General features: G+C 39.6%; 4 protein-coding genes across 4 annotated transcripts; 2 read left to right on the forward strand and 2 right to left on the reverse strand.

Moving 5' to 3' along the window:
- Positions 1-13953: 13953 nt before the first annotated feature.
- Positions 13954-14640, forward strand: LOC142174206 (uncharacterized). Its single transcript, XM_075240002.1, has one exon. It carries the CDS (start codon positions 13954-13956, stop codon positions 14638-14640), a length of 687 nt encoding a protein of 228 aa, XP_075096103.1.
- A 1742-nt stretch (positions 14641-16382) lies between these two features.
- LOC107775630 (uncharacterized) lies at positions 16383-17036 on the forward strand. The gene has a single exon (XM_016595379.2). The coding sequence runs from the start codon at positions 16383-16385 to the stop codon at positions 17034-17036; it is 654 nt and encodes a 217-aa protein (XP_016450865.2).
- Positions 17037-24233: 7197 nt separating this feature from the next.
- On the reverse strand, positions 24234-24560 carry LOC142174207 (uncharacterized). Its single transcript, XM_075240003.1, has one exon. It carries the CDS (start codon positions 24558-24560, stop codon positions 24234-24236), a length of 327 nt encoding a protein of 108 aa, XP_075096104.1.
- Position 24561: 1 nt separating this feature from the next.
- LOC142174208 (uncharacterized) lies at positions 24562-24957 on the reverse strand. Its single transcript, XM_075240004.1, has one exon. It carries the CDS (start codon positions 24955-24957, stop codon positions 24562-24564), a length of 396 nt encoding a protein of 131 aa, XP_075096105.1.
- Positions 24958-72089: the final 47132 nt, after the last annotated feature.

Raw genomic sequence — 72089 nt, forward strand, 5'->3', positions numbered from 1 at the left:
TCGAAGGCTTCCCCTTCGTCACATTCGGATTCATTATCACAAACGACCTCTTGCATCATTGAGTCAGATTCAGATTGATTTATTAGACTAGGTCGAAGATCCGCTGTGCATGCCATGTCATTAGGACCAGTAAAAAGAGAACTGTTCAGAAAGAAAAAGAACAAAACAAGAAATTAAAATGGGACAAAAGAAAAAAACTTTATTAAATTTGCAGGATAAAAAGGGTTCACACTTTTACAAAACGAAAGTAAAATTGGGATTACACCCTTGAATAATCCGATCAAACAAACAAACAAACAAAACATTTAATCAAAGCCTACTACCAAGACTCCCCTCGGACAGGAAGAGGAGTAACTGTCCAATTGTTGGTCTTGGCCTCAGGCCCCACAAACTGTATCTCTGCTCTGCTGGAACCTTCTCCAGCTTCCACCATACTGACATCCGCGAATAGCTTCTCAAAACTCTGATTCAGGTCTTCATTTATACCGATCAAAGGTCCTAGAATCTTTAGGACCGGTGACCCCTTGGCACTTGCTTTGACAAAAGACCTTGAGAGGCGTGGCACTGGTTTAGGCAGAAACCAGACCCTCTTCTTCATTTTTCGCGCTTGCTTCCTATCTGCTGCGGTTGGTTTGAACCCCAATCCGAAAGTTTCCAGATTTTTAGGAAGGGAGACAGGTTGGACAATCCCTTGAAGCTCGACTCCCAGGCCTTTTCCCGGCACAAATCCATTACCCAGCATTTCTGAGACCATCATGACTGTTGCGGCAGCTACCCTAGGGTGCGGGATGATTTCTCCTTCAGAAATTTTGTTGGCCGACCCTGTATCGAGAATCTGGTAGACCCAAGGACCTTTGTCATCAGCGGTCTCTATGAAAGGTACAATGGTTCCGCCCATGGTGCATGTTGTATCCTCGCCGTGCAACACGACCTCTTGTCTTTCCCACTCGAACTTCACTGTCTGATGTAGGGTGGAAGGCACCGCTTTAGCTGCATGAATCCAGGGTCGTCCTAACAGCAAGTTGTAAGATACCGCGGCGTCCAATACCTGGAACTCCATGGTAAACAGGACCGGACCAATGGTCAGTTCAAGTACAACATCCCCCACAGTGGCTGTTCCGTTTCCGTCAAACCCCCGGACACAGATGCTATTCTCCCGGATTCTTCCACGGTCAATCTTTAACTGGTCCAGGGTGGATAATGGACAAATATTGGCGCTTGAGCCGTTATCCACCAATACTCGGGTTACCACCGAGTCTTCACATTTGACAGCTAGGTATAAAGCTTTATTGTGCTCCGTACCTTCCACCGGCAGGTCATCATCTGAGAATGTTACCCTGTTCACCTCGAAAATCTTGCTGGCAATGGTTTCCAGGTGGTTTACAGAAATCTCACTGGGTACATGAGCCTCGTTCAATATCTTTAACAGGGCCCGACGATGCTCCTCAGAATGGATCAGCAACGACAACAGTGAGATCTGGGCTGGTGTTTTTCTCAGCTGTTCGACTACAGAATAGTCATGTACTTTCATCTTCCTCAGGAATTCTTCAGCCTCTTCTTCGGACACTGGCTTCTTGGTTGCCACTGGGTTGGTTTTTCTTAGCTCCACCGGAGCAAAACATCGACCTGATCGAGTCAGCCCTTGCGCTTCACAACTGACTTCTTCCACCGGTTTTCCTTGGTACGTCACCACTGCTTTTTCATATTTCCAAGGCACCGCCTTGCTGTCAATCATCGGCAGTTGGACCACAGGCTTTATGGTCACCCGTTCTCTACATACCCCTTTCAACATGACTGCCGGTGTGGGCAGGATCCCTGGTATTACCAACTTGCTTGGCTCGGGTTTGCTTGCTATCACGGATGGGCTTTTCCCCCATATCACTACCGGCTTGACGCCTTCTCCCTGCGACTGTACACTCGTTCCTCCACTGGCTAAGACTTCTTTCGGGGCGGCTTGGATCATCATCACTGTTTGTGAGGGTTTTCTTAATTCTCCTCCCTCACACACCAACTCAATCATGTGAGTTTCGTGGTGCGCTGGCAGTGGGTTTTGGTTGATGTTAGGAGCCTCCGGTGTCTGGACCTCGATCTTATTGGTGTCAATAAGATCCTGTATGGCATGTCTTAACTTCCAGCACTTCTCGGTATCGTGTCCGAGCATCCCTGAACAGTATTCACAACTGATTGAACGATCCAAATTCTGAGGCGGGGGATTTGGTTCCCGAGTATAGACAGGACTAACCAAACCCAATTGCCGCATCTTGTGGAACACAGCGGTATAAGTTTCTCCCAGTTCGGTGAAGGTTCTTTGCTTCCGCAACCTGTCATTCCTGGCATCTGGATTTCCCCGGAAACCTGCCCCTGAAGGATTTCTATATGCCCTTGGTGGAGGGTAGGTGTTTGGTGGTGGTGCATATATGTTCTAGGGAGCCGGTGCGCGCCATTGTGGGCGAACCGGAGGCTGAGTGTATACCTGGGCTTGGTGTACGGAACAATGTGGTTCTCGAGGTGGATAGAAATTTTGTGGTGGGTTGTATGGGTAGTTTGACCTGTGAGGCCTGGGTTGGTTGTAGTGCGGCCTGCCAGCCCTGGACCAACTGCCTGCCTCGATCGTGGCAACCTCTTATTTCTTTCTTCTTAGCGCACCTCCCGTGCCGCTTTGAATAGCCTGGGTTGTGGCCTTAAGTGCCGAATAGTTTAAGATCTTGTCCGACCTCAAACCTTCTTCTATCATGACCCCTATTTTGACCACCTCGTTGAAAGATTTTCCAACCGTTGTCACCAAGTGACCAAAGTAGGTTGGATCCAATGTCTGCAAAAAATAGTCCACCATCTCTCCCTCTCTCATGGGAGGATCGACTCTAGCTGCTTGTTCTCTCCAGCGGAACCCGAACTCGCGAAAACTTTCCCCGGGTTTCTTCCCAGTTCTCAATAACGTGAGACGGTCAGGGACTATCCCCAGATTGTACTGGAAATGACCTGCAAAAGCCTGCGCCAGGTCATCCCACGTGTACCACCTGCTGAAATCCTGCCTGGTATACCATTCCAGTGCAGATCCGCTCAGACTTTGGCCGAAATAAGCTATCAAAAGCTCATCCTTGCCTCCTGCCCCTCTCATTTTGCTACAGAATCCCCGCAAATGTGCCATGGGATCACCGTGCCCTTCATATAAATCAAATTTGGGCATCTTGAACCCAGCCGGGAGTTGGACATCTGGGAAAGGGCACAGATCTTTGTATGCCACGCTGACTTGATTGCCCAGCCCATGCAAGTTCCTGAAGGATTGCTCCAGGCTTTTGAACTTTCTTAACACTTCATCCTGTTCAGGGGCCTTAACCGGCTTCTCAACCTCTGCCGGTATTTCCAAATGGGGATTGTAAGCCTGTGGTTCAGGTGCATGGAATGTAGGCTCAGGGGGATAGTATTGTGTATCATGAGCCTGAAACAATGGCTCACTGGTCGTTCTCTGCAAAGGGGCTGATGTAGGCCCCACAAAAATGGGAATATTGGGTGTTGGGAGAGGTTGATGGGGTGGTGGAGCTTGGGAATCATGAGGGCTTCTTTCTTGATGATAAAGGGATTTGGGCGGCTTGTGGAAGGGCCAGAGTGAGGGTACTCCGGCATGTGTCCCAGTATCTCAGGGCTCTTTTGTGTTTTGGCCAGGGCTAGCTGCATTGCATGCATCTCTAGTCCCATCCTTTCAATCTTTTCCATTGCCTCTTTTAGCAACTGGCTCATCGGCCTTTCTTCCTCATTACTATTCTCAGAAGTAGTCATGCTTGTTGCTACCGGTCCTTTGGATCTGGTTTGGTATGAATGTGTTGCCAGAATTCTTTAACAACTAACTGTCTGGTATCAGACAACAACAAACTTTGTTAGTGTTAGAGCTTAACAGATTTGATCATAACACATAGAGGATGCAATGCACCTAGGCAGTTAACCGTTTCTACATGCTTTGCTTTAAACAACATGCGTCATCCCGGTTCTGCTCATTTGTCTCTTTAAAGTATTTTGCGAAACCCTGCATTTTATTCTATTTACATTTTCTTTTCTTTATTTATTAAAAGAGGTCGAATCTTATGGGGATTGCCTACGTATCACGTCCCCGCGTGAATCAGACCAGGCGTAGTTCTGCCTCAAAGCAAAGACACACAGTAATTCTTCTGGAGTTACTTAATTTTATTATCAAAATTTGCTATTACACAGTACTTAAAATAAAAATAGCAGAAGTACAGACTCCACGGTTTTAAACTTGGTTTAATGAAAAGAAAACAACATATGGAAAAACAACCAAAGCCAAATAAACAGGACTTGACCAAAACTAATTCTCCAATTTAAGGGCCCGCGAGGCATCATTCGGCCTTTTCGCGGCTCTAGGTGTAAGGTCTCTTTGCAGGCTCTTCAACTCGTTCATAATCCGGCGGACGCAGCCCATGATGGAAACAAGGAGGGTCTTCCGAGGTGTTCGCTCACATGCCAAGCATTTCATGTAGATGTAATGCCCTATTTCATCAATCCTTGCTCGGATGTCATCTCTTTCACTGAGCAACTGCCTGATTTGTTGGTTCTTTAACCCTAGTGCCTGAGCATCGTCGGCAAGTCGATCCTGAAACAACTCCATTTGTCTTTCCATGCAGGCCATTGCATCGTAGCACTGTCTTCTGTCGGCCTGGGCATCTCGTGCTTGTTTGACGATCCGATCATGTAGAGTGGAGCTCGTCTCCCTTAGTATTTTGACGCTCGTTTCGTAATCCCTTATGACCTGTTGCAAACGCTGCTTCCGGGCCATTGCGTACTTTGCCCATCTGACCTTCATCCTTGTTATGCAAGCTCTTGATTGTTCTAACTCTTCTTGGCTTTGGATGACCTGATTTCTCAAACTTGCTATCAATCTTTCATCAGAGCGACGCTTCTGTCGGTCAACGTTACTCTTACTGGCTTGGCGAAGGCGGGCCTTCAAGGTTTGGTTTTCTTGGGCTAACTTGTTTCTTTCAGCCTGCTCCGAGGCGACTTGCACATTGTTCTCAAATACAAGCCTTTCAACTTGTTGCTTTAGCTTCCCGATTTCGACCCGGTAACCTTTCTCCCTTTTTAACCATCCCCATTGCTCTTGTGAATCATTGGTGAAGTGTTGGACGTGGGCCCTTTTAGCAGGTTTTTGCCGAGTCTGAAACCTTCTTCCGAACCAAGCATCGTACTTTGGGTCTACCTCACCTTTAGCTAGCTCTCGTACCATGGTTTTGGGCTCCAAGAATCTACATTCATGCCACAGTTTTCTAATCTTCCCCTCGGGGAATATGACTCCCGGGCTTAATTCCAAGGCATGCTTGCTCAGATTTTCATCATTAGGGACTACTTGAAACCTGCCCAGTTGTCGTAATACCCGATGATGGGCATATGGCTGGATGCTGCGAAGCCCCATTAAGAGAACATGACATTCTTCAGCCGACATGTAGATAACCTCAGTATTAGTCAACCAACCAAATGCCCATTCAATTTGGTCAGATGTTGTTGACCTTAACCGTGTAACCCATTCTTCGACACCTTCAGGAAATCTGGCGCCTGTCATGCGCTTCTTGAATCCGCTGATACAATTCCTCTCGGTCAACCCGTGGTTCATGTATCCTACTCGGTGATGGAGGTGTTCCTGCATCCATAGCTGAAGTAACAGGTTGCAACCTTGGAAGAACGTACCTCCTTCTCGGCATATAGTTAGAGCCCGGGTAGATTTCGGACAAAATCAAAGGAACCACAGTACTATTGGTTCTTTTGATTGCCACGTCGGCCATCCTTACCAGACCTATCTCTATCTTTTTGTCCTTCCTTGGGCAGACCATGACTCCCAAGAATGCGGTGATAAAAGCCAAAGTACGTCTTGCTTCCCATTTGTTTCTGTTCCCGCCGTGAGTTAGCCCAAGGTTCGGTTCCTCGAAACCCTGCGGGGTCCCGTACCGCTGATACAAGAAATGGAGATCACAACACCCTCTCGATAAATCGTCATGTTGTACCTTCCGACTAATGCTTAGTAGATCCAGAAACGCATGCGGGGACACTGGCCTTGGCGAAAGCAAATATTGCCCTCTTAACTTCTCATTCAGTCCCGCATATCCGGCAACTTCCTCAAGTGTCGGTGAAAGTTCAAAGTCAACAAAACGGAATACATTGCAGGTGGGGTCCCAAAATGGTATTAGAGCTTCAAGAATATCTGTCCTCGGCTCAACACCCAACAAATTTACAAAACCTCCCAATATTCTTCCTATTACCCCTTTGCTATCGGCTTCCAAGTCATTCCACCACATGTGGAGTTGTAGAGGGACCTCGCTGAGGGCTGAGAATGGTTCATTTTGCTCTGTGTTCATCCTGCACATTTATTAGGGTGACCTTTTAGGTGAAAACAAAACCCTTTATTTTGACTCTAACCAAAAATCTTTGGACAAAAACAATTTTTTTTTTATTTATATACATGTGTATACATATATACATGTATGCTTTATGTTATATCATTTTTGGTAAAAATGGAAAAAGAGTTGGACCCGATGAGGGTTGCCTACGTATCTCACATCCGGTGAGAATCAAACCGACGTAGTTCGGGTGATAAACTAACTGGTTTGTTTAGTTCTATTTTTTTTTATATTTTTTTTTGTAAAAATTTCCTAACATTCAAAACCGGTCATCATGCATGTTTGAAGCAAATAAATGCACAAGCAGTGAGTAGGATGCATCAGGATGGCCTTTTCTATTTCAGGTTGCTATTCCTAGACAGACCCAACCCCTGTGTTGAGTCCCCTAAGTCAAATGCACATGATGCAAATAAACGTTCCTACTAGGGATCCGACATGTGGCTTTGTTATACTAGGTTCAGAACCTGGGTGTTTGTTCTAGACCTGGCTTACCCGAGCGGACAGCTCGAGCCGAGGGGGGCAGCGTACCGGGAATACAGAAGCGGATAGCAACTTATCCGAACCTCGTTCTAAATTGGGATTTGACACTATACAGAAAAGAAGTCATACGAAGTATGCCCTTCTTCATGATTTAGAAGACTCACAAAGTATAGGTTTCGGCACAATTTATATACAGTTCACATAATATCAAAGCAGTAAAAGCAACATTTAGCACATTAGGCTCAAAACATGTAAAAATCAGATAAAGCCAAATATAACAATTTATCTAAGCTCGAATTTCTAACCCTGAACCAGTGGTTCTGGGTTACAAATCCCCAGTGGAGTCGCCAGAGCTGTCACACCTCCTTTTTCCGCACCCGAGGGGGCGCAGGGGAGTTTTTTCCAATTTAAAGGACAATCGAAACGGGATTGGTTTAATTATTTCAGAGTCGCCACTTGGGAGATTTAGGGTGTCCCAAGTCACCAATTTTAATCCCGAATCGAGGAAAAGAATGACTCCATATTACAGTCTGCGTACCAGAAATCCGGATAAGGAATTCTGTTAACCCGGGAGAAGGTGTTAGGCATTCCCGAGTTCCGTGGTTCTAGCACGGTCGCTCAACTGTTATATTCGGCTTGTTTATCTGATTTTTAATACAATTATGAACTATGTGCAAATTTTATCTTTTAACCACTTTATTAATTATTATTAGGAATGTGAACGTCGCTTAAAACATGTCTTTGGACTGCGTCACATGAAATACACCCACAATCCGGAACATATCTTATTTGACGTTTTGGGATTTAGATTTGGGTCACATGAAATGCACGCCCAAGTTTAAGAAAATAGATTATTAAACACGCGCTTAAAGAGACTATCGTGTTATTATTTTGGGAAGGCCACGAAATTCACTAAGCGGCCCTCCTGAATTCTAAGTAATTTAAAACGAATATTTACTGAGGGCCCCGCAATTTGTATTTTTTATTCGGCGAGGCTCATCTCATTCTTATTTTTAAAAGGATATCCTATAGCAACTACGTTTCTTGTCGTGTTCGTCTCTATCAATTGAAAGCAGTAGATAGTCCTAATTAATTACATGTTTGCGAATTGTTCGTAGCAACATTCAGAAAAAGCTTGAAAATCATAAATGAGGCTGCATGTGCAATCAGCCGAACAAATAATCATGGGCCCAAATCCAGCCCATGCGTGAAAGGCCAGACCTGGGCCACTGCTTGTCCGATGCGGACCTGCCCGGTCTGTTTTGACCTGGGCTCGACCTTTATGAGGCTGAGGCCCTGAATTTGTGCTCTTTATCTTAAAACATGATCTTAAGGTTTATACATGGCAATTTATTAGAAAGGAAAGAACCTATTTACAGTATACGGATTTCATGCTTGGACTATATCACAGGCTCATACTATACCATTGAACTAAGTAGGAGATACCACCTACTGCCTTGGGCATACTCTCATCATCAACCTATATGCACATTCTAGCATTCAACTACCATACATTGACATTTATAGGCATGAAGACTGTCTCTAGTACCCAGAACAAAATGTAAAAACTATTACACATTACATGAATATTTAATATAACAATCTATGTGCAAGAGTCATCCTTCAAGATTCTTCATTTTTGCATTCATACTCATTTTTCAATTACATTTCTTGACAGTGCATTGGTTGTGTACCTGGTATAGAGGACAAAGAAGAAAGGGATGATCAGCTGGGCAGTACGCAGTAAACACAGCAACAGCAGATTCACAGCAACAACACAGCAACAACAACCAGCCAACAATGATGAAGCTCAACAAGGAGTCGAGCAAAAATATAAACAATCCCAGAAAAACAGAGTAGGAAATAACAGCCCAGAATGTTGAATGTAACAGCAACAGAAATCCAATGACCACAAGAAAGCTTGGCAAACGACAGGAAAGCAAAACCACAAAGACAACCTGATCAAACTGGACTCTTACACAGTTTCTTCTAGACAATACTCATCCACAATGTTCTGAAATTTATTTCTGTTTTTCCTTTTTCAGTTTTCTTACTCACAGAATCCCTCAAGACTCCAAAAAAATGAACCCCTTTTCTAATGGAAGGTCTCCTCTTTTATAGCCTAACCTTAACACTTTACAGTCTGTTTTACAACTCAAAATTGCCCCCCCTGTTGTTTTTCCACTCACTTGTTTTAAATAACCAAGCTCCCATGAAATCCCTGACAGCCCCTCTCTCTTTTTGGTTGTTAAAGTGTACTGATCACTTGTTTATTTAACCAAAGTATGGGCAGTAGGAATATAATCTGACAGCACATGCTGTCCAATTATTTTAATTCCTTAAAGCTAACCATACACATGCTGCCCACGGTCTAAACCAAATGGCATCGTATTTTAAAATCAAAGTCTGAATCTGCCATTATAACCTTTCCCCTAGATGTTCTTTAATTCGATTTGAACAAAATCAATAGGCAATACAATTCAGTTCCTAATGGGACTCAAATACGATCACAGCAGAAATAAGCAATACGAATCAAGTTGTTACCATTAACGATTGAAACTAATTGACGACATATATCGACTCGACTATATTAATCGTAACACATAACAATCAATCGTTCATATAAACAACACGTATAGAGTCCCGAATGACTTCAGACAAATTTGTTCAAACACTGGGAACTTATGTGAATTAAACTCGTTTGACGACTAATCTAATTGATGAGCACGTATATCACAGGGTATATTCAGAACACAAACAGAAGACAAATGGCCAAATAAAAAGGCCTTTAACAGAGATGGAAGAAATCCGAATGAAAAATAACAAAATAACAAACAAACACAAAGAAATATGCTGACAACTTAATTAGAAATAAAACAAAAGAAAGGAAAACTTACCAAAAAGAGTTTGAAATCAAAATGACCCAAATCAGATTCAACTTCGAACCTTTGAGGCCGAACAAACTTTAATCAGGGTGTTCTCACATGAGAACACCTTGATTAAGGTCTATTAGACCTCAAACCCTTGTCAAGGCCAGCCAGATTCCCCAGGTGCATGTGTTCTAAGGTCTGGATTTCCAGATCTGATTTTTAGGGAGTTGTGGGTAGACTCGGACCAAACCAAGCTTGGTTTGGTCACGAGGAAGGTCAGGGGAGTGTCTGGTATGAAGATGGGGTGGTTTGGCATAGATCGAGTTTTGTCTCGAATCTTCAAATCCAGATTCGAGACGATAGGAGGTGATTCGAGGTTCGTGGTTAGTGGATTCGTGTTCAGGGTGGTTGGATGCTTTAAGGGTGTGAAGGGGGTGGTCACCGGCGTTCATGCCGCCGGGTTTTGGTGGAAGGGAAACTAGGGCGGCGTTAGGGTTTGGGGGTTTCAGGGTTCGGGGAAGGAGACGAGTGAGGGGTGGGGTTCGGATAGGGGGCGTGGGGTGTAAGGGAAGGTTTATATATGGTGAGGTTGATCGGATCTGAGCCGTTAGATCAGATGATCTCAACGGCTTAGATCTGATGCTGAGAAATGGGACGGGGTCGTTTGATAGTTAAACGGGGTCGTTTGGTTTAAGTGAGGGGTTGGGTCGGATTGGTTATTGGGTCGGGTTTGAACATGGGTTACTGAAAGAGGTCCTGAGCCGTTGGATTGGCCTGGACGGACGGCTCAGATCGAACGCCCTATACGGCGTCGTTTTGGGGGCGTGCCTGGGCAGGCCTGGTTTGGACTGGGTCTTGCCTTGGCTTTGGGCCTCATTTTGGGGCCCAATCCGATTTTCCCTTTTCTTCTTTTTCCTTTTGTTTTTTTTCAAATCAACAAATTAAACTAACAATTCCTAAAAATTGTAAAAATTAAAATAAACTTACACACATATTGGTTAACACCTATAACAATTAACACACAATTTTAACATATATTTTTGATTTTTTTTTCTTTTTGGAGTAACTGAAGCAAAAATCACGTGCTTACAGTCCCGACTTGGTTAATATCTTTTCACTCGTGTGATTTATATTTCTTTTTATTAATTTGTTTAATTTCTTTTACGCCGTTGTAGAATATAATATTGATGAATCTATACTCTAGCCATCTTTCATATTTTCTTAATTCATCACCCTTTAAAGTATAAAAATGTCTAGAAAAATTTGCTAAGTCATATAAAAGTATGTATGTTACTCCATTCTATTTCTACTAGTGACTTTTATATGATATTTAAAATAATACCGAAAATTAACCGAACCGTACCGATACCGAAGAGAAACTGATATGATTGGGACAGTTTCGAAAAGTCTAATTTTAATTATACTAGTATTAGTACCCGTGCGATGCACAGATAAATCATTTCAAATTGCGATGTATGTTGTTTGAATCATGTACAAATAACCTTAAAATATATATATATATATATCTCAGATAAAAATTATATAACATGAGAATTTAATTATGAAGCAGGATATGAAATTATTGATCAAATCTCGTAGTAGACAACCAATCTTTTTAACATATATTTGTAGCAACCTAACCCCTTAATTTTAGTACTTGCATTACGTTCCGTTGTCGATATTAAAGAATACTAAACATGTCATATTGTGATCCGTCTTGTTCGAGCACATTAGATCATATTATTTTAACAAAATTCTTACAATCGCTTTATTTTTATCAGGAAGTCAAATATGTCTTATTCATCACATCATTTCTACGTAAATTCTTTTTCTTTTTGTTCTTCTCTTATAGTTATTATATTATTTAATATTTCATATTATCATACTATCATATAATTTTTATTAGCTTATGATTAAATTAATGTCTTGCTTATTATCCTTTAATTAGTATGTGATAAAAGTAAATATTTTATTCTCGAAATTTGAATATTTTTATGCTTTCATAATATTTTAATCATTTAAATTTGTCAGTAATATTTTTAAATATAATTTAATTGATTGATTTTATAATATTTTTAAATATAATTTACTTAATTGATTTTATCTATATTAATATTAATTTAAAGTATAAGTATCCTCACACTACCTCTATTTTCTTTTTAATATACATTTTCTTCCCTACTATAAATGTTAATTAGTTTTATATTAATATTTTACATATAACCAAAATAGTGTCATATTTTGTTTTAAATTGTAACTTTTAATTAGTCTAAAATATTAATACATAAGTTATTTGATTATCATATTCCAAATGTATTAAGTTCTTTTATAATCAATTTTGTATTAGATGCAGTTAAATTTTTTTTTCTTTTTAGCTATAAGATAAAATTTAATTTTAATTTTCATTATTAAGATTACCAATATTAGAAATTTATTTAATCATAGAAAAAAAAATTCTTAATGAACACATTATTTCTAAATATTGTAATAATATTTTTACTATCATTTTAATTCTTTACGTAATATATTTTAAAAAAAATCATCTCAAACTCAAATAATTCTTATCATTTTATTTTCTAAACAAGATCATATTTTCAAAAAATTATGCTATGCATTCAAATTCAAACTAACTGCACTCGATTCAGATATTAATCATAAGTCTAAAATATTAATACATAAGTTATTTGATTATCATGTTCCGAATGTATTTGAGTTCGGGCGCATGATTAGCAAGGTTAGCTAACATACGCCATCGACCATGGCTAGACAACGGAAGAAGCTCCCATCGCCATTGTGAGAGAATGATAATGATGCAAGTTTAGTAACACTAGCTCAAGTACAAATAGGATGGTGGTTAACTGGTATGGGTAGTGCCCCTACAGTGTTTCAAAACCCAGCTCAAGGTGAGAAGATAGTAACGCCAGATACTGGGTTTCAACAGGAATTGAGGCCTATGACGTTTGGAAGCTTCCTACCACAAAAATTTCAACCAATCGTGGAGGAAAGTGAGAATGAAAAGGGGGAATCTGCAGTGAAACCTGCTATGAAGGAAAACACTGAAGTAGTTCATCGCAGACTGAATTTCTCAGCAACAGGGAATGTGCAACCTACCAGAGAAATTGGGAACAAAGAGGAGGAAGCAATACCAGCTAGGTATCACAATAGGAGTTCTCAAAAGGGTAAGGCATTGAATTACATACCCCCTATTATTCGCGATGGCACTGTTGTAGTGTAATTGATGATGAAGAAACAAAAGAACATGAGAATTACTGGAGTACATCCCTAATTGGCTATGTTTTGGGGGATAATCCATATGAGAAAGCGATGGAAAATTACATTGCAAATGTCTCGGATTTTGCTGACCAACCTCAAATCCTTTATCATGATGAAGGATATTTTGTGTTTAGATTCCAAAATATGGTAGATAGGGACCTAGTTTTTCATAATGGTCCATATACATACCACAATAAACCTCTTATTCTGCAGTGTTGGAGTGTGGATTTCAAATTTGACCCAAGCTGTATGAGTAAAATTCCACTATGGGTCAAATTTCCAGGTCTACCATTGAGATTCTAGGCCACAGATGTATTGAGCAAATTAGGCAGTGCAGTGGACAAACCTCTGTACACTGATAAATTTACTACTGAGTTAGAGAAGATATCATTTGCACGAGTACTTGTTGAAGCTGATATATCCCGACCCCTGCCAGACAGTGTGAATCTCCAAACTTCTAGAGGGATAATCAATCAACAAATTGAGTACGATTGGAAACCAAAGTTTTGCTGTGATTGTGTAAGGTTTGGTCATAACTCTGAAGACTGTTGGTTGAAGAACAAGCAGGAAGGGGGAGAAGAAATTAGGAAGCAACCACAGAAACAGAAGAACAAGAACAAGGAGAACTTAAAATGGGTACCAAAGGTGAATAGAGGAGAAGATGATGAGAATGCTGGGATGCAAGTAGAGAAAAATACTCATACCAATCCTGTACCAAATGGAATGGGAACTGAAGCACCCAAACAAAATGTAGCTGCTGAGGGCACTCAAGGAGAGATGGGGAATGATGAAGGGACAAAGTATGTTAACAAAGGAAAAGTTATAGAGACATCTATAGTTTTTACTTTTGCCAATAGATTTAAGGTCCTACAGATGAATGATCCACAAACACTCCAAGGGGACGCTGACCCATCCAGCTTCACCCAGAAATGAACCTTTGTACTTGGAATATAAGGGGGATAAATAAGCCCCACAAACAGAAGGAGCTTAGGCTTTTTCTGAGGAAGTATAAGGTGGATGTAATGGGATGTTTGGAGACAAGAGTAAAGGAGAGAAAATCTGCTAGAATTATCAGTCAAGTAGCAAGGGAATGGAATGTATGCTGCAATTACAATGCACATCCAAATGGTAGGATTTGGCTATTATGGAAAGGGAATGTAAATGTCCAGATTATACAGATTGAGGATCAGTTTATTCACTATGAAGTGCAGGAGCCAAATTCTAACTTTAGAACTACAGTAACCATGATATATGTGAGTAATAATAGCAACCAGAGAAGTCAATTGTGGAGGACACTTATTCAGTTAGGGAGTACAATTCAAGATTGCTGGTTATTATGTAGTGACAATGTTTTGTACACGGATGACAGAATTGGAACCCCAGTTACACAAGGTGAGACACAAGGATTGCAAGATTTACTAAACACATTGCAACTTACCCAATTGAAAAGTTTGGGGTGGTATTATACTTGGTGTAATAAGCAAGAACCTGATAAAAGAGTTTACAGCAAGATTGACTGGGCATTTGGGAATTTCGATTGGCTGCAACAATATGGTCATATTGAAGCTGAGTTCTTAAATCCAGAGGTGTCTGATAACACTTGGATCAAGATCTGATAGAGCAGGAAAGAAGGGCCTTGGCAGAGGTTGAAAAATAGAGCAATATAGAGGAACAAGTACTTAAACAGAAGTCCAGAGCTGATTGGATCACATGTGGTGATTCAAACTCAAAGTACTTTCATGCTCAATGGAAGATAAGGACTAGTAGGAATGCAATCACAGCTATCTATAGAGAGGATGGAACAAAAGTGACAGATCCTATACAACTGGAGAATGAGTTCATCTCCTTTTTTACTAAACTCATGGGGGAAAGAGGCAGTATTCACAGGTGTCCAAACACAGAAGTTATTCAACAAGGTCCATGCCTCACTTTAAGTCAGAAAGAGAATCTCATTCAGGAGATTACATTAGTGGAGATCCAAATTGCAATAAAGGATATGTCTCATGAAAAGGCCCCTGGGGTGGATGGATTTCCAGTTGAGTTTTATACTAAACATTGGCAGGAAATGGGTGATGATGTTTGTGATGTTGTCAAGCAATTTTTTGCAACTGGGAAGATGCACAAAGGGATTAGTAGTACTGCAGTGACACTAATTCCTAAAGTGCGGAATCCTAGTTATGTCAAGGACTATAGACCAATAGCATGCTGCACAACCTTATACAAGATCATTACAAAGGTCATCACAGCAAGAATAAAGAGAATAATTGGAGGTCTGGTAGAGGAATCACAACCAGCTTTTATTGAGGGCAGAGGTATCACAGATAATATTCTCTTTATACATGAATTGTTTAAAGGCTACAATAGGAAAGGTATCTCTCCAAGATATGTCCTGAAAGTTGATCTGAGGAAAGCTTATGACACCTTAGAATGGACATTCCTGGAGAGAGTGCTATTGGACTTGGGATTCGCTTATAAATTTACAAGGTGGATTATGGAATGTATCTCTTCAGTAACATATTCTCTAAACATAAATGGGGGTCTGACTAAACCATTTAAAGGAAGAAGGGGGATAAGACAAGGTGACCCCATGTCACCTTATCTTTTTGTCTTGGCAATTGAATACCTTCAAAGGGAATTTTCTCAGATGATGAAGAATAAAATGTTCAAGTTCCATCCCAGATGCCAAAAACTTGGAGTGGTGCATGTTTGTTTTGCTGACGACCTTCTCATGTTTTGCAGGGCTGACTTACAATCCATCACATTGTTAAGACAAACTTTTCAAAAGTTTTCTGAAGCTTCCGGTCTTCAAGCAAATGCAGAGAAAAGTGCAGCTTACCTAGCAGGTGTCTCAGTGAACCAGAAATAGGATATACTACAAGAACTGGGGTTCCCTGAAGGTACACTTCCATTCAAATATTTGGGGGTACCTTTGGCAGCCAGGAAGCTTACAGTTATTCAATGCTGGCCACTAGTGGAGAGGATTACTCAGAGGATCAACTGTTGGACAGTACGACTCTTATCTTATGCATGACGAGTTCAACTGGTAAAGTCAGTTTTGTTGGGAATACAGTCCTACTGGGCACAAACCTTCCTACTACCAAAAAAGGTGATGAATATGGTAGAAGCTATTTGCAGATCATTTTTATGGACTGGTTCATCAACAGTTTCAAAAAAGGCCTTGGTCTCTTGGGAAAAAGTCTGTTTACCACAAGTAGCAGGGGGTTTAAATGTAATGAACTTGGTATTTTGGAACAGAGCTGTAGTGACAAAACACCTCTGGGCAGTGGCTAAAAAGAAGGACTGCTTATGGATCAAATGAATCCATACCTTCTACATAAAGCATCACACACTCGAACATATGCCAATACCCAAGAATGCAGCTTGGGTAGTCAGGAAAATTTTGGAGTCAAGGAAGCTCATTGGGGATGTTCAAAGTATTCAAGGAAACCTGTTGAATAGGTTGGATCAATTACAGAATGACAACTCTTTTAGTATTAGGAAACTTTACAGGCTACAATTCCCCCAGCTGCCAAAGGTTCCATGGAAAGGCATAGTATTGCAGCCAAGATTGCATCCCAGATTCAAATTCATTCTGTGGTTAGCACTACAGAGAAGATTAGCAACAGTTGACAGGCTACTAAAGTTTGGTGTTCAAATAGATCAACAATGTGCATTCTGTAAGCTAGCTGGTGAAATATTCGACCATTTATTCTTTGAATGCTATGTAACAAAGGAAGTGTGGTCGAGACTCTTGATATGGTTAAGACATTGCAGACCTATTCAAGGTTGGCAACGAGAGGTGGAATGGATAAGTCATTATGCCACAAGAAAAAGTGGACAATGGGAAATTGTTACCTGTGTCTTTGGCATGATGGTTTATACTATATGGAGGGATAGGAACAAAGTTCGATTCCAGGGAGGTGCAGTAAATGTGAACAGCATATGCAGGGAAATAACAATTCATATACAACACTGGCAGGGAGCACTCTCAACACTCAACAGATACCCATAAAGGATAGATAAGTTCTTGATGTATAGTTAGCCTTGATGTATTTCAATTAGCTGTTAGTCTAGTTAGTTACTTAGACTTCAGTGGTGAATTCACTGAATCTATAGATAGAAGACATGTAATGAGGAGTAGATGGTCTGCGTCTACATGATCTGTAAATTTCTTTGGAATGAAATAGAAATTGGAATGGAAAAAAAATGTATTGAGTTCTCTTATAATTAATTTTGTATTAGATGCAGTTAAATTTTGTTCTTTTTTAGCTATAAGATAAAATTTAATTTTTAATTTTCATTATTAAGGTTACCAATATTAGAAATTTATTTTGTATTTTTAAAATTTTATTTATTCATAGAAAAAAAATTCTTAATTTTTTGATCACATTATTTCTAATTATTGTAATAATATTTTTACTGTCATTTTAATCGTTTACGTAATATTTTCAAAAAATAATCTCATCTTAAACTCAAATAATTCTTATCATTTTATTTTCTAAACTGGACCGCATTTTCAAATAATTATGCTATGCATTCAAACTTAAACTAACTGCACTCGATTCAGATATTAATCAGAGAAAAATATTTTCTTAATTGCTTGAACATATTATATCTAAATGTTGTAGTAATATTTTCACTGACATTTTACTCTTTTACATAATTTTTTTTCTTTTTATTTTAAGATACAAATTTAATTTTTATAAAATTACCTATATTAGAAATTTATTTTATAATTTAAAATGTTATTTTATTATTGTTTTATTTTTTGATAAATAAGACTTCAATTTCATGGTATTATTCATAATTTGAGCATTCGCAACATAGTTTTAAGAACTTTCTAATCTCAAATTCAAATAGTCTTTTCTTTTCATTTCTAATAGTAAATTTCTAATATTTTTAATCTAATATATAGTCTTATTACGTTTTATGTGGCTTTTCATTAACTTGTAACTTTATTTAATATCATTATCAACTACTTTTCTTTAATAATATAAGATAAATATATAATTGTTTAATTATAAATAAATATTTATTTTGTTTTAAAAATATTGCTCGAAAATTTTAAATTATTTAAAATTTAATAATATTTTTAAGTATTGTATATTTAATTTATTTTATTTTCTAAACTTATGATTTATAAATGTCCTTATATTATCTCTAATTTATTTTTATTGTTCGATATTTTTAGTTTTTGATTTTACTATTAGACTTGAGTTGTGTGGACTTATATTATGACTTTTCTTATCATAATATAAAAAACTTTCTCATCTCAAATTTAAATAAGTTTTATACTTTTCCTATAATAATTTTTTTTAGTTTTTTTCTTTTTATTCTTTATTATTGATTTTATATTATTCAATACTTAATATTATTACATTTTCATGTGTATTTTTATTAGCCAGTTTGAATTTAATATCTATTTTTACCACACTCGTTCTAATATAATATAGATAAAAATTAAAATACTTTCTCATCTCAAAATCAAATAATTTTTATCATTCTATTTTCTTAATTGGACCATATTTTGAAAAAATTATGGTATGCTTTCAAACTTAAACTAACTACACTCAATTCAAATATTAATCATAGAAAAATATTTTCTTAATTGTTTGAATACATTATATCTAAATATTGTTGTAATATTTACATATAAAATATTCGTTTGCACGATTTATTAATATTAATATGAATTTATTTTTCTTGTTATTAAAATATGTTTTGTTGATTATTTAATTTTTCTCTTACCTTATAATTAATTTGTATACTTTATGTAAGATCTTATTTTGTTGCTTGAATTTATTTAGTTTTTAAACTCAATAAATCTTTAATATCTTAAGTAATTTTTAGTTTTATTTTATATTTTAACTTACTCCAAAGTATAAATAGTCATAAGTTATCTCAATTTACGTCTTTATATATATATTTTTTCTATTATAGTTTTTAATTAATTTTTCACCTCCATATTTCTAGCTAACATAGAAGAAAATCTATGAGTAGATCAATATATAGATATAGATATTGATACAAATATACATATAAATTAAAATATAGATATATAGATTAGATTTTTCTAGATCTATTTAGATTATGTATAAGATTCATTAAACTACCTCCATTAATTATGTTTCTATATATAATTTCTAATTATTAATGTTGTCCTAAAATTGCCAAGTGGCTTCATTTTAGCTTGCCAGTTGGCTTAACCACAATGCATATTACTCTCCTTTTAATATAACTAGTATTAGTACCCGCGCGATGCGCGAACACAAATTATGTCAAATTGTAATCTATATTTTTTGAATTATGTGCAAATAACCTTAAAATATAAACCTTTCATATAAAAATTATATAACATTAGATATTAATTTTGAAGCAAGATATGAAATTATTATTCAAATCTCGTAGTAGACAACTTTTATTTTATTTGTAGCAACCTAATCCCTTGATTTTACTACTTGTATTTCGTTTCGGTGTCAATATTAAAAAATACTAAATATGTCATGTTGTGATCTGTGTTGTTTGAGCACATTATATCATATTATTTTAAGAAAATTCTTATTATCACTTTGTTTTTGACTGAAAGTCAAATATGTCTTATTCATCACATCATTTTATGCAAATTCTTTTTTATTTTTGTTCTTTTCTTATAGTTATTGTATTATTTATTATTTAATATTATTATACTATCATATAATTTTTTATTAGCTTAATAATTTAATTAATATCTTGCTTATTATCTTTTTAATAGTCTTTAATAAATATAAATATTTTATTCTTAAAATTTGGTATATTTTTATGCTTGTATCCTCTTATTCAGAATTTTTTAATTATTTAAATTTATCAGTAATATTTTTAAATATAATTTAATTATTTAATTTATTTATTTTTCAATTAATTTAAAGTATAAATCACACTACCTTTATTTTTTATACATCTCTTTCCTACTATATTTTAAATAGTTTTTATATTAATATTTTACCTATAACCAAAATAATATCATATTTTATTTTAAATTGTAACTTTGAATTAGTCTAAAATATTAATACATAAGTTATTTGATTATTACGTTCCAAATATATTGAGTTCTCTTATAATTATTTTTGAATTAGATGCAGTTAAATTTTCTTTTCTTTTTAGCTTTAAGATACAAATTTAATTTTTAATTATCATTAGTAAAATTACCTATATTAGAAATTAGTTTATATTTTTAGAATTTTAATTTAATCATAGAAAAATATTTCTTAATTGTTTGAACACATTATATCTAAATATTGTAGTAATATTTTTACTGTTTTATTTCTTTACATGAAATTTTCAAATAATAAAATTATGAAATAAAAAAATCTCATCTTAAATTTAAATAATTCTTATCATTCTAAGTTGTAAATTGGACCGCATTTTCAAAATATTATGCTATGCTTTCAAACTTAAACTAATTGCACTCAATTCAGATATTAATCATAGGAAAATATTTTCTTAATTGTTTGAACACATTATATCTAAATATTGTAGTAATATTTTCACTATCATTTTATTTCTTTACGTAAATTTTTTTCTTTTTTAGTTTTAAGATTCAAATTTAATTTCTAATTTTCATTAGTACCTATATTATGTATTTTTAAATATGTATTTGTTTTTTTTTTTCATAAATAAGACTTCAATTTCGTGGTATTCTCCATAGTTTGAGCATTCTCAACATAGTTTTAAGAACTTTCTAATCTCAAATTCATATAGTCTTTCCCTTTCTTTGTAATAGTAAATTTTTAAAAATTTAATATAATTTTGCTCTTTTTTAATCTAATATATACTTTTATTACGTTTTATGTGGCTTTTCATTAATTTGTAACTTTATTTAATATCATTATCACTACTATTCTTTATATAATATAGATAAATATATATAAATTTTTGTAATCATAAAATAAATATTTATTTTGTTTTAAAAATATTTCTTGAAAATTAAATTTTTTTTAGGTTTTGATAATATTTTTAAGTATTGTATATTTACATTTATTTTATTTTTTAAACTTATAATTTACAAATTTCCTCACATTATCTCTAATTTATTTTTATTATTCAATATTTTAGTTTTTGATTTTATCTATTAGACTTGAGTTATGTGGACTTATCCATATTATGATTTTTCTTATCATAATATAAAAAACTTTCTCATCTCAAATTTAAATAAGTTTTACCCTTTTCTCTATAATAAAAAATCTGAATTTTTTTCTCCATTTATTACTATTCTTTATATAATATAGATAAATATATATAAATTTTTGTAATCATAAAATAAATATTTATTTTGTTTTAAAAATATTTCTCGAAAATTTTAAATTTTTTAAGTTTTAATAATATTTTTAAGTATTGTATATTTACATTTATTTTATTTTCTTAACTTATGATTTACAAATTTCCTCACATTATCTCTAATTTATTTTTATTATTCAATATTTTAGTTTTTGAATTTATCTATTAGATTTGAGTTATGTGGAATTATCCATATTATGACTTTTCTCATCATAATATAAAAAACTTTCTCATCTCAAATTTAAATAAATTTTACCCTTTTTTCTATGATAAAAATCTGAATTTTTATTTTTTCTCTATTTATTAATATATATAATTTTTGTAATCATAAAATAAATATTTATTTTGTTTTCAAAATATTTCTCGAAAATTTTAAATTTTTTAAATATTGTATATTTACATTTATTTTATTTTCTAAACTTATGATTTATAAATTTTCTCACATTATCTCTAATTTATTTTTATTATTTAATATTTTAGTTTTTGATTTTATCTATTAGACTTGAGTTATGTGGACTTATTCATATTATGACTTTTCTTATCATAATATAAAAAAAATTCTCATCTCAAATTTAAATAAGTTTTACCCTTTTCTCTATGATAAAAAATCTGAATTAATTTTTTCTCTATTTATTCTTTATTTTTAATATTATATTATTCAATAACTAATATTATTACATTATCATGTGAATTTTTATTAGCTTGTTTGAATTTAATATCTATTTCTACTACACTCATTCTAATATAATATTGATAAAAATTTAAAAACTTTCTCATCTCAAATTCAAATAATTTTTATCATTCTATTTTCTAATTTGGACCGCATTTTAATAAAGTATGTTATGCTTTCAAATTTAAACTAACTGCACTCAATTCAAATATTAATCATAGAAAAATATTTTCTTAATTATTTGAACACATTATATCTAAATATTGCAGTAATATTTACGTATAAAATATTCGTTTGCATGATTTATCAATATTAATATGACTTTGTTATTCTTGTTATTAAACTATTTTTTCATGATTATTTTTTTTACCTTATAAATAATTTGTATACTTTATGTAAGATCTTAATTTGCTGATTGAATTTATTTAATTTTTAAACTCAATAAATTTTTAATATCATAAGTAAATTTTAGTTTTATTTTATAGCTCCAAAGTACAAATAGTCATAGCTTATCTCAATTTATGTCTTTCTATATTTTTTTTATTTTTTATTTTAGTTTTAATTAATTTTTTACCTCCATATTTCTAGTTAATATAGGAGAAAATTTATGAGTGAATATATATATATATATATATATATATATATATATATATATATATATATATATATATATATATATATACAAATATACATATAAATATAAATATAGATATAAAGATTGGATTTGTCTAAGATCTATTTGGATTATGTATAAGATTTATTAAACTACTTTCATTAATTATGTTTTCATTTATAATTTTTAATTATTAATGTTGTCCTAAAATTGCCAAGTGACTTCATTTTAGCTTGTCACTTAGGTTAACCACAATGCATACTACTCTCCTTTTAATATAATATAAATATAGATAAAATAATCGAAAAATTAGTATGGTACAAAATTTATAAAATAATCGGCCGAACCGAACCATTCACGCCCTACGTGCTAGCTATATGTGCACTTGCCCCTAGCTGTAAAGATCTCCTCTTTGGTTCAGTAAATCATTAGGTGTCTCCTGAGCTTTTCTTTTGTCCTTTCAACAAAATTAAACACATACTATTAATTATAGCAGTTCCATTAGTACTAAAAATAGAAATTAAAATAATTTGCTACTTGTCTTTATTTCTTTTCTTTTTTCAAAAAGTAGTGTCTCAATAGGCAAACTTTATTAATGAAAATTGGATTTTCTGGAAACAATATACCGTTAACGTCAGTGTAGACCGATTAGTATAGTCTGCTTGGCCAAGCTTCTAAAAGTGCTTATTTTGAAAAGTGTTTTATCAAAATATATTTTTCTAAAAAGTACTTCTGGGGAGAAGATATTTTTTCTACTTCTCACCACTTCTACTTCTACTCAAAAACAATATTTTAAAGAACGTGAGCGTAAGGCGAGACGTTTTACATATGTCTTAGCGAGACGTAAGCCCCGAGGCACATCTCGTAAGCCTCATGGGTATTTAATTTTTAATATTTTATAAAATAATATAATTATAGTAAATGTTTATAAACAGGTAAAATTACATATATATATATATATATATATATATATATATATATATATATATATATATATATATATATATATATATATATATAATTACAGTAAGTATTTATAAATACGTAAAATTACATAAAAATTGAAGATATATACACACACACACATACAAAACAACAACAACAACAACAACAACAACAACGAACACAACAATAATAACAACAACATATACCTAGTATAATCCCACATGTGGGGTATGGGGAGAGTAACGTGTACACAGACCTTACCCCTACCTGGAGAGGTAGAGAGACTGCTTCCGATAGACCCTTTGCTCAAGAAAGTGTGGAGAGAAAGAGAAGGGTGAAGAAGAAGAAGTAGGGGGAGGAAAGAAACAAGAAGGAGACAAAGGACGATAAGACAAAGGGGGGAGGGGGGAAATAGTAGCATCAAATAGTATCAATCACGGAGCATCAATTCTAGTAAAAGTCAAGAAAAAAAGGAAAAGTCGAGAAAAAAGTAGCATCAAATAGTAACAAGCATGAAGCAACAATTTCTAGTAGCAATTTACAAAAAATAATGAACTTGACTGGTAAGTACCAGATCTAATAACAAACAAGAAGAAAGTATCTTTCAACCGGCAACAAGAATATTACTAGAACTACTGGTAACCCTAGGAAAAACTCACAACTACTAGTCAACCCACCACCTTAATTGTCGACCTCCACACCTTCTTATCGCTAGTCATGTCCTCGGTTGGGCGAAGCACTGACATGTCCTGCCTAGTCACTACTCCCCAATACTTCTTTGGCCTACTCCTACCCTTCCTCAAGCCTGTCATGGTCCACCTCTCACACCTCCTGACCGGGGCATCCATGTCTCTCTTCCTCACATGCCCAAACCATCGCAACCTCGATTCCCGCAACTTGTCTTCTATGGCTGCTACTCCCACCTTGTCCCTAATAATTTCATTCTGAATCTTGTCTTTCCTGGTATCTCCACACATCCATCTCAGCATCCTCATTTTAGCTACGCTCATCTTTTGGACATGGCCAACACTCAGCTCCGTACAACATAGCAGGTCTAACCACCACTATGTAAAATTTGCCCTTAAGTCTAGGAGGCACATTCTTATCATATAAAATCCCGGAGGCTAGCCTCCATCTCATCCATCCCACTCCAATGCGGTGAGTAACATCCTCGGCAATCTCCCTGTTGCCTTGGATTATAGACCCAAGATACTTGAAACTATCTCTTTTGGGAATGACTTGAGTATCAATCTTTACTTCCACTTCTTCTTCATGCCTCTCCTCACTGAACTTGCACTCCAAGTATTCAGTCTTTGGCCTACTCAACTTGAAACCTTTGGGCTCCAATGTTTGTCTCCAAAATTCCAACTTAGCGTTAACACCCCACCGCATCTCGTCAATCAGTACTATATCATCCGCAAATAACATACACCATGGCACCCTCCCTTGTATGTGTCGTGTCAGCATATCTAACGCTAGGGCAAACAAAAAATGGGCTAAGGGTTTATCCCTGATGCAACCCCATCTCCACAGGAAAATGTTTCAAATCTCCTCCCGACGTCCTCACCCGAGTCTTAGCACCTTCGTACATGTCCTTAATCACCCTTATGTACGCTATTGGGACTCCGCTAACATCCAAACATCTCCATAGCACCTCCCTCGGGATTTTATCATAATCTTTCTCGAGGTCAATGAACACCATGTTCAAGTCCATTTTCCTCTCCCTATACTTCTCCATCAAACATCTCATAAGGTGAATGGCTTCTGTAGTAGACCGTCCTGGCATAAATTCGAACTGGTTCTAAGAGATAGATACACTTGTCCTTACTCTCTTCTCCGCCACCCTCTCCCACACTTTCATAGTATGACTCAGCAGCTTGATTCCCCTATAGTTGTTGCAGTTCTGGATATCCCCTTTGTGAGCACGTGATTTTTGCTTCACGAAAACTACTCCAAAAGAAATTGAAAAATAAAACAAATGTCATTTGGGTACAAGTTTAAGAATTTCGCGTGACATTTTTCATAATTATTTTGTCTGTGAGTGTTTATTTTGTTTAATTAATTAAAAAATACAAAAATACATGTTGCATGTATATTTAGGATTTAATTGTGCATTTTGGAATTAATTAAACCATAGTTTGGTTTTAAAAGAAAGAAAATCACAAAAATATGTATTTGTTCTATTTTTGTCAATTAGTGTACAATTGTGTGATTTTTGTTTCTAATTGGTGTAAAATTTTGTGTGTTAATTTTAGTTAAGTCTTAATTAATATTTTTGTATTAATAGCAATATCTCTTATATTGCTGTTATTTTATTATGCATTTTTATGGTACTAATATATCGGCTCCTATTCTTTTTTTTAGCCGAGGGTCTCCTGGAAACAGCCTCTCTACCCTTCGGGGTAGGGGTAAGGTCTGCGTACATATTACCCTCCCCAGACCCCACTTGTGGGATTATACTGGGTCGTTGTTGTTGTTGTTGTAGGTTAATTTTGGTTTTACAATTTATTGCAGAATTTTTTGCTAATTAGAAATTAAAAGAAAAGAAAACAAAAACAAGTGGAAATACCTACAAAATCAGAACTGGGCCATCCAAAACAACCCAAAACCAGGCCTAATTCAACACCCCTCACCCAGTCCAATTTGGTCTGTCTCCAAGACCACCCAAACGACGTCGTTTTGATGTGCAAAATCTGAACCATTGATCTCCCAAGATCAAACAGTCCAGCCTGCCCTCAGACTAACCGAAACGATGCCGTATCAGGCCAATTGATCCACGCCGTTCATTTCATTTGATCCAACGGCCACAAATCGCCCCCATGCCCCGACCCATTCCCATCCAAAGACCGATACGGTCTCGAGGTGAGCAAGACGACGTCGTTTCCATTAATGAACAGATCCAAGCCATTGATCTCATCAGATCGAATGGCCCAGGATCATTTCCCCCATACTATATATTCCTAATCCATACCCCGCCCCCAAACCAAACACCTTCTATCTTCGTCTCTCTCAGAGATGAACTCCATAGCCCAAACCCTAGCCGCCCTCTCACACCTTCACCTGTAAACCCAGCGGCAACGCCGCCGCCGGTGACCAAATTAACACCCTAAAGCCATTAGACCACCCTCAACCTAAATCCCTTATCCGTTTTGCTCGAATCAGCCTGTAGTTTCTCGAATCTTCAATCGAAGATTCGAGCAAAATTTGAAACTACCCCAACCGGCCCCAAACTCATACCGGATATCTTCCTGACCTCCCTCGTCACCAAACCACCGTTGGTTTGGTTCGAATCAGACCAGAATCGTTCGAACCCCAAATCGAACCCCCAAGAACCCTAGAAAGCCAAAGGTTGAAATCTGTCCAAATTAAAGGATGATTTGGGGTCTAATCGACCTTAGTCGAAGTGTTCTCAGTTGAGAACACTTGATTAAGGTCCGTTCGACCTCAAAGAGTTCGAGTCTGAGTTCGAATCAAGGTTGTCCAGTTTCCGAGTTCTTGAGGTATTTTTCCTTTCTTGTTTGTTCCATTTTTATGTTTGTTTATATCTGTTTATTTGTTTAGTGTAGTTTTATTGATTTTTCAATTTTTTGTCGATTGATTCTGTCCTTCTTCAAAGACCTTTTATTTGGTCGAACTTTTTCTGGTCATAGTCGAGTATATAATAAACTATATAATCGATTCGAATGAGCTCCGTCAACTAGTTAAGTTTCATTATAAATCCCTATTTCTATCAATATGACTCGAATCACCTCTGTGCCTGTTCGATTCTGATTATTTGTTATTGATTGTATGTGTTGTAATTCGTGTAGTCGATTCGATAAGTGTTGCTGATTAGTTTTACAGTCTTGAATGTTAGAATAACCTAATAATAATTTGATTCATACTGCTTAAATTTTGATTGAGTCATTGTTTGAATTTAGTTGTGAATTGGTTATAGCTGTAGTACTTTAGTGATCAGTTAGAAATCAGTTATTAGGGTTATAACTTAGAAATTAGATTAGGAGGTTTAGGATAGGGCAGTAGTTCATATTCCCAGGGGGGTAATTTGGGCTTGAAACCTAAAAATGACTTAGTGTTCTGTCAGTAACTTAGTGTTCTGTCAGTAACATTAAGGTACCACTAAACTAACTGTTTAAATATTGATGGGTGGGATCAAGTCAGAAATAACATGGGGGGATTGATTAAAATCCAGGTTGCACACACTTAACTAATGTTAATAACAGGCTGGACATTCAGTAATGGTTATGCAGAGAATAACATGGGTAAAAAAAACTGAATAGGAAGCACTCTGAAAAAGTTGTAAAAAGATAGTGCCCGTAAATTGTTAAAATAAGAAGGAATGGGTAGAAGGTCTGGCTGTTTAGTGGAGGGTTCCCAGGGCACTTAGCAGTCTGTTTTTTTGGTATAAATAAGAGTCATTTGGGATAAATTAGGGGGGGCTTTGAATCTGAAAAAAAGGTCAGAGTTATAGAGTAAGGTTAGACTGGATTTTTGACACTAAGAATTCAGAATTAAAAAGCAAAAACAGGTTGGTCTTAAAATCAAAAAAAGTTCAGTTTTAGAGAGTGAAAACAGGTTGTCTTTGTCCTGAGATCAGTAGTTTGAGAGTTTTTTTTGAGAGTGTTCTATTTTGAGTGTTAAAAAAAATCAGAATTGTCCATTGCATCTTTTGCACTTCTGAATACATTCTGGTTCTGTTCTGATTGCTGGTTATTTCTGGGATTTCACTGAGATTTTAAGTGGTTTCTTGAGTTGTTATTTCTGGTCTGCATTGGTTTGTGTTGGTACTGTTTCATTGAGTGTGCTGGAACCCTGTTGGTTTTCAAATCTGTCATTGGGTGTTCTGTTTACTGGTTGTTGCTGGTTATTGTTGTTGTTGTTGTTGTTGTGTTACATACTACTCTGCTGATCTGCTTCTACTTGTATTCCAATATCAGGTACACTACCCTGAATCACATTGATGTAAGCTCGTTGAAGTTTGAAATGAAATGTTCAAATACATTTATTGTTCAACTGAGGACTGCCTGCATTTTAATTGATAGTAGTTTAGATGTTTTCCTGTTATATAGATGGTAGTTATGTGTATAATCAAAATTGTTTCTTAAGGTGGGTTATCTGTTAAACATTGTATAACATTGAACTGTTAAATTGAACCCTTGGAATGGCATGAAGTGTAGTCAGTTCAATAGGTTTGTGAAATGGGATTGTTGAATCAGTTTGGAGGAACTCGATTGTCATCAGTAATAGGTGGATCTAGATTAATGTCAGGTTAAAAGGGTAATGAACTTGTAATAGTATTTCAATTCATGAGCTGATCTAGTAATATTCATCCTACTCGCTAGTAATTTTATCATTAATCATGCTAGTGTATTAGGATGTCTTCGTTTGAATAACAGTTTTTGAATTCGATAGTAAGAAAAACCTGAATTGTTGTTGGTAGATTAGTGTTGAAATCAGTTAAAAGTCAGGAAAAGAAAGGCTCATTTATATTAAATCGGTTCATTAAAACCCATAGTTCGTAATAGATAATGGGTATGATAAATTGGTTTAGGAATTTTGGAGTTCATGTCTGTCAATTAAAATGAAGGTATGCATTGTCGTTGAGGTGCGTCATCGTTAAGTTGTTGGTTCGAACAACAAAAGCTGGGACATTGCACGCTTGTAATTAATTAGGCCTTTTTCTCTATCTTTAGAGACAAAAGTAAATAGAGAACCATAGTCGCTTTAGGATATCCTTAAAATAAACGAGGCGTGCCTCGCCTAATAAGTTGCAAACTGCGGGGCCCTCAATAGGTGCTTATGATAAACACTTAGGTTTCGGGATATGTCGTCTTAGCAAATTTCGCGGCATTCTCAAAATAATAATGCGTTAGCATCTTTAGGCGCGTATTTAATAATGTTACCTCCCTAAACTTGAGTGCACATTTATGTGACTCAAATCCAAATCTCAATGAAGTTGGAACGTATCAAAATTGCGGGTACATTTATGTGGCGCAGTTCGAGATGCATTCTCACGACGTTGCAATCTCTTTAAAAATAATTAATAATAGAAGTGGCTGGTTAGCCCTTTTAAAAATAAGTGAGGCATGCCTCGCCAAATAAATTACAAATATGGGGCCCTCAACGGATAGTTATTTCAAATGCTTAGATTTCGAGACAGGCCGCATAGTGAACTTTACGACTTTTCTCAAAATAACAACGCGTTAGTATCTTTAGGCGCGTATTTAATAATGTTGTCTTCCTAAACTCGGGTGCATATTTATGTGACCCAAATCCAAATCTCAACGAAGTTGGAATGTATCGAAAATTGCGGGTATATTTATGTGGCGCAATTCGAGATGCATTCTCACGACGTTACAATTCTTTAAATAACAAATGATAAAAGCGGTTCAAGGTTAAAATTGGTACATAGGTTCAAAATGTATTAAAATCAGATAAATAAGCCAAATATGACAGTTGAGCGACCGTGCTAGAACCATGAAACTCGAGAATGCCTAACACTTTCTCTTGGGTTAACAGAATTCCTTATCCGGATTTCTGGTACGCTGACTGTTAAACAGAGTCATTCTTTTCCTCGATTCGGGATTAAACCGGTGACTTGGGACACCATAAATCTCCCAAATAGCGACTCTGAATTAAACAACAAATCCCGTTTCGATTGTCCTTTAATTGGAAAAACTCCCTCTGTGCCCCTGCGGGCGCGGGCCAAAAGGAGGTGTGACACCCTTTATTTTTATACAACAGAATCAACAAACTCAACCGCCAATCTTCGAGCATCTTCTCCATCTTGAAATTGACGTTAAATAAGCTAGTAAGCCACTCCAAGCCTGCCCTACCCACTTCTTTCCAAAATTCTACCGGGATCTCATCAGGCCCAGTCGTCTTGACCCTACTCATCCTTTGTATTGACACCTCAACCTCCTCACAGTTAATACACCTACAAAACCTAAAATCTATCTGACTCTCTGAGTTCTCCAACTCACCTAGTACGATGTTTCTATCCCCTTCCTCGTTCAAGAGTCTGTGGAAGTACCCCTGCCATCTACGCATGATACTTGCATCTCTCACTAATATCTTGCCGTCTTCGTCTTTGATGCACCTTACTCTATCCAGGTCTCGAACCTTCCTCTCCCTAATCTTGGCTAACTTGTACAACTTCTTATCCCCGTCTTTGCCCCCAAGATCCTTATACAATCTCTCAAAAGCTGCAGTCCTAGCTGCCGCAACCGCGAGCTTCACCTCTCTCCTTACCTTTTTATAGCACTCCCTATGTAACCTTCGTTCTTCCTCGTCCGTGCTCCCTACTAGCTTCAAATATACCGCTTTCTTAGCTTCTTCTTTTCCTTGGACCTCCCAGTCCACACCAATACCCTTTGTGGCCACCCAAGTAACCCTTCAAAACCCCTAACACCTCCATAGCATCTTTCCTAATGCAGTTCATTGTCCTGGTCCATATACTACTCGGATCCCCACTACTCCTCCAGGCCCCCATAGCCAACAACTTCTCCCTCAACTCCTGAGCATTTCCCTTAGTCAAGGCTCCCACTTGATCTTAGGTTGGACGTACATCGCTCTCTTATTCCTCACTCTCTTGACCTCCAAGTCCATTACCAAGAGCCTATGATGCGTCGAGAGGCACTCACTTGGGATAACCTTGCAATCCGTACAAAGGCCTTTATAGCCTTTCCTGAGGAGAAGATAATCAATCTGAGTCTTGGCAACCCTACTTCGGAAAGTGACTAAGTGTTCCTTCCTCTTCTGAAAACTCGTGTTAGCTAGTACCAAGTCAAAAGTTTTAGCAAAATCCAATAATGAAGTACCGCCCTCGTTCCTAACCTCGAAAGTAAACCTGTCATGCACCTCGTAATAACCCCGAGCCGTCTCCCCAACATGACTATTGAAGTCACCCCCTATGAAAAACTTCTCGGACTGCGGGATACCATGCAAAACCTCGTCAAAATCCTCCCAGAAGTGCTTTTTGACCTCCTTGCTCAACCCTGCTTGAGGTGCGTAAGCACTAATAATGTTAAAAGTGAACCCATTAACCACTAGCTTAATAATCAATAGCCTATCATTAACCCTTCTAACATCTACCACTAACTCTCTGAGATCCCTATCAACTAAAATACCTACCTCGTTATTGCCGCCAACACCTCTCGAATACCATAGATGTCACGACCTTAAACTGACCCGGTCGTGATGGCGCCTATCGTGAAACTAGGCCAGCCGACACAAACCCCAAATCCAACTAATATTTTATAAATATTCATTTTTAAGCTATTAAATTAACAGAATCTCATAACATAAGTCTAAATAACCAGTGTGGAAGAAAATAACACAAGCCCGACATCGGGGTGTCACAAGTCACGAGCAACTACAACTCTGTCTAAGTACAATAAAGTCTAACAAAGTCTGGAAGATAATACTAATAAAATCTAGGGAAGATATGAGGGAGAAGAACAGGGCTGCGAACGCCATGCAGCTACCTTGTCGACTCCAAGACCTACTGAATGAACGATCAACGCTCGCTATGAAGACTCGCAACTCCTGGATCTGCACACAAGGTGCATGGAGTAATATGAGTACGCCAACTTAGTAAGTAATAAAAGTAAATGAAAGCTGAGCAGTAAGAAAACAGATAATTCCACGTCATAGCACCACAACAAATACAATATATTTCTAAAACAGTACCGAAATCAATTATCTCGTAAAACAACTTAGTTTCAGTAAAACCCTTTCTTTTTAAAAACATCTTTCAATAGTTTTAAACAAGGTATGAAACGGTGAGTAAAAATGATAGAAACATAAACAGCCCTCGGGCAAAACATGTACCATATACCGCCCCTCGGGCAAAATACTAACAGAACTAGCCCCTTGGGCTACCTCACAATCACTCGTAATCATCCCCTCGGGCAATAACATGAATCAACAACAGCCCCTCGGGCAACATCACATCACTCACACTGGGTACCCGCGCTCACTAAAGATGTTCAAACTCCGAAGGGGCTCCTACAACCTAAGCGCTATCACAAGCCATCTCGTGGTATAATAAATCACGCCCCCGACCTCTTATATATCATAAATCAGTACAACATGTTGCGGCGCGCAACCCCGATCCCATGATATCCTCACAACATAGGCCCTCGGCCTCACTCAATAAGAAACCTCTCAAGCCAATCGAGCAATAGTAAAACAGGATACTCAGCCCAATATATCATTTGAAGTATCAAAACCAAGTAAATATGGCTGAGTTGGGAAATCAGTAAAACACAGCATGACTGAGTATAAATATTAAGTTAAAATAGTGAGGAATAGTAGTAAAAAGCCCTTAAGGGTCCAAACAGTTGGTACGAGGCCCAAATATGACATTCAGCCCAAAACATAGTAATACTTTCCAAAACACAATAGTATCAAATAGTTTTCGATCAAATATGCGACTTAATAGTCGTACGGGACGGACCAAGTCACAATCCCTAATGGTGCACGACCCCACACTCGTAATCTAGCATGTGCGTCACCTCAAAGTAGCACAACGATGTGAAATTCGGGGTTTCATACCCTCATGACAACATTTGCAAACATTACTTACCTCAAACCGGTCCAAACTTTAGCCCTTGATGCCTTTGCCTCTCGACTCGGCCTCTAAATGATCCAAATCTAACCAAAATCAGATTCATGCCATCAATATAAGCTAAAAGGACAAAGCCCACGCGAAAGTAATCAAATTAACTCAAAAATATCGAAATTGGCCAAACCCAACCCCGGGCCCACATATCAAAATTCGATAAAAATTACATCACTAGAATCCTTATCCTCCCACGAGTCTATACATACCAAAAACATCAAAATCGGACCTCAAATGTCCCCTTAAATCACCACTCAAAACTCTACAAAACACAAGCCCTAACCTTCAATTTAACCCTTAAATCTCACTAGTTTCATGTCTAATCAGTTAGAAATCACCATAGGATCGAGTATTGAGTTCAAAAACCTTACCTCCAAGTGTTTCCCGTCGAATCCCTCTTAAATTCCTCTAAAAAAACTCCAAGTTCGAGCACAAATGGTGGAAAAATGACCAAATTTCGCGAAAGCAAGAATTTATATGTTCTGCCCAGGGGTTCCGCATCTGAGGTCCAAATACCGCATCCATGCCCCCGCATCTGCGACCAAACGTCTATATCTGCGGACTTCACTTAAAACTCACTTACCGCACCTGCGACCAATCCATCGCACCAGCGGCCCCGCAGGTGCGACTAGCCTTCCGCATCTGCGATGCATCCGCAGCCAACCAACCTCCACTCCTGCGATGGCCAAACAGCATCTGCAATCATCGCACTTGCGGTCCCTACTCCGCAGGTGCGGAAACAACAGAAGCAGAAATTCTGCAGCACAACTCAAAGTCTAAACTTTCCGACAACCACCCAAATCCATCCCGAGGCCCTTGGTACCTTAACCAAAACACTCCAACAAGTCACATAACACCATCCAAACTTGTTCCAACCTTTGGAACACTTAAAACAACATCAAAACACCCTCAGATTCAAGCCTAAGGATTCCAAAACTTCCGAATTCCGCAACCGATCCAAAAACCTATCAAACCTCATCCGAATGACCTGAAATTTTGCACACACATCACAAACGACACAACAGACCTACTCCAATTTTTGGAATCCCATTCCGACCGTGATATCAGGATTTCAACTACCAACCAAAAAATGCCAAAATTCTAATTTTGCCAATTCAAGCCTAAATCTACCACGGACCTCCAAAATACATTCCGATCACGTTCCTAAGTCCCAAATGTCACAACCTAAACTGATGGACCGCGACGGGTGTTCGATTCCTACCTGTCAAACACCCCTAAGCAAGGGTCTAAGATATAAACCTAAATAACATCTGCTGACTTATGAGAATAATATACATGAAGGAAACTTTCCCAAAAAGGCATACATACATATACGTGCAACATACATAGGGCGAGCCGACAAGGCTGCTATAGACAACTATATACCTCAAAACTGGAAGCCGGCAAGGCCACATACTATCCAACTAGACATACTATCTACAAACCTCTAATAGAAATATAACTGTACAAAGACGGGACTGAGACACATCATACCCATGTATATATACAAACATATCATACCAAGATCAAAAGCAACTCCGGATCAAGTGGAGCACGTCAACTCTTGCTGATCAAGGATCTTAAGAAGGGGGACCGTCAGCTTGCCTACCTGCACCTGCGGGCATAAAATGCAGGCCCCGTGAAAGAAGGCGTTAGTACGAAAAATGTACTGAGTATGTAAGGCATGATAATCTGTACGTAAAAGGCGTAGATGAAACATTGAATAAAGAAACCCATCTATAAATCTGAATAACTTTGTAAATTCTGAAAACATTTACAATATTATGCACGTGTATATAAATGTCGTATCATGCATGGGTATAGGTGTACATAACATAATCAAGCCACTGAGGGCATCCCATCATATCATCTCGGCCACTATGGGCAACATCATCAACATATACCAACTGATCAGGTGGTGGTGCGTATATAACGCCATAACCTTTCCCATATCCCATATACATATATTACATATATATGCGTATATAATGCCATCTGGTCATAGGTCAATGCATATGTATAAATAGATGAAATACATGAAAAATACGTAAATAATCTCAATATTTCATCTGGATTAACTTTTTCAACTGCGTACTATTCTGAGACCCATGAACAGAAAATAAGAATTCACATGGGGAATCAAGAATATAGACACCCTTAGTATTTCTATGAATAGAGTAATTTATTGAAACTGTGTGCTTGCTCGTTTCTTCTACATAATTTCGACCAGACCAAAATAAAGAAGGGATGGTCTTAACATACTTTGAGTTGGAAAAAATCCATATAATGTTCTTGGAAAAGATTGCACCGTACTCCTTTAGACCCGCAAAATTTTACGTTGCTACGATTCCTAAAATTCTCTTTGGAACCTTGCAAGATTTCTCTTGGTTTAATGGAGTATTTAAAATCAAATCTTCATTTGAAATTGAAAATGACAATGTTCTGTTTTGAGAATGGCAGCGTTATGGACTTTGTTTTGAAAGTTGTCTCTTAATCTTCTAATTATAGTAATATGACTACTATTTTGGATGATATACTAATATAAGTATGAGGTGTATTTTTACTTTGGTCCTTCGTTGCCACATATTAAATGACTAAGAAGTCATTGTGGCCAACTGCCACGTTTTTGGAGGGTAGATTTTATTAATTTTTATCCACTTATTAGTTAATTGGGTATTATTCCGTTGCCCGATAATTAATCAATTACTAGCACAATTAAGAATTATCTCAAATTACTTAAAATTCTACTTATTTTTAATATACTTTATATATCATATTATCACGGTCATATGGTACCTTGTATGGTACTAGTCCATAATTATCGGGTATTATCGCTCGACCCGTATTTTATCCCAAGTCGGCAACCTTCAACGAAACTCGTTTTCTTTAATTCGGGTACCATTTATCCTTCATGACACTTACTTATCGCTTGTTATAAATAGCATAAATGTGTTAACCTCAAGATAATCTCACCCTCGAGTCTACATCAATTAACTAAAGACGAAACTTTTAGCGTACAAAAATGCGAGATGTAACGTCCTTACCCCTTAAAAACATTCGTCCTTGAATGTTTAACTCTCCGGGATCTATATAACTGTGGGCAGAGTCACTCTTTGTAACAACTCTACTATCAACTCTTCATGTAGAAACTCAATAATTTAATGCCACATAGGACCACAATCATCAATAACGACAATGGCCTCATATGACCAATGACAATAACTAACCCAAAAATTTATACACGTACCTTATAGTTATGACGTCTCGGTCGGACCCTTCTCTGGAGGAGGAAATAAGTAGGGATATCTAGACTTCATGTCTTCCTCGGCCTTCCAAGGCATTTCTTCCACATTGTTGTTCCTCTAAAGTACTTTTACGGAGGCTACCTCCTTATTCTGTAGCTTGCGGATTTGTTGGTTTAGGATGGCAATCAGAATTTCCTCGTATGACAAGTCCTCTGTAATATGTACATTATCCGTGGGCACCACTAGGGTAGGATCGCCAATGCAGTTCCGTAACATAGATACGTGAAAAATTGGATGGACAAACTCCAATTCTGAGGGCAATTCTAACTCATAAGCTACTTGGCCCACTCTGCGATTGATCCTATAAGGCCCAATATACCGTGGGCTAAGTTTGATTTTCTTGCCAAAACTCATCACACCCTTCATAGGTGACACTTTTAAGAATACCCAGTCATCAACCCCGAACTCTAAATCTTATCGCCGCACATCAATATATGACTTCTAACGACTCTGAGTTGTCAATAGTCGATCCCGGATCAACTTTACTTTTTCTATGGCTTGTTGTACCAGGTCTGGACCATGTAAACCAGATTCCCCAATATCAAACCACCCTATAGGCGACCTACACTTCCATTCATAAAGAGCTTCGTATGGAGCCATCTGAATACTGCAATGGTAACTGTTATTATATGCGAACTCAATAAGCGACAAATGATCATCCCAGCTACCATTGAAGTCTATCACACAAGATCGTAAAATATCCTCTAGTGTCTGAATAGTATGCTCAGCCTGGCCGTCTGTTTAGGGATGAAATGTTGTACTAAGACTTACTTGAGTCCCCAATCCTTTTTGGAAGGACCTCTAGAAGTTAGCTGTAAATTGAGCTCCTCTATCCGAGATAATAGATACAGGGACACCATGCAGTCGTACTATCTCCTTAATATAAAGCCTTGCATAATCCTCTGAGGAATATGTAGTCCTAACAGGCAGAAAATGGGCCGACTTTAGCCTATCAACAATCACCCATATCGAATCAAACTTACACAGGGTATGAGGTAAGTCTATGATGAAATCTATATTGATTACTTCCCATTTCCAAGTCGGAATCTCCATAGCTTGCAATAACCCACCGGGTTTCCAATGCTCAATCTTAACCTGCTGACAGTTAGGACACTGAGCAACAAACTTCGCTATATCCTTTTTCATTCCGTCCCACCAATATACTTCCCTGATATCATGATACATCTTTGTCGCTCCTGGATGGACAGAATAACGAGAATAGTGAGTTTCTCTCATAACCTACCGACGTAGCCCTGCAACATTAGGGACACATAATCGTCCTCGATATCTGAGGACCCCATCTTCTGTAATTTCAAACGGTGTCTTCTCCTTCTAAAGGGTGGTATCCCTATAATGAACTAACACAGGATCCTCGTACTGGCGTTCCTTTACTTCAGTTACTAAAGAGGATGTTGCCGTATCCTGAATAGTAATACCAATATCACCTGAGTCCAGTAACCAAATTCCAAGACTAGCTAGCTGATAAACCTCATGGGCTATTCCCCTTTTTTCTGGCTGTAAATACAACATGCTACCCATATATCTACGACTGAGGACGTCGGCTACTATGTTCGCCTTCCCCGGATGGTATAAATATCAACGTCATAGTCTTTAAGCAACTCCAACCATCTCATTTGGTGTAAATTTAATTCCTTTTGCTTGAAGATATACTGGAGGCTTTTATGATCCATATAAATATCAACATGAATGCTATACAAGTAGTGCCTCTACATTTTTAGTGCATGAATCACCGCGCTAACTCTAGATCGTGGGTCGGGTAGTTCTTCTCATGCTTTCTTAGTTGTCTAGAAGCATAAGCTACAACCTAACCATGCTGCATCAGCACACAACCCAATCCAACGCTTGAAGCGTCACAATAGATCACATAACCATTGGTCCCTTTTGGGAGCGTTAGAACCGGTGCTGAAGTTAATATGTCTTTTAATGCATGGAAACTCTGTTCGCAAGCATCAGTCCATTGAAACTTTGCTCCCTTATGAGTCAACTTTATCAAAGGTGCTGAAAGGGAAGAAAATCCATATAAAAATCTTCTGTAATAACCTGCCAAACCGAGAAAGCTACGAACCTCCATCGGTGTTGTGGGTCTAGGCCAAGTCTTCGCTGCCTCAATCTTTTGTGTATCCACCCGGATGCCTTCACCCGAAATAATATACCCAAGGAAAGCTACAGAATTTAACCAGAATTCACATTTAGAAAATTTTGCATACAACTTCCCTTTTGTAGAGTTCTGAGCACAGTACGCAAATGATCTGCATGTTCAGCCTCTAAACGAGAATACACCAATATATCATCGATAAATACAATTACGAACAGATCTAAAAGGGTCTGAACACACGGTTCATCAAATCCATGAATACAATTGGGAATTGGTCAAACCGAATGACATAACACAAAACTCAAAGTGCCCGTTTCTGGTCCTGAATGTTGTCTTTGGAATATCTTCATCCTTAACCTTTACCTGATGGTACCCGGACCTCAAGTCTATCTTTGAAAAACACTTGGCACCTTGCAACTGATCAAATAAATCATCAATCCTCGGGAGCGGGTACTTATTCTTGATTGTCACTTTATTCAACTGTCTATAATCAATACACATCCGTAAGGAACCATCTTTCTTCCTCACAAATAACACCGGTGCTCCCCACGATGATGTACTAGGTCTGATAAAGCCTTTTTCAAGCAAGTCCTTTAGTTGTTCCTTCAACTCTTTCAGCTCTACGGGGGCCATTCTATAGAGGAGGAATAGATATTGGATGAGTATCTGGTAGTAGGTCAATAGCAAACTCAATTTCTTGCTCTGACGGGAGACCTGGAAGCTCATCGGGAAAAACATCGGGAAACTCATTAACCACAGGGATGGACTGAACGGTTGGTGACTCTACTTCCACATCCTAAACCCAAACTAAGTGATAAATACATCCCTTTCTGATCATATTCCTTGCCTTGAGATAGGAAATAAATCTACCTCTCGGCGACGCCATATTACCTCTCCAATCCAAAACAGGTTCCCTTGGAAATTGAAATCGGACTATCTTTGATCTATAATCAATGTTGGCATGACAAGAAGCCAACCAATCCATACCCATTATAACATCAAATTCTACCATATCCAACTCGATTAGGTCTGCTATGGTAGATCGACTATGAACTACTATTATGCAACCCCTATATACTCGGCTTAGCTATCATTGAGTCCCCAACAGGTGTAAATACCTCAAAAGGTTTAACCGATTTAGGTTTTATTCCAAACATACTAGCAACTAACGGAGTAATGTATGATAAGGTGGAACCTAGGTCAATCAGTGCATATACATCATATGAGGAGACTGATAATATATATGTAACAAGATCAGGCGATGACTTCTAATCCTATCATCCTGCCAATGCATAAATGCGGTTTTGAGGACTGCTTAAGATAGATGTTCCGCCTCTGTCTCTACCACGACTCATTGGTACTTGTGGACCTTGCCCAGGGGGGAGTACTGATGATGACGAACCAGATACAAATCCCGCTGGCTGAGCTATGCTTGCATCAACTCTCATCGGACAATCCCTCATAACTTGGCTCGGATAACCACAAATATAACAAACACCTAATCCCATACGACACTGCCCGGTATGCTGTTTACCACATTGAGCACATTGTGGCAATGGCGGCCTCATCTGACTTGACTCGCCCTTGAGAATTTGAGACCCTGGAACTCTGACCAGACCTTGAATATATGGAATGATCAAATCTCTTACCGCCAAACTGAGGGGGTGCACTAGCCGATGGCTGGGCTGGATACCTCGAGTATTGTTGCCTCTGACCACCTCGAAACTCACCAGTAGACCTTGCTCTCTTATTCTTGGCCTTATCATGCTCATGATCGGCCTTCTATTTCTGCTTACGCTCCTCTACACCCTGAGCATACGCCTGAATACAAGAAATATCCATGTCTAAATGAAGTGAGACCGAAATACAATCGTTAAGCAAGTGCGGCTCTAATCCTACCATGAACCGGTGAACCCAATCCTCCATTTTAGATACAATAGTAGGTGTATACCTAGCCAACGAATCAAACTGAAGACTGTACTCCCGAACACTCATGTTACCCTACCGAAGGGTCAAGAACATATCAACTCTAGCCCGTCTAATCTCTGGGGGCAGATAATAACGAAAAAAAGCTTCTATAAACTCTTGCCATATTGCTGTAAGGGAATCCTCACCTTTGGACAATTCCCAAGACTCGTACCAATTAACTATAACATCTCGGAGTCTATAGGAAGCTAGCTCAACTGACTCAGTTGCAGTAGCCTTCATTACCCTTAACGTCCTCTGCACTCTATCAATAAATACCTGAGGGTCCTCATTTGGATCTGCCCCAGTAAATATCGGAGGGTCTAAATTAATGAAGTCACGAACCCTCGCATTGACGGACCTATCTGCATGACCAATACATATATCCTAACGCCGAGCCTACACGGCTACTAATCGGGTTAATAGCTGAATAGCATCCCTTTTCTCTTGACTCGATGTATTTGGCTAAGAAGCTGGATGTACAAGGTCGAGCGCTGGAGCTGGTGCCCCTCGGAGCTCTTCTAGAAAGGGCGGGTATGTGAAGTCTGAGATATAATGGGCCGATTAATCCGAAATACATGTTGTCACACCTCCTTTTTCCGCACCCGCGGGGGCAGGGGAGTTTTTTCCAATTAAAGGACAATCGAAACGGGATTGGTTTATTTATTTCAGAGTCGCCACTTGGGAGATTTAGGGTGTCCCAAGTCACCAATTTTAATCCCGAATCGAGGAAAAGAATGACTCTATATTACAGTCTGCGTACCAGAAATCTGAATAAGGAATTCTGTTAACCCGGGAGAAGGTGTTAGGCATTCCCGAGTTCCGTGGTTCAAGCACGGTCGCTCAACTGTTAAATTCGGCTTGATTATCTGATTTTATACAAATGTAAACTTATGTGCAAAATTTAAATTTTAACTGCTTTTATCATTATTATTATTACAAGGAATTGCAACGTCGCGAAAACATACCTCGAATCACGTTACATCAATGTACACGTGATTATTGACATATCTCGACTTGGTTGAGATTTGGATTTGGGTCACATAAATGTGCACCCGAGTTAAGGAAAATAAATTATTAAAGGCGCGCTTAAAGAGACTATCGCGTTATTATTCTGGGAGGGCCGTGAGATTTGCTAAACAACCCATCCTGGAAACTGAATGCTTCGATAATACACATTTAACGAGGGCCCCGCAGCTCGTGCGTTTTTATTTATTTATGTCGAGGCTCATCTCGTTCTTATTTTAAAAAGATATCCTATAGCAACTACGTTTCTTGTCGCGTTTGTCTCTACTAATTGAAAACAGTAGATAGTCCTAATTAATTACGTGCTTGCAAGTTATCTATAACAACATTCAGAAATGCTTAAAAATCAGAAACGAGGCTGCGTGCACAGTCAGCCGAACAAATAATCACGGGCCCAAATCCAGCCCATGCGTGATGGGCCAAACCTGGGCCACTGCTTGTTCGATGCGGGCCTGCTTGGTCTGTTTTGACCTGGGCTCGACCTTCATGAGGTTGAGATTGCAAGTTTTGTGTTCTTTGTCTTAACAAGTGGTTTACTAGTTATATGAGACCATTAATCAGAAAAGGAAGAACTTAGCCAATGATGTACAGTTTTCATGCTTGGCATACATTACAGCATATATTACAAAGTAAACTAAGTCTGAGATGCAACCTATTTCATTGAGAACATTTTCACTTATCAGCATACATATGTAAGCTACCATTTAGCTAATCTATATTGATATACACTAGGCATACAGGCTGCTTCTATTGTCAACACAGGAATGAAAATTATCATACAGTACATGATATCTAATATAACAATCTATGTATGAAAATCAACTTCAGGTCTTTTCTTTTTGCATTCATGCTCAATGTTCCAATTACATTTGATAGTGCATTGGTTGTGTACCTGGTATAGAGGACAAAGAAGAAAGGACTGATCAGCTGGGCAGTATGCAGTAAACACAGCAACAGTAGATACACAGCAACAACACAGCAACAAACCAACAATCACAAGTGTTTTCCATAGTCCACAGACAACCAGCAACAATTCCCAGAACAAAGAAAACCAGCAGATGGTCGAGCACCAAACGAGTAATCCCAGAAAAGAGTAATGAAACAACAGAAGTAACAGAGTGTTCAACGCAGCAACACCAGCAGTTCAACAATCACAAGCAGCTCAGTCAGTGCAAACAACAAAACTTGGCCAAGACAGCTAGACCAATATGAACTCCTATATAGCTTTCAGACAGTGTTTGGTTACAGTGTTTACTGGAAATTTCCTTATGTTTTCAGTTTTCTTTAAACTCACAAGACCTCTCTCCAGACTAAAAATTCCAGCCCTTTTTTAGTTCCGCAACAGCTTATTTATAAGCCAACAACCCAGTGCAGTCAAGCTGCCTGGATCCTGCCAGTTGCAATCTGCCCATACCCCTTAACTCCCCATGCCTAAGTGCACTTTCTTGAAGTGAATGGCATCTGCTCCCCATGCCTGTCCTATTGCTCTAATCAAGAGTTATGGGTGCAATAAAGTATTCATTTGAACCCATGCTCTTATGTTTTGTTCCCCATTGTTATTAGGTTAATAGTATTTTAATTACCACTTGACATATTCTTAAGTTAAACCCCTAATCAGACTTTGTCTTATGCCAAAACTACCCTTAACCTTGCATGTTACTGTATTACCATAACTCTTAATAATTATTATATAAACCTCTCTGATTTCAGCTAACTACTGACTACTTAACTTAAACTCAATGCTGCCTTCAGGTGAATCTGTTAGCTTTCCACAGTTAACAATCAATTTTCAGCCTAAATTCAAGCCAATGATTCCAATTTAATCAAACAGAGGTGCCAATTAAAGGGTACAAGTTGGTCATGCCGACACAAGTAACACCAACAAGAAACAGGCCTAGTAATCAATACTGAAATGCAACTCCTGATTTTCTAATCTTTCAAGCGAATTTAGTTGACGACACTTATTTAAACGACTACGCGAACTATAATATACAGCAAACAACCAACAAAATCAACAAACAAATCAACTTTAAACTCAAAATGTACACACAAGGATAGACGAGTCAGAAACCAAAACAAACCAGAACATGTACGACAGATAGAGTTTAAGATGGCAAAAATAAAAAAAGGGAAAATACCTCCGGGATTTGAAACTAAAACTGACTCAATGCTCGAACTCGGGCCAGGTGATTTTGGGGTCTAATGGACTTTAACCGAAGCGTTCTCAACTGAGAACACCTCGGTAAAAGTCTGCTAGGCCCTGATCCTGCCACTGATTCGGACAAAAACCCATAGATCTGAATCCTAGGGCTCTTGAGGTTCGATTTGGGAACCGTTCAATTTCAATCAGATTCGAATGGAACCAAAGCCATTCAGGGGGTGAGGGAGGTCAGGAGGGTCTGTGGTGTGAGTTTGGGGCCAATCGGTGTAGATCTGGTTTTTGCTCGAATCTTCGTTTGAAGATTCGAGAAGCTACGGGTTGATTCGAGGTGAATGGTTAACGGATTCATGTTCAGGGTGGTCGGGTGCATCGGGGATGTTATTTTGGTGGTCATCGGAACTGTGGTTACCGGGCTCACGGGGGAAAACCTAGGCTGCTAGGGTTTGAGAGGAAAGGGGTCCTGGGGAAGATGGTGTACAGTGGCTGAAGGGGGGTTTGGTTTGGGGGCGTGGGGTGTAATGGAGAGTTTATATATGTATTGAGGGTTTAGATCCTGGCCGTTGGATCAAGTGAGATCAAGGGCCAGGATCTACTCATTGAAGAGAGACGACGTCGTTCGGGGGCTGATAGTGGGTTAAGACCGGGTAGGGGATTGGATCGGGTCATGTTGACGGGTTTAGAGGGAAAGCCTGGGTCCGTTGGATTAAGGGGTTGGACGGCTCAGATCAATTGCCTAAGACGACGTCGTTTGGGGTTGAATGAGTGGCTTGATCAGGACCGTTTGTTTGAGTCAGATCAACGGCTCCAATAAGGACGCTGATACGGCGTCGTTTGAATCGATGTTTGGGCAGGCCAGATTTGGACTGGGTTTGAGTGCCGGTTTTGGGCCTCTTTTTTTTGTTTTATTTTTCTGGGCCCAAATCGATTTTAATCACTCTTTTCTTTGTTTTTTTCTAATTTCAAACAAAAAATGAAAATAATAAAATAAATAATAAAACAAAAAATGAAATTAAAACAAACAACAATGTAACACTTCAACACAATTATCACACCCTAGAACGAACGATGCCCATGTATATATTTTCGAATTTCGTTCTTTTTTAACGACTGAATTATGATTTTTGATTATCCTGACAGACATGCTTTGTATTTTGATCGGTGAGATTAAATGTAAAATGGGCAGACCCACAAATGACTAACAACACATGTCACGGAAAACGACAAATTGTACAGTGAGGCCATTTATCACTATTTTTTGTTTTCCTTTTGGAGTGATTGCTCGTGAAGCAAAAATCACGTGCTTACACTAGTAACTCTTTGCCCGAAGACACGAAGGGTTTTCGCGCAAAGATAAAGCAAGCGATTTTTGCCCGTCCGAATACTCCGTGTGAAGCATTTTTTGAAAAAGATTTGACCGAACCTTTGCTTCAGAGGGTTCCTACATATCCTGGGCTGAACAGGAACCAGGTCAATGTAGTTCGGGAAGTTTTGGTAGCTGGGACTACCGTATGATTGTAGTGTTTGCTGCTATTGTGTGCTGTTGCATGCTGCAGTAGGATGTCACCGCTCGCCGATCTCCTTGTTACATTATTCTAAAAGGAAAAACAAGAAGCTAAGCTAGACTATGGATCATGAGATCTCATCCATCTTCAACTTGTTTTTGTTGCCTTGCTTTCATGTCGGTTAACGCTTTCCTCTGATGCCTTTATTTTGTGTACTTGGGGGATGATACCGGTCCTTCGCCTTTTCTGAATGCCAGTTTTCATCACTTCGCTTGATCTGCTGGGAACCTGGCTCTCTTCTTTAGGCCTTTCAATGGCCTCTCCAGTGGTATGGCTTCCTTTATCAAAATTGTTATGTTGGGTATGCTATAACGTTCCCAAACTGCTTCTTTTGAGACACGTCCCTTCTTTCTTTGAACTGCGCGCTTGCCTTTGCGGCCTTCTACTTCTTGGTGCTGGGGATTTTATTGTTTCCTGCTTGGGGATCTCTGTTGTACCCTTCCGCCTTCAGGTGAGGTTACTGATTCCACAATCTAGAGCTAAAAAGTATTCCCGCATTATACTGGTGGGCGACCTAGAACTTAAATGTATTCCCGCATTTTACTGGTGGGCGACCTAGAACTTAAATGTATTCCCGCATTATACTGGTGGGCGACCTAGAACTTAAATGTATTCCCGCATTATACTGGTGGGCGACCTAGAACTTAAATGTATTCCCGCATTATACTGGTGGGCGACCTAGAACTTAAATGTATTCCCGCATTATACTGGTGGGCGACCTAGAACTTAAATGTATTCCCGCATTATACTGGTGGGCGACCTAGAACTTAAATGTATTCCCGCATTATACTGGTGGGCGACCTAGAACTTAAATGTATTTCCGCATTATACTGGTGGGCGACCTAGAACTTAAATGTATTCCCGCATTATACTGGTGGGCGACCTAGAACTTAAATGTATTCCCGCATTATACTGGTGGGCGACCTAGAATTTAAATGTATTCCCGCATTATACTGGTGGGCGACCTAGAACTTAAATGTATTCCCGCATTATACTGGTGGGCGACCTAGAACTTAAATGTATTCCCGCATTATACTGGTGGGCGACCTAGAACTTAAATGTATTCCCGCATTATACTGGTGGGCGACCTAGGACTTAAATGTATTCCCGCATTATACTGGTGGGCGACCTAGAACTTAAATGTATTCCCGCATTATACTGGTGGGCGACCTAGAACTTAAATGTATTCCCGCATTATACTGGTGGGCGACCTAGAACTTAAATGTATTCCCGCATTATACTGGTGGGCGACCTAGAACTTAAATGTATTCTCGCATTATACTGGTGGGCGACCTAGAACTTAAATGTATTCCAAATTGTTTCCCCGTTCTTCCGAGAAAATTTTGACAATCGGCAGAAAATTTTCTGCCCTGGTTTTTGGTGACTTCCCTGGCGTTGCATCTTGCTGCCATCATCAATCCTTTGTTTCCCTGCAGCAGACAAAAGGATTTAATTAGTTTTCATCGTGGTGGTAGAGGGTGCCTTTCTGGCGGATGATTTTTCCTTTCTTCTCTTTTCCTTGCTCTATGTCCCCATAGTTGATTAGTGGGCAGAGTTGCCTGCTGGGGGTCTCTAGCCTGCTGGGAATTGGCTTTCAATTAATCCCCTTTTCTGCTTTCTCTTTAAGCACATGCTGGGGGAGTCGGCTTTTAACTCCCGAAACCACTCCCTTTAGGAGCTTACTTCCTCCAAAATTGCCGGGCACGATCACTGCATTGCCTGGGATCGGCTTTTAAGACTGTTTGTATTATCCTGCATTGGATGAATTCCCCTCCGGTTTCTGGTAGTAAGCTTTGAAAAATCCTTTCAAGACAAATTTTAGGAAAAGAAATAAAAGATAGATAAAGGAGAAAGTCTTTCTGAACGAATATTTGGTGGGAGAAGAAACTCAAAAGAACTTATCTGGAGGACACGACTGGTCCCCGTGATCATGACGTGCACCACAGATTCCCGACCCAGTCTATTTGTATCAATCGATTTGCCCGATGGTCTGATTTGCTGGGGATGATAAAGGAGTGTCCATTTCGTTTCGAATGTGGTAGCTTTTGCTGATCTGTCTTGTCGCCTCATAGTGCCCTTCGAGGGGTTTTCACTAATGAGACTCTCTCTTTTCTCTCATCTCCCGGCGCCTTATGGTGCCTGTGAAGGTTTTCACCAATAAGACTCTCTCATTTCATATCCCTCATCTTACATCGCCTCTCGGTGCCTGCGAAGGTTTTCACCGATAAGACTCTCTCATTTTATTTCTTTCGAGGAATCGGGGTGTTGTAGATACGACCCTCTCTTCTGGAGATTCCTTTGACCATCAATTCAATCCCAGTCTTATGATCTCTTCTTTGCTGGGGATCGGTGTATTATTCTCGGCTTTATTTGCCTGACTTTGCATCTGTTGGATATTGATCGGGAGGTCTTTTGGACGTCGATGCTGGTTTTGGTGTGGGGCTAACGAAAGGCTATAAAAATGAAAATAATTTGATGGGTGATGTGCTACAACTTTTGGAATCAAATCTTTGTTGGAACTTAAAACATAACCTCTGTCCCAGTTTTCTTGCTTGGGGAATTTATTTTTACACTATGTTGCACTATGTGCGTTACGCACGCTGTGCCTATTATGCACACTATGTACATTATGCATCCTATATTTACTATGATGCATACTATGACCGAGCCGTGAGGCGCCTACGTATCCTCTTCGAGGAATCAGGTCAAACGTAGTTCCCACGGTTTTGTACTTCTTATGATTTTATCTTCCTTTTTTCTTTTCCTTCTTTTCATTTTCTTTTTCTTTTCTTTTTCTTCTTTTTTTCATGTCTTTTCCATTAGTGATTCCAAAAGAGGGGTATGAAAGAATAACTTAAGGCTCAAAGGGGGAAGCAAGGGTTAAAAGTGTTTGGATAGAAGAAAGAACTGCCTCCGTCATCTCATTATCCAATAAATGCCAAATACAAACAAATAAACCAAAAATTGCCATAATTAAAGAAATTACGCATAATATCTCTTGACCGCATCTGAATTGATAGCCATGTCGACACATCTACCTTCGACATCTGTCAAACACAAAGCACTGTTGGACAATACTCTGGTCACGATATAAGGCCCTTACCAATTTGGGGCGAATTTGCCTTTTGCCTCGACCTGATGTGGGAGGATCTTCTTCAATACCTGCTGCCCTACTTCAAACTTCCTGGGGCGCACCTTCTTATTATATGTTCTTGCCATTCTCTTCTGGTACAGCTGACCATGGCACACTGCTGCCAATCTTTTCTCATCTATCAGGCTCAACTGTTCCAATCGAGCTTTGACCCATTCATCATCATTAATCCCGGCCTCAGCGACAATTCGGAGGGACGGAATTTTGACTTCCGCTGGTATTACGGCCTCAGTTCCGTACACCAACAAATAAGGAGTTGTGCCTATGGAAGTTCGGACGGTAGTGCGGTAACCCAACAAAGCAAAGGGTAATCTCTCGTGCCATTGTCTAGATCCTTCCACCATCTTTCGCAGTATCTTTTTGATATTCTTATTGGCTGCTTCGACCTCCCCATTCGCTTTGGGACGATATGGGGTGGAATTGCGGTGTGTAATCTTGAATTGTTGGCATACCTCTCTCATCAGGCTGCTATTAAGATTCGCACCGTTATCCGTGATGATCACTTTTGGGATCCCAAATCTGCAGATGATATGGGAATGGACAAAGTCCACCACCGCCTTTTTGGTTACTGATTTGAAGGTTTTAGCCTCAACCCATTTGGTGAAGTAATCAATGGTCACTAGAATGAACCTATGACCGTTGGATGCTGCCGGCTCGATGGGCCCAATGACATCCATGCCCATGCCACAAACGGCTAGGGTGCTGACATCATATGTAACTCCGTTGGCGGAGAATGAATCAAATCTCCATGTATCTGGCACTGATGGCATTTTCTCACTAAAGTGATACAGTCGTGTTCCATGGTGAGCCAGTAACATCCTGTTCGAAGGATCTTTCTTGCCAATACATATCCGCTCATGTGTGGCCCACAAACTCCAGCATGTACCTCTGCCATAACCGTCGTTGCTTGACTGGCATCTATGCATCTCAATAATCCCAAATCCGGGGTTCTTTTGTACAATACTCCTCCGCTGAGGAAGAAACCATTCGACAAACGCCGAAGGGCTCTTTTTTGGTCTCCAGCGGCATGTTCTGGATATATCCCCATTCTGAGGTATTCCTTGATATCATGAAACCAGGGTTCGCCATCTACTTCTTCTTCTATGGCATTGCAGTAGGCGTGCTGATCACGGACCTGGATGTGCAGGGGATCAACATACATTTTGTCAGGGTGGTGCAGCATTGATGCTAAGGTGGCCAAGGCATCCGCAACCTCATTGTGAACTCTCGGGATATGTTTGAACTTCACCGATCGAAATTGCTTGCTCAGATCATGCAAGCATTGTCGGTATGGTATGAGTTTTAGATCTCGTGTTTCCCATTCACCCTGAATTTGATGTACCAAGAGGTCCGAGTCTCCCAAGACCAAGACGTCTTGGACATCCATGTCAGCAGCCAAGCGCAGACCCAGAATGCAAGCCTCATACTCGGCCATATTGTTGGTGCAATAGAAGCGTAGTTGAGCCGTAGCAGGATAATGCCGTCCTGTTTCGGAAATGAGTACTGCTCCTATTCCAACCCCTTTCGCGTTTGCAGCTCCATCGAAGAAAAGCTTCCAACCCGGTTCCTCGGGCAATTCCAACTCATTTGTATGCATTACCTCTTCGTCAGGAAAATACGTTCTTAAGGGCTCGTATTTTTCATCAACGGGATTCTCTGCCAAATGGTCTGCCAGCGCCTGGGCTTTCATGGCCGTCCTTGTTACATAGACGATATCAAACTCTGTGAGCAGAATTTGCCATTTTGCCAACCTTCCCGTGGGCATAGGTTTCTGAAAGATATACTTCAATGGGTCCAAACGGGATATGAGATAAGTAGTATACGAAGACAGGTAGTGTTTCAACTTCTGAGCTACCCAAGTTAGGGCGCAACATGTTTTCTCGAGTTGAGTGTACTTGACCTCATGTACTGTGAATTTCTTGCTAAGATAGTAGATGGCTTGCTCCTTCCTTCCTGTGTCATCATGTTGCCCCAATACACAATCAAATGAATTTTCCAAGATCGTCAGGTAAAGAATTAGGGGCTTCCCGGGCTTAGGCAGGACCAATATGGGTGGATTAGACAGATACCCTTTGATTTGGTCGAAAGCCTCCTGACACTCTGCCGTCCAACCTACCGCAGCATCCTTCCTCAGCAACCGAAATATGGGCTCACAAGTTGCTGTGAGTTGGGCGATGAACCGGCTGATGTAATTGAGTCTACCCAGCAAACTCATTACCTCTGTTTTGTTCCTTGGCGGTGGCAAATCTCGGATGGATTCAATTTTGGATGGGTCTAACTCAATCCCCCGTCGACTGACGATGAATCCTAGCAACTTTCCTGATGGAACCCCGAATGCGCATTTGGCCGGGTTAAGCTTGATATCATACCTTCGAAGTCTTTGGAAAAATCTCCTTAGGTCTGCCACATGGTCCTCCTGACGCCAAGATTTGATGATCACATCATCGACGTACACCTCGATTTCTTTGTGTATCATGTCATGAAACACGGCAGTCATTGCTCGCATGTACGTTGCCCCGGCATTCTTTAACCCGAACGGCATTACCCGATAGCAGTAGGTTCCCCATGGCGTAATAAACGCTGTCTTCTCAGCATCCTCCTCGTCCATTAGGATCTGATGATAACCCGAATAGCAATCCACAAAGGATCCGATCTCGCGCCCAGCGCAATTATCGATCAGGATATGAATGTTGGGTAACGGAAAATTGTCCTTGGGACTTGCTTTGTTGAGGTTGCGGTAGTCGACGCACACCCTGATTTTTCCATCCTTCTTTGGGACTGGTACCACATTGGCCAACCACTCGGGATATTGAGTGACCCGAATGACCTTCGCTTGCAACTGCTTAATCACTTCTTCTTTGATCTTTACATTCATTTCTGTTTTAAATTTCCTTAGTTTTTGCTTGACCGGAGGATATGCCGGGTCAGTGGGCAATTTGTGAACCACTAAATTGGTGCTTAATCCAGGCATATCGTCATATGACCATGCAAAAACATCTTTGAATTCCATGAGGGTTTTGATCAATTCTTCTCTGACATTCGGCTCAATGTGGATGCTAATTTTGGTCTCTTGGACGTTATCAGCGTCTCCTAGATTCACAGCCTCGGTGTCATTTAGGTTAGGCTTGGGTTTCTCTTCAAATTGGCACAGTTCTCGGTTTATCTCTTCGAAGGCTTCATCTTCGTCACATTCAGATTCATCATCACAAACGACCTCTTGCCTTATTGAGTCGGATTCAGATTGATTTATTAGACTAGGGCGAAGATCCGCTGTGCATTCCATGTCATTAGAACCAGTAAAAGGAGAACTGTTCAGAAAGAAAAGAACAAAACAAAATTAAAATGGGACAAAAGAAAAGAACTTTATTAAACTTGCGGGATAAAAGGGTTCACACTTTTACAAAAACTAAAGTAAAATTTGGATTACACCCTTGAATAATCCAGACAAAATAAAACACACAAAACATAAATCAAAGCCTACTACCAAGACTCCCCTCGGACAGGAAGAGGAGTAACTGTCCAATTGTTGGTCTTGGCCTCAGGCCCCACAAACTGTATCTCTGCTCTGCTGGAACCTTCTCCAGCTTCCACCATACTGACATCCGCGAATAGCCTCTCAAAACTCTAATTCAGGTCTTCATTTATACCGATCAAAGGTCCTAGAATCTTTGGGACCGGTGACCCCTTGGCACTTGCTTTAACAAAAGACCTTGAGAGGCGTGGCACTGGTTTAGGCAGAAACCAGACCCTCTTCTTCATTTTTCGCGCTTGCTTCCTATCTGTTGCGGTTGGTTTGAACCCCAATCCGAAAGTTTCTAGATTTTTAGGAAGAGAGACAGGTTGGACAATCCCTTGAAGCTCGACTCCAGGCCTTTTCCCGGCACAAATCCATTACCCAGCATTTCTGAGACCATCATGACTGTTGCGGCAGCTACCCTAGGGTGCGGGACAATTTCTCCTTCAGGAATTTTGTTGGCCGACCCTGTATCGAAAATCTGGTAGACCCAAGGACCTTTGTCATCAGCGGTCTCTATGAAAGGTACAATGGTTCCGCCCATGGTGCACGTTGTATCCTCGCCGTGTAACACGACCTCTTGTCTTTCCCACTCGAACTTCACCATCTGATGTAGGGTGGAAGGCACCGCTTTGGCTGCATGAATCCAGGGTCGTCCCAACAGCAGGTTATAAGATACTGTGGCGTCTAATACCTGGAATTCCATGGTAAACAGGACTGGACCGATGGTCAGTTCAAGTACAACATCCCCCACAGTGGCTGTTCCGTTTCCGTCAAACCCTCGGACACAGATACTGTTCTTGTGGATCCTTCCGTGGTCGATCTTTAACTGGTTCAAGGTAGATAGTGGGCAAATATTGGCGCTTGAGCCGTTATCCACCAATACTCGAGTTACCACCGAGTCTTCACATTTCACAGCTAGGTATAGAGCTTTATTATGCTCCGTACCCTCCACCGGCAGGTCATCATCTGAGAATGTTACCCTGTTCACTTCGAAAACCTTGCTGGCAATGGTTTCCAGGTGGTTTACAGAAATCTCACTGGGTACATGAGCTTCGTTCAATATCTTCATCAGGGCCCGACGATACTCCTCAGAATGGATCAGTAATGACAACAGTGAGATTTGGGCCGGTGTTTTTCTCAGCTGCTCGACCACAGAATAGTCTTGTACTTTCATCTTCCTCAGGAACTCTTCAGCCTCTTCTTCGGACACAGGTTTCTTGGTTGCAACTGGGTTGGTTCTTCTTAGCTCTACCGGGGCAAAACATCGACCTGATCGAGTCAACCCTTGTGCTTCACAACTGACTTCTTCCACCTGTTTTCCTTTGTACATCACCACCGCCTTTTCATATTTCCAAGGCACAGCCCTGCTGTCAATCATCGGCAGCTGAACCACAGGCTTTATGGTCACCAGTTCTCTACATACCCCTTTTAACACGACTGCCGGTGTGGGCGGGATCCCTGATATTACCAACTTGCTTGGCTCGGGTTTGCTTGTTATGGCGGACGGGCTCTTTCCCAATATCACTACCGGCTTGACGCCTTCTCCCTGCGACTGTACACTCGTTCCTCCACTGGTTAAGACTTCTTTCGGGGCGGCTTGGATCATCATCACTGTTTGTGAGGGTTTTCTCAATTCTCCTCCCTCACACACCAACTCAATCATGTGAGTTTCGTGGTGCACTGGCAGTGGGTTTTGGTTGATGTTAGGAGCCTCCGGTGTCTGGACCTCGATCTTATTGGTGTCAATAAGATCCTGTATGGCATGCCTTAATTTCCAGCATTTCTCGGTATCATGCCCGAGCATCCCTGAACAGTATTCACAACTGATTGATCGATCCAAATTCTGAGGTGGGGGATTTGGTTCTCGAGTCTGGACAGGACTAATCAAACCCAATTGCCTCAACTTGTGGAACAAAGCGGTATAGGTTTCTCCCAGCTCCGTGAAAGTTCTCTGCTTCCGCAACCTGTCATTCGTAGCATCTGGATTTCCCCGAAAACCTGCCCCTGAAGGGTTTCTATACGCCCTTGGTGGAGGGTAGGTGTTTTGTGGTGGTGCATATATATTCTGGGGAGCCGGTGCGCGCCATTGTGGGCGAACCGGAGGCTGAGTGTATGCCTGGGCTTGGTGTACGGAACAATGTGGTTCTCGAGGTGGATAGAAATTTTGTGGTGGGTTGTATGGGTATTCTGACCTGTGAGGTCTGGGTTGGTTGTAGTGCGGCTTGCCAGCCCTGGACCAACTGCCTGCCTCGATCGTGGCAACCTCTTCTTTCTTTCTTCTCAGCACACCTCCCGTGCCGCTTTGAATAGCCTGGGTTGTGGCTTTGAGTGCCGAATAGTTCAAGATCTTGTCAGATCTTAGACCCTCTTCTATCATGACCCCTATCTTGACCACCTCGTTGAAAGATTTTCCAACTGTTGTCACCAAGTGACCAAAGTAGGTTGGATCTAGTGTCTGCAAGAAATAGTCCACCATCTCTCCCTCTCTCATGGGAGGATCGACTCTAGCTGCTTGTTCTCTCCAGCGGAACCCGAACTCGCGAAAACTTTCCCCGGGTTTCTTCCCAGTTCTCAATAATGTGAGACGGTCAGGGACTATCTCGAGATTGTACTGGAAATGACCTGCAAAAGCCTGCGCCAGATCATCCCACGTGTACCACCTGCTGGCATCCTGCCTGGTATACCATTCTAGTGCAGATCCACTCAGACTTTGGCCGAAATAAGCTATCAGCGGCTCATCCTTGCCGCCTGCCCCTCTCATTTTGCTACAGAAAACCCGCAAATGTGCCATGGGATCACCGTGCCCTTCATATAAATCAAACTTGGGCATCTTGAACCCAGCCGAGAGTTGGACGTCTGGGAAAGGGCACAGATCTTTGTATGCTACGCTGACTTGATTGCCCAGCCCGTGCAAGTTCCTGAAGGACTGCTCCAGGCTTTTGAACTTTCTCAATACTTCATCCTGTTCAGGAGCCTTAACCGGCTTCTCAACCTCTGCGGGCACTTCCAAATGTGGATTGTAAGCCTGTGGTTCGGGGGCATGAAACGTAGGCTCGGGGGGATAGTATTGTGCATCGTGAGCCTGAAACAATGGCTCACTGGTCGTCCTTTGCAAAGGGGCTGATGTTGGTCCCACAAAAATGGGAATATTGGGTGTTGGGAGAGGTTGATGGGGTGGTGGAGCTTGGGAATCATGAGGGCTTCTTTCTTGATGATAAAGGGGATTTGGGCGGCTTGTGGAAGGGCCAGAGTGAGGGTACTCCGGCGTGTGTCCCAGTGTTTCAGGGCTCTTTTGTGTTTTGGCTATGGCTAGCTGCATTGCATTCATCTCTAGTCCCATCCTTTCGATCTTTTCCATTGCGTCTTTTAATAACTGGCTCATTGGCCTTTCTTCCTCATTACTATTCTCTGAAGTAGTCATGCTTGTCGCTACCGGTCCTTTGGATCTGGTTTGGTATGAGTGTGTTGCCAGAGTTCTTTAACAACTAACTTGTCTGGATCAGACAACAACAAACTTTGTTAGCGTTAGATTTTAACAGATTTGATCGCAACACATAGAGGATGCAATGCACCTAGGCAATTAACCGTTTCTACATGCTTTGCTTCAAACAACATGCGTCATCCCGGTTTGCTCATTCGTCCCTTTAAAGTATTTTGGGAAACCCTGCGTTTTATTTTATTTGTATTTTCTTTTCTCTATTTTATTAAAAGCGGTCGAATCTTATGGGGATTGCCTACGTATCACGTCCCCGCGTGAATCAGACCAGGCGTAGTTCTGCCTCAAAGTAAAGACACATAGAAATTCTTCCGGAGTCACTTAATTTCATTATCAAAATTTGCTATTACACATTGCTTCAAACAAAATAGCAACAATACAGACTCCACGGTTTTAAACTTGGTTTGAAGAAAAGAAAACAACATATGGGGAAACAACAAACAAAACGAATAGGACTCGATCAACGACTAATTTTCCAACTTAGGGACCCACGAGACATCTTTCGGCCCTTTCGCGGCCCTAGGTGTAAGGTCTCTTTGCAAGCTCTTCAACTCGTTCATAATCCGGTGGACGCAGCCCATGATGGAGGCAATGAGGGTTTCCCGAGGTGTTCGCTCGCATGCCAAGCATTTCAGGTAGATGTAATGCCCGATTTCGTCAATTCTTGCTCGAATGTTGTCCCTTTATGCGAACAACTGCCTTATCTGTCAGCTCTTTAATCCTAGCGTTTGTGCATTGGTGGCGAGCTGATCCTGGAACATCTCCATTTGCCTTTCCATCCTGGTCATTGCATTGTAATAGCGTCTCCTGTCGGCTTGGGCATCTTGTGTTTGCTTGAAGATCCGCTCTTGCAGAGCGGAATTCGTTTCCTTTGCTACTTTGACGCTCAGTTCACAATCCCTCATGACTTGCTGTAGGCGCTTCCTCCGGGCCATTGTACCTTTTGCCCATTTGACCTTCATCCTTGCTATGCAAGCCTCTGATTAGTCTAATTCTTCTTGGCTCTGGATGACCTGATTTCTCAAACTGGCTATCAATCTTTCGTCGGAGCAACGCTTCTGTCGGTCGATGTTATTCTTACTGGCTTGGCGAAGGCGGACCTTCAGGGTTTGGTTCTTTTGGGCTAGCTTGTCTTTTTCAGCCTGCTCTTGGGCGACTTGCACGTTGTTTTCGAATACAATCCTTTCAACTTGTCGCTTCAGCTTCCTGATTTCAACCAGGTAACCTTCCTCTTTTGCGAGCCAGTCCCATTGTTCTTGTGATGACTCAACAAAATCTTGGAGGTGAGGCCGTTTGGTTGGCCGTTTCACAATGTTCTTCTTGTTATGCCAAGCGAGATAGGCCGGCGAGACTTTACCCCTAGACACATCACCTACCCGAGTATTTGCCGTCAGGTACTGGCATTCACTCCATATACAACGAACTGTCTTTTCAGGAAATTGGCCGTCACTGCTGACCTCGACTGCATAAGTGCTGAGATCTTCGTCCGGGTGTAGTACTTGACATCTTCCTAACTGTCTTATTACCCTGTAAGGGGCATAAGGTTGAATACCCCTGAGTCCCATCAAGAGGAAGCGAGGACCAGTGGCGGGCATGTATATGATTTCTTCCACAGGAAGCCAACCCAAAGTCCAGTTTATTTGATCTGCGGTGATGACTCGGAGATAGGATACCCATTCTTCAAACCCTCTCGGTGATCGGAAACCTGAAACCCTTAGGTTATAACCCTCGATGCAGCCCCCATTTGTAGACATGTAGCGCATATACTGAGGATGGTGACACAAGTGCTCGATCATCCACATCTGTAATAACAAGTTGCACCCCTCGAAGAAGTCTGTTCTGGCCTTACAAGCCGTGAGGGCTCGGTACATTTCTGACACTATCATAGGAGCAAGGATGCTTTTATCGTTGGTAATCAGGACTTTGACGATTCCAGCCACTTTCAGGTCGATATTTCTATCTTTTCGGGGGAACACCACAAGGCCCAAAAATGCCACCATAAAAGCGAACCGCCTATGCTCATTCCATTTTACCAGATTTCCCCTGCTGCAAACACCACTTTCTGGATCATTAAATCCTCCTATGCTCCCGTACCTCTGGTATATGAATTGTAGGGTAGAAAAACCTCTATCTAGTTCAGTGTACGGGACTCCCTTGCTTATCTTCAACAGATCCATGAATTTGTGTGAATTCACAGCTCTTGGAGCGATCAGGTATTTGTGTCTCAAACCTTCAGTGACGTCCATGTAACCCGCCATTTCTTCTAAGGTTGGGGTGAGTTCAAAATCCGAGAAACGGAACACGTTGTGGGCCGGATCCCAAAATGTAACCAAAGCCTTTATGATGTCGCACCGAGGCCTGACGTTCAACAAATTAACCAAACCTCCCAGGTGCAGTTTGATCTTGTCTTGCTCTGACTTTTCCAAATCCTCCCACCATAATCGCACTTCCAGAGGGATTTTGCTTCTAACTGTTACCGGCAAACTTGGACTTATGCTCATTCTGCATGTTTATTGGGGTGATTAAGCAAAGATCCAGACTCATTGGACTCAAATACCAAATTGACACACCCCTTTTTTTCTAGAAAAACGAAATTTGGTTGTTTCCGAAAAGTATGATGTCACCTTAAAAACTTTCGTTCTTTGGATTGTACCTGTATTTTGAAAAACAAGTTGAGCCCGATGGGGGTTGCCTACGTATCTCGCACCCTGCGAGAATCAAACCGACGTAGTTCAGGCATAAGCCGAATTTTGGAGACACACTATTTTTCTCTTCGAAATGAATCAAAGACTCTTACTTTCTAAAACAAATTAATAAGACACACATTTTTTCTTCTTTTTTTTTTCAAAATTCTGGCAGCGCTTTAACCATTTTCTGGGTATTGATCTTTCAAGAATAATTATCTCCCTATCCGTTATTCTTTTTCTTTTTTTTTTCTTTTTTTCTCTTTTTTTTTTCAAACATTCCCGATATTCAGAAACCGGTCAGCATGCAAGCCTTGAAACAAGTAAATGCATAAAGCAAGCAGGATGTAGCAGGATGGTCTTTATTCTCAGGTTGCTTGTCCTAGACGGACCCAGCCCCTGCGCTGAGTCCCCTAAGTCAAATGCATATGATGCAAATAAGCGTTCCTACTAGGGATCCGGCATGAAGTTAAGTTATACTAAGCTATAAAACCTAGGTGTTTGTTCTAGACCTGGCTTACCCGAGCGGACAACTCGAGCCAAGGATGAGAGCTGTGTACCGGTAACCAAAAGGCCATCCGATTTTGCAACTCCTCCGAACCCTCTTTCTATTTTGGCGTATGACACTAACAGAAAGAAGCCACGACCAGCGTGCGCTCCTCAAGAGAGAAGAGAAGGGTTTCGGCATAGTTTATATGTACAGTTCAAATAATATCAAAGCAATTAAAGCAGCATTTGGCACATTAGGCGCGAACACGCAAAAAATCAGATAATAAATAAAGCCAAATAATAACAATTATTTTAAGCTCGAATTCTTAACCCTGAACCAGTGGTTCTGGGCAAAGTGTTATCCCCAGCAGAGTCGCCAGAGCTGTCACACCTCCTTTTTCCGCACCCGCGAGGGCAGGGGAGTTTTTTCCAATTAAAGGACAATCGAAATGGGATTGGTTTATTTATTTCAGAGTCGCCACTTGGGAGATTTAGGGTGTCCCAAGTCACCAATTTTAATCCCGAATCGAGGAAAAGAATGACTCTATATTACAGTCTGCGTACCAGAAATCTGAATAAGGAATTCTGTTAACCCGGGAGAAGGTGTTAGGCATTCCCGAGTTCCGTGGTTCAAGCACGGTCGCTCAACTGTTATATTCGGCTTGATTATCTGATTTTATACAAATGTAAACTTATGTGCAAAATTTAACTTTTAACCGCTTTTATCATTATTATTATTACAAGGAATTGCAACGTCGCGAAAACATACCTTGAATCACGTTACATCAATGTACACGTGATTATTGACATATCTCGACTCGGTTGAGATTTGGATTTGGGTCACATAAATGTGCACCCGAGTTAAGGAAAATAAATTATTAAAGGTGCTCTTAAAGAGACTATCGCGTTATTATTCTGGGAGGGCCGTGAGATTTGCTAAACGACCCATCCTGGAAACTGAATGCTTCGATAATATACATTTAACGAGGGCCCCGCAGCTCGTGCGTTTTTATTTATTTTTGTCGAGGCTCATCTCGTTCTTATTTTAAAAAGATATCCTATAGCAACTACGTTTCTTGTCGCGTTTGTCTCTACTAATTGAAAACAGTAGATAGTCCTAATTAATTACGTGCTTGCAAGTTATCTATAACAACATTCAGAATGCTTAAAAATCAGAAACGAGGCTGCGTGCACAGTCAGCCGAACAAATAATCACGGGCCCAAATCCAGCCCATGCGTGATGGGCCAAACCTGGGCCACTGCTTGTTCGATGCGGGCCTGCTTGGTCTGTTTTGACCTGGGCTCGACCTTCATGAGGTTGAGATTGCAAGTTTTGTGTTCTTTGTCTTAACAGGTGGTTTACTAGTTATATGAGACCATTAATCAGAAAAGGAAGAACTTAGCCAATGATGTACAGTTTTCATGCTTGGCATACATTACAGCATATATTACAAAGTAAACTAAGTCTGAGATGCAACCTATTTCATTGAGAACATTTTCACTTATCAGCATACATATGTAAGCTACCATTTAGCTAATCTATATTGATATACACTGGGCATACAGGCTGCTTCTATTGTCAACACAGGAATGAAAATTATCATACAGTACATGATATCTAATATAACAATCTATGTATGAAAATCAACTTCAGGTCTTTTCTTTTTGCATTCATGCTCAATGTTCCAATTACATTTGATAGTGCATTGGTTGTGTACCTGGTATAGAGGACAAAGAAGAAAGGACTGATCAGCTGGGCAGTATGCAGTAAACACAGCAACAGTAGATACACAGCAACAACACAGCAACAAACCAACAATCACAAGTGTTTTCCACAGTCCACAGACAACCAGCAACAATTTCCAGAACAAAGAAAACCAGCAGATGGTCGAGCACCAAACAAGTAATCCCAGAAGAGAGTAATGAAACAACAGAAGTAACAGAGTGTTCAATGCAGCAACACCAGCAGTTCAACAATCACAAGCAGCTCAATCAGTGCAAACAACAGAACTTGGCCAAGACAGCTTGACCAATATGAACTCTTATATAGCTTTCAGACAGTGTTTGGTTACAGTGTTTACTGGAAATTTCCTTATGTTTTCAGTTTTCTTTAAACTCACAAGACCTCTCTCCAGACTAAAAATTCCAGCCCTTTTTTAGTTCTGCAACAGCTTATTTATAAGCCAACAACCCAGTGCAGTCAAGCTGCCTGGATCCTGCCAGTTGCAATCTGCCCATACCCCTTAACTCCCCATGCCTAAGTGCACTTTCTTGAAGTGAATGGCATCTGCTCCCCATGCCTGTCCTATTGCTCTAATCAAGAGTTATGGGTGCAATAAAGTATTCATTTGAACCCATGCTCTTATGTTTTGTTCCCCATTGTTATTAGGTTAATAGTATTTTAATTACCACTTGACATATTCTTAAGTTAAACCCCTAATCAGACTTTGTCTTATGCCAAAACTACCCTTAACCTTGCATGTTACTGTATTACCATAACTCTTAATAATTATTATATAAACCTCTCTGATTTCAGCTAACTACTGACTACTTAACTTAAACTCAATGCTGCCTTCAGGTGAATCTGTTAGCTTTCCACAGTTAACAATCAATTTTCAGCCTAAATTCAAGCCAATGATTCCAATTTAATCAAACAGAGGTGCCAATTAAAGGGTACAAGTTGGTCATGCCGACACAAGTAACACCAACAAGAAACAGGCCTAGTAATCAATACTGAAATGCAACTCTTGATTTTCTAATCTTTCAAGCGAATTTAGTTGACGACGCTTATTTAAACGACTACGCGAACTATAATATACAGCAAACAACCAACAAAATCAACAAACAAATCAACTTTAAACTCAAAATGTACACACAGGGATAGACGAGTCAGAAACCAAAACAAACCAGAACATGTACGACAGATAGAGTTTAAGATGGCAAAAATAAAAAAAGGGAAAATACCTCCAAGACTTGAAACTAAAACTGACTCAATGCTCGAACTCGGGCCAGGTGATTTTGGGGTCTAATGGACTTTAACTGAAGCGTTCTCAACTGAGAACACCTCGGTAAAAGTCTGCTAGGCCCTGATCCTGCCACTGATTCGGACAAAAACCCATAGATCTGAATCCTAGGGCTCTTGAGGTTCGATTTGGGAACCGTTCAATTTCAGTCAGATTCGAACGGAACCAAAGCCATTCAGGGGGTGAGGGAGGTCAGGAGGGGCTGTGGTATGAGTTTGGGGCCAATCGGTGTAGATCTGGTTTTTGCTCGAATCTTCGTTTGAAGATTCGAGAAGCTACGGGTTGATTCGAGGTGAACGGTTAACGGATTCATGTTCAGGGTGGTCGGGTGCATCGGGGATGTTATTTTGATGGTCATCGGAACTGTGGTTACCGGGCTCACGGGGGAAAACCTAGGCTACTAGGGTTTGAGAGGAAAGGGGTCCTGGGGAAGATGGTGTACAGTGGCTGAAGGGGGGTTTGGTTTGGGGGCGTGGGGTGTAATGGAGAGTTTATATATGTATTGAGGGTTTAGATCCTGGCCGTTAGATCAAGTGAGATCAAGGGCCAGGATCTACTCATTGAAGAGAGACGACGTCATTCGGGGGCTGATAGTGGGTTAAGACCGGGTAGGGGATTGGATCGGGTCATGTTGACGGGTTTAGAGGAGGGCCTGGATCCGTTGGATCAAGGGATTGGACGGCTCAGATCAATTGCCTAAGATGACGTCGTTTGGGGTTGAATGAGTGGCTTGATCAGGACCGTTTGTTTGAGTCAGATCAATGGCTCCAATAAGGACGCTGATACGGCGTCGTTTGAATCGATGTTTGGGCAGTCCAGATTTGGACTGGGTTTGAGTGCCGGTTTTGGGCCTCTTTTTTTTGTTTTATTTTTCTGGGCCCAAATCGATTTTAATCACTCTTTTCTTTGTTTTTTTCTAATTTCAAACAAAAAATGAAAATAACAAAATAAATAATAAAACAAAAAATGAAATTAAAACAAACAACAATGTAACACTTCAACACAATTATCACACCCTAGAACGAACGATGCCCATGTATATATTTTCGAATTTCGTTCTTTTTTAACGACTGAATTATGATTTTTGATTATCCTGACAGACATGCTTTGTATTTTGATCGGTGAGATTAAATGTAAAATGGGCAGACCCACAAAACACATGTCACGGAAAACGACAAATTGTACAGTGAGGCCATTTATCACTATTTTTTGTTTTCCTTTTGGAGTGATTGCTCGTGAAGCAAAAATCACGTGCTTACACTAGTAACTCGTGGTACTCGACTAGTAGTCTCACCAGCCATGGACTTTTCATTCATGGCGGCTGTAGTCTTTGGAGGCATCGCTGAAAATATAACATTTCGTTAGGAGCATAAATCCTTATATTGCACGATCTAAGATAAGAAGAGAGGATAACATCTTATATGTCATGTAGCCTCCTGTCTATAAGTATGGTGCACAACACACTCATAAACAAGACTCTACTAGACACTATCTATAGACAACCCTAGGACAGAACTGCTCTGATATCACTTTTGTCACGACCCAAACCGATGGGTCGCGACGGGTGCCCGAGTCCTACCTGTCAAACACCCCTAAGCATGCGTCTAATATATAAACCTGAATAACATCTGCTGACTTAGGAGAATAATATACATGAAGGAAACCTGCCCAAAAAGGCATACATACATATACATGCAACATACATAGGGTGAGCTAACAAGGCTACTATAGACAACTATATACCTCAAAACTGGAAGCCGGCGAGGCCACATACTATCCAACTAGACATACTGTCTACATACCTCTAATAGAAATATAACTGTACAAAGACGGAACTGAGCCACGTCATACCCATGTATATATACAAACATATCGTACCAAGATCAAAAGCAGCTCCGGATCAAGTGGAGCACGCCAACTCTCGCTGATCAAGGATCTTAAGAAGGGGGACCGTTAGCTTGCCTACCTGCACCTATGGGCATGAAACGCAGGCCCCGTGAAATAGGGCATTAGTACGAAAAATGTACTGAGTATGTAAGCATGAAAATCTTTACATAAAAGGCATAGATGAAACATTGAATAAAGAAATCCATCTGTAAATCTGAATAACTTTGTGAATTCTGAAAACATTTACAATGTTATGCACGTGTATATAAATGTCGTGTCATGCATAAGTATAGGTGTACACAAGATCATCAAGCCACTGAGGGCATCCCAGCATATCATCTCAGTCACTGTGGGCAACATCATCAACATATACCAACTGATCAGGTGGTGGTGCGTATATAACGCCGTAACCTTTTATCATATCCCATTTACATATATTTACATATATACGCATATATAACGCCATCTGGTCATGTGTCAATGTATATATATAAATAGATGAAATACATGAAAAATACGTAATAATCTCAATATTCCATCTGGATAAACTTTTTCAACTGCGTACTATTCTGAGACCCATGAACAGAAGATAATAATTTACATGGGGAATCAAGAATATAGACACCTCTAGTATTTCTATGAATAGAGTAATTTATGAAAACTGTGTGTTTGCTCGTTTCTTCTGCATAATTTGGACCATGCCAAAAGAAAGAAGGGATGGTCTTAACATACTTTGAGTATGAAAAAATCCGTATAATATTCTTGGAAAAGATTGCACCGTACTCCTTTAGACCCACAAAATTTTACGTTGCTACGATTCCTAAAATTTGCGTTGGAAACTTGTAAGATTTCTCGTGGTTTAATGGAGTATTTAGAATCAAATCTTCATTTGAAATTGAAAATGGCAATGTTTTGTTTTGAGAATGGCAGCGTTATGGACTTTGTTTTGAAAGTCATCTGTTAATCTTCTAATTGTAGTAATATGACTTCTATTTTGGATGATATACTAATATAAGTATGAATTGTCTTTTTTACTTTGGTCCTTGGTTGCCACATATTAAATGACTAAGAAGTCATTGTGGCCAACTGCCACATTTTTGGAGGGTAGATTTTATTAATTTTTATCTACTTATTGGTTAATTGGTAATGTCCCATTACCCGGTAATTAACAAATTACCCGCATAATTAAGAATTGTCTCAAATTACTTAAAATTATACTTATTTTTAATATACTTTATACATCATATTATCACGATCATATGGTACCTTGTATGGTACTAGTCCATAATTATCGGGTATTATCACTCGACCCGTATTTTATCCCAAGTCGGCAACCTTCAACGAAACTCGTTTTCTTTAATTCAGGTACCATTCATCCTTCATGACACTTACTTATCGCTTGTTATAAATAGCGTAAATACGTTAACCTCAAGATAATCTCACCCCGAGTCTACGTCAATTAACTGAAGACGAAACTTTTAGCGTACAAAAATGCGAGATGTAACACCAAATCACCCAACGAAGCTATCTAAACCATAAAAACCGAATTTCGAGATCATTCACCCACAAGTCAACTTTCGGTTGACTTTACCAACTAAATCACTAACTTAAGAGACTAAGTGTCTCATTCCACTCTAGAACCATTCTGAACATACACAACCAACACGATATGATCAAATACAACTAAACAACACATAGGGAAGCAGAAATGGGGGAAAAAGGACTGTAACTCATGAAACGACCGGTCGGGTCGTTACATCCTCCCCCTCTTAAACAAACGTTTGTCCTTGAACGAGTCAAGAAATATACCTGGAACCTCAAATAGGCGAGGATATCTGTTCTGCATCTCCCACCTCCTGCACGGGCCGACCTCTCCACTGCACTTTCACTGAAGCTATATCCTTTGATCTCAACTTTCGGACATGCCGCTCCAAAATAGCCACTGGATCCACATCATAATTCAAATCGCTGTCTAACTGAACCGTGCTGAAATCCAAAACATGAGACAGATCGCCAATATACTTCCAGAGCATAGAAATATGAAATACTGGAGGCACACTCGACAAGTTAGGTGGCAAAGCCAGCTCATAAGCCACCTCCCCAATCCTCCGAAGCACCTCAAAAGGACCAATGAACCGATGACTCAATTTACCCTTCTTCTCAAATCTCATAACACCCATCATGTGTGAAACCTTCAGTAGAAACTTCTCCCTAACCACGTAAGACACATCACAGACCTTCCAGTCAGCATAACTCTTTTGTCTCGACTATGTTGTACGAAGCCGCTCCTGAATCATCTTCACCTTGTCCTAAACATCTTGCACCAAGTTTGTACCCAAAAGCCTAGCTTTACCCGGCTCAAACCAACCAACTAGAGATCTACATCATCTCCCATATAAAGCCTCATATCGAGCCATCTGAATACGCGACTGATACCTGTTGTTATATACAAATTTCGCGAGCAGTAGAAATTGATCCCATGAACCACCAAAATCAATGACACAAGAGCGCAACATGTCCTCCAATATCTGAATAGTGTGCACGGACTGTCTGTCCGTCTGAGGGTGAAAAGTTGTGCTCAACTCAACCTGAGTACCCAACTTTCACTGCACGGCTCTTTAAAATTGCAAAGTGAACTGAGTACCTCTATCTGAAATGATGGAAACTGGGACACCATGCAAGCGGACAATCTCTCGGATATAAATCTCTGCTAACCGCTCTGAAGAATAGGTAGTACACACAGGAATGAAGTGCGTGGACTTGGTCAAGCGATCCAAAATCACCCAAATAGCATCGAACTTTTTCAAAGTACGTGGGAGTCTAACTATAAAATCCATGGTGATCCACTTCCACTTCCACTCTGAAATATCTAACCACTGAAGCAAGTCACCCGGTCTTTGATGCTCATATTTCACATGCTGACAATTGAGACACCGAGCTACAAATCCCACAATATCCTTCTTCATTATTCTCCACCAATAATGTTGTCTCAAATCCTGATACATCTTCGCGGCACCCTGATAGATGGAATACCGCGAGCTATAGGCCTCCTCCAGGATCAACTCCTGAAGTCCATCTATATTGGGCACACATATCCGGCCCTGCATCCTCAATATTCCATCATCACCAATAGTCACATCTCTAGCATCGTCGTATTGAACTCTGTCCTTGAGGACAAGCAAATAAGGATCATCATACTGGCGCTCTCTGATGCGATCAAACAAGGAAGACCGAGAAACCACACAAGCTAAGACCCAACTGGGCTCTGAAATATCCAACCTCACAAACCGATTGGTCAAGTCCTGAACATCAACTGCAAGAGGTCTCTCCCCAACAAGAATATACACCAAACTGCCCATACTCACCGCCTTCCTACTCAAGGCATCGACCACTACATTGGCCTTCCCCGGATGGTACAATATAGTGATATCATAGTCTTTTAGCAGCTCCAACCATCTTCGCTGCCTCAAATTGAGATCCTTCTGCTTGAACAGGTGTTGGAGGCTACGACGATCAGTAAACACCTTACAAGACACATCTTAAAGATAATGCCTCCAAATCTTCAACGCACGAACAATGGCAGCCAACTCTAGATCATGAACATGGTAGTTCTTCTGATGAGGCTTCAACTGACGAGAAGCATAAGCAATCACTCTACCCACCTGCATCAACACACAACCAATACCAACTCTCGAAGCATCACAATACACTATATATGAACCTGGAGATGATGGAAAACCTAACACTGGAGTTATGGTCAAGGCAGTCTTGAGCTTCTGAAAGCTCGCCTCACACTCATCTGACCACCTGAATGGAGCACCCTTTTGAGTCAATTTGGTCAAAGGTGATGCAATAGATGAAAATCCCTAAATGAATCGACGGTATTAACTCGCCAAACCAAGAAAGCTGCGAATCTCTATGGCTGAGGACGGTCTGGGACAACTTTGAACCGCCTCTATCTTCTTAGGATCCACTTGAATACCCTTACTAGACACCACGTGCCCCAAGAAAGCCACTAAACTGAGCCAAAACTCACACTTGGAGAACTTTGCATAAAGCTTCTCCTCTCTTAACCGCTACAACATAACTCTAAAATGCTCATCGTGCTCCTCCTGACTACGCGAGTACACCAGAATATCATCAATGAATACAATGATAAACGAGTCGAGGTAGGGCCGAAACACGTTGTTCATCAAATGCATGAATGTTGCTGGAGCATTGGTCAGCCCAAAAGGCATCACAAGGAACTCATAATGACCATATCGGGTCCTGAAAGCTGTCTTAAGAATATCCGAGTCCCTAATCTTCAACTGGTGATACCCCGACCTAAGATCAATCTTGGAGAACATTCATGCTCCTTGAAGCTGGTCAAATAAATCATCAATACGAGGCAGCGGATACTTGTTCTTGATTGTAACTTTGTTCAACTGCCTGTAATCAATGCACATCTTCATAGTACCATCCTTCTTCTTCACGAATAAAACAGGCGCACCCCACAGCGACACACTAGGCTAAATAAACCCCTTATCAAGGAGTTCCTAAAGTTGCTCCTTCAACTTCTTCAACTCTGCTGGTTCCATATGATACGGTGATAGAAATGGGGGCTGAGTGCCCAGTACCAAATCAATACCAAAGTCAATATCCCTGTCCGATGGCATGCCCGGCGGATCTGCAAGAAACACATTCGAAAAGTCCCTTACTACTGGGACTGAATCAATGGTAGGAGTCTCTTCACTGACATCCTTCACAAAGGCTAAATAAGAAAGACAACTCTTCCCAACTATCCGCTGGGCCTTCAAAAATAAAATCACCCTACTGGAATAAAATTAGTCGAACCTCGCCACTCAATCCGTGTCACACTTGGAATAGCCAATGTCACTGTCTTAGCATGATATTCCAAAATTGCACGACATCGAGATAACTAATTCATGTCCAATATCACATCAAAATCGACCATACAAAGCAACATAAGGTCCACTCGGGTCTCCAAACCCCCAATAGTCACCACACACAACCGATATACGCGGTCCACAATAATAATATCATCCATCGGAGTAGATACACGAACAAATAAAACAAGAGACTCACGGGGCATATCTAAATAACAAGTAAAATATGATGACACATATGAAAAAGTGGAACCAGGATCAAATAACACAGAGGCATCTCTGTGGCAAACTAAGACAATATCTATAATCACCGCATCTGAGGGTATAACATCGGGTCTAGCTGGGAGTGCATAAAAATGGGAACCACCACCTGATCGACCTCCCCCTCTAAGGTAACCCTAGCTGACTGTCCTCCACCCTTATCTGGGTGGGTGGGTGGTGAAGTAACTGGTGCTGAAGTCGATGACTGACTCCTCTGCTTAGACGAACCCCCAAGACGACGAGGACACTGCCTCCACATATGCCCCAACTCTCCACACTCATAACAATCTCCTGGTGCTGGAGACGGGGACTGAAGGGAACCCCTAGCACCGGGATGACTAGCAGAAGAACCTAGCATAGAAGAGCCCTGAACTGATGGAGCGCGGGACGAACTATGGGCTGGAAGGGCACTAAGTGAGGAATGACCCTGATGAGAACTGTGAGAACCATGGCCTGATGATGCCCCACGATAACTTGGGTGAGCTGACTGAGCATGTCTGAATGGATGACCTCTGTCGTGCTAAAACTGACCTCCGTGAGGAGTACCACCAAATCCACCCTGACCACGAGGCCTCTTAGCCTCCCTCTCAACTCTCTCCTGACCACGAACCATCTCAATCTATCGAGTTATGTCAACAACCTCATCAAAGGTAGAACCAGATACTCTCTATCTGGTTATAAGCAACCGAAGCTAAAACTGAGGCCATCTATAAACCTCTTGATCCTCTCTCGATCTGTGGGAACCAACCAAACCGCATGACGATCCAACTCGGAGAACCGCATCTCATTTTGTGTAATAGATCTATCACCCTAACGAAGCTGCTCGAACTGCATGCGCAGCTCCTCTCGGTGAGACTCAAATACAAACTTCTACAGAAAGAGAATGGAGAACTACTGCCAAGAAAGGGGCATTGCGCCAACCGGTCTACGCCTCTCGTAAGCCTCCCACCAACTAAGTGCATCCCTGGAGAACTGGAAAGTAGTGAACGAGACCTCACTGGTCTCCAAAATACCAGCGTTCTGAAGCATCCTCTGACATTTGTCCAAGAAACCCTAGGCATCCTCGCCCTCTGCACCACTGAAAGTCAGAGGCTGAAGTCTCCCAATCCTCTCCAATCTGCGTTGCTCGTCCTCTGGCATAACTGGAGCTACATAGTCCTGAGAAACTACAACCGGCTGGGATGGAGGTGCCCCCAGTGTCTAAAGTCCCTGCACGACCTGCTCAGGTGTGCAAGCAGCGGGAGTCTGAGTGCCTCCCCCGGCCTGAGAAGTAGCTGCAGTTGTAGTAACTGAGACCGTCTGAGCCAGGCCAGTGCACACTTACAGAATCTGGGCTAGTGCCTCCTGAAGGCCTGGAATCACAATAGGCACAGCCGGTGCAGGGGCGGCCCGACGTATTTTGGGGCCTAAAGCCAAACTTTAATGAGGGGCCTTAATGTTTTAATTTTTTTTTATTATTTGAAGTCAATTTTTCTAGCTTTTTTAGATGCAAAGTTACTAATAATTTTCTTATAATCAATTTCTCCTAATAAGTCTTTCTCAATTGACAATATAGCTAACTCATTTAATCTTTCTTGAGACATTGTTGATCTTAGGTAAGATTTTATCAATTTTAATTTTGAAAAGCTTCTTTCCGCTGAAGCAACGGTAACAAGAATTGTTGACATTATTCTATAAGCAATATAGGCATTTGGAAAAGAATCAAGTCTTTTTATTTGATTGAGTATATCGGTTAAACTATTATCTTCTATTTGTACTATTTCCCTTAATACTTTCAACTCAGAAAATAAATCTAAACTATCAATATCGGATTGATTATTATGCTTTAAGAAAAGTTCAAGATTAAGACAATGTGTTTTTAAATTTCCATCATCTAGTGATCTTAGTTTTTTACCACTAAATAGAAAACCAAATATATTTTCATACGCTTCAAATTGTTCAAATCTATTTTGAAGTGAAAAAATAGCCTTTTCTACTATGTATAAAAAGTAATCAACTCTAAAGGACTCTTCAAGAGACTTTGAGATTTCATCATCATCATTCTCATCAAATTGTTTCTTCCTAGATATCACATGTTTTTTACGAAATTCAGGTTCGATATTCATTTCAAATGCAATTTCCTTGGCAGAAATCATGGCAGTTGCAAATCCTTCTTCTCTATATTTGTTAAAAAAATAAATCAAACCTTTTAATTGATCTATGGCAACATCAATATACATGTCTTTTGACTATATATTTTTACTAACTGAATTAACAGCAAATAATATATCATACCAATAGTCATACCCAATAAAAATTCAAAATTTTCGAGTTCATATGTTACTAAGCAATTAACTTCACTTTTAGTTTTTGGATCATCACTAATTTCTACTAATTTCAATAAAGCATCTCTTATTTGTGGAGTTTGAAATCTTGTTGCTTTAATGCTTTCAATACGACTTTCCCAACGAGTTTGTGACAATGATTTAAGAGTTAGACTGAGTACACTATCCTTTAATACTTTCCATCGCTTAGTAAAAGATGAAAATAGTGAATATATACGTTGTACCACTCCAAAAAATGATATAGCTTTTGTACAAGAATTAGCCATATCACAAAGTAACAAATTCAGATTGTGACAACCACATGGTGTATAAAATGATCTAGGATTTACATCAAGAAGTCTTTTTTGCACTCTTTGATGTTTTCCCTTCATATTTGACCCATTATCATATCCTTGCCCTCTTAAGTTATCAATATCAAGTCCAATATTTTTTATTTCATGTATAATAACTTCAAAAAGACCTTTTCCACTTGTATCATCTACTTTTAAAAATTCTAAAAAATATTCATTAATTTTTATTGGAGTTGCTGAAATATCCACACTCCGCAGTATAAAAGAAATTTGTTCTTGATGACTTATATCTGGAGTACAATCAAGTATGATCGAGAAATATTTGGTTTCTATAATTTTTTTCTTAATTTCACTTGCCAATAAATTTATCAATTCATTTTGTATTCTATGACCAAGGTAATGACTATGAATTTCATCATGCTTAATTCGTCGAATATGTTCCTGCATGACGGGGTCAAATTCTGCAATCATTTCAATTAAACTTAAAAAAATTCCATTATTCTCTTGATATATCTTTTCATTTTTTCCTCTAAATGCCAAATTATTTTTTCCAAGAGTTTTGATCACGGCAATAATTCTTGATAATACATTTTTCCCATGCTCTCTATCTCTATTGATTTGTTCTTGAACATCTTTATCGATTGTTCTATCTTTTTGCAGTCTTATTTATAAATCAATCCATGCAACCATGTTAATAATATGTTCATTTGTTGTTTCATGAGTTTTGAGCTTAGTAGTGATATTTCTCCAATC

This window comes from Nicotiana tabacum, chromosome 20 (genome assembly GCF_000715075.1).
Source record: "Nicotiana tabacum cultivar K326 chromosome 20, ASM71507v2, whole genome shotgun sequence".
NCBI lineage: Eukaryota > Viridiplantae > Streptophyta > Magnoliopsida > Solanales > Solanaceae > Nicotiana > Nicotiana tabacum.

Coding starts and splice junctions, on each gene's coding strand:
- LOC142174206 (XM_075240002.1), top strand. CDS start 13,954: ATGAACCTTTGTACTTGGAATATAAGGGGGATAAATAAGCCCCACAAA.
- LOC107775630 (XM_016595379.2), top strand. CDS start 16,383: ATGCCAATACCCAAGAATGCAGCTTGGGTAGTCAGGAAAATTTTGGAG.
- LOC142174207 (XM_075240003.1), bottom strand. CDS start 24,560: ATGAGGATGCTGAGATGGATGTGTGGAGATACCAGGAAAGACAAGATT.
- LOC142174208 (XM_075240004.1), bottom strand. CDS start 24,957: ATGCGGTGGGGTGTTAACGCTAAGTTGGAATTTTGGAGACAAACATTG.